The sequence below is a fragment of the Aulostomus chinensis genome, chromosome 7, assembly GCF_037954235.1.
Source record: "Aulostomus chinensis isolate RoL2024-O1b breed Wild chromosome 7, RoL_Achi_v1.0, whole genome shotgun sequence".
Taxonomy (NCBI): Eukaryota; Metazoa; Chordata; class Actinopteri; order Syngnathiformes; family Aulostomidae; genus Aulostomus; species Aulostomus chinensis.
In genome coordinates this window covers 23,127,311-23,196,168 of record NC_141326.1, presented here as the reverse complement: position 1 = coordinate 23,196,168, position 68,858 = coordinate 23,127,311, and the positions used below count along the sequence as shown (strand labels likewise).

Sequence of the window (68,858 nt, the reverse complement as noted above, 5' to 3'; positions counted from 1 at the left end):
AGTATTCCCGTCCGTTTTTCATCCCTTTCACACTGCACCTACTTCACATGCACACACACACAGAACATCTACACACCCACCACAGTTTCAAAGAATGTGTACTCTCCTGTTCCACGCTCATACACACTCTGCATCCAGAGAAACACCCCTATTTTGTGCATAAATTCAGTGCTCAGCATCTATTTTTGGATGTGTTGTGCCCATTCCCTATATTGGTCCACCCTGTTATGTCATCAATTCTGGCCTTGCTTGCAGTAACAGTTCCTGCTTTTGTTGTTGAGTTGTGTTCAGAGTCACTATGAACTTGGCCATTACGGTTCGGTCTGTGCCAGCGGCTCGGTGGTTATTCCCATCCATCTCACACTCTGACTTTGTCAGCATCCTTTATTATTTTATTGCTATTTTACCGCACCCCTCCCCTTTAACACTGAACCCTGTTCATGCTTTAAGAGGAACTTGACCATTACAGCAAAGTGAAAAGTGAAGACAGTGAAAACTTCAGATACCTGTTTTAATAAAAATAAATTCGGCACAGTCTCTGTTGAACATGACGTTCAGCAAACTAATATCTTATATAACACCTCAAATGTCATCTGTGCGTGGCTACAAAGAACAGTTATAATGTATTTGATAATGGCCCCTTTATGATGCAGTCAAGAGCTTTGATCACTTAGCCATTTGTTCACATGAGAACCTCAGGTTTGTTATCCTGGAAAACCTCATTTGAAAAATGACTTTTGCAGAGTTACTTTTCCCTCTTTGTGGTTTTTGTAGCGGCGAGTCACAGACCTCAGTCAGATTATTTGAGTCGTGCTTTACAATGTCGTATTGTGGCCAGTTGGAAGCGTTCTCTGCTCATCATTCTCTACTACCGATCATAACTGTCATCCCTGGAATGCTCTTTATTCTTCTTTACCGTCTTCTGGTTCAGATATTTTCAACAGTCCTGCTTGTAAGTTAGGGTGAGTAGAAGTTGAGCAGATGTGTTTTTCAGTTGGCAGTTTACTAGTGCTCAAATTGTGTCGCTCGTGTTTTGATAATTCTTAATTTGCTTCATGGACTTGACTTCAGCTCTTCAGGGATCATCATAAAATGTAATGGGGGATACAGCAAAGACATTAAAATTAAAATAAACATCTCCCCTTAAGAGATATGAACAGCTGTGACCTCCCGAAGACTTTCATTTAAAATCACTTGTGATTTACTGAGTTTGGAAGCTTTCCATGAAAATCCAGTGAAAGAGAGCTGAGCCACAGTTTTCAGTAAATATCTTGGTCCCAATTCTTTAAAAAGAGCACATTTAAGCCAATCCTGTCAAATACATCTTTGAAATTCTCAAAAGAGGGAGGAAATGTCCAGCAAACTATGACAACCCTGACTGAATTTTTTTATGATTTAAAAAAAAAATTATGATTAAAAACTGCTATCTCGATCAGTTGATGGTCTTGGATTACAAATTAACGCATCACGGATAGAGACGGTGAAGAAACTAAACTAAATCAAAGAAAAAAGAACATTTGTTCAGAAACCTCCCTTCCTTTTCCTTCCCTTTGGTTCCCTCCCACCCCACCCATCCTGGACCTTATAGAGTCCAGCAGGAATGAGTCCTAAACTCAGGAGGAAGTTAGAGTAGTTGAATATCCGCTTAACTGTCTGAAATGAGGTCAGCGGCTCCTGATAATGTGTGAGTCATGCATTATCAGCATGGTTTGTGCCTACTGAACATTGGCTTGAACATGATAACATCTGCGCTTCAAAAATGATGCGTCGTTTAAGATTGTCTGGATGACGGAATGAGGTTATTAACGTCACCTTCTTGAAATAATTGCCAGTTTTTTTTTGTGTTTTTCTGAAAAAAATTGAAAAAAATGATTATTTTAAGAAGGCGACGATGATCTAAATTCTGCTGAAGTGGGGCTGCAGGCGACAGTCGTCCGTAGTCTTTGATCAACCTCTCAAAGACGCTGACACCAGCGGCTCTCAAGCTCAAGACCAGACGGGGTCACTCGGAAAAAAAAAGAAAAAAAAATTAATGTAAAATAAATCACCAGCTAACAAATGAGCATCTGTTTACATGTGTGCTATGTTTATAAGAGCTTCGCTGCTCAACTTTTGCCGTCAGGCCTTCTTTTCCCCTGCACAGTTTTAAACGATGGAACTTCCTCCATGTACCTACACATGCTGAGCGCTGTTAGCAAAAGTAACGCTCTTAAACAATTTTTCAGGAGGGAATTTATTTGGTCGGTGAAATATGTTGGGGTTTTTTCCCTCCCGTGACCTCAGCAATACAATGCTGAGCTTTGATTCTCCACATGGAAGATGCACTGCTGACCCACATTAAATACAGGTAAGACCCTTACTATAGATGACTACGTCATAAAATCCTCACTTCAATAAATTCTGACATCCCTTTAAGCGGTTTATAATAACAAAATCTTGTTTCCAGTGTGAGCTCATTTGTTTTTGCCTGGTGAAAATCCAAAGTTACACGAACAAGTGACAGGGCTATAAAGATTCCTCATTTCCTATAAAGAAGGTAAATTGTTGTACACGGCAATTTATATGATACTTTTTAAAAGAAGTGGCAGTATTTTATTATTATATAAATGTAATATGTGACGAAAACAAATAAACACAAGGGCACCAATGAAATATTTTACGGTCAGCTAATGATAAACTTTAATCCAGTAGATGATATCTTTACAGTCTTGCATATAATGCATGCACATTTACAAGCTTTAGGTTATATTACATTCTAATAACAAATGCAGATTGTAAGGTTTTGGGCTACAATGCACAGTGGAAACCACAGTGTATCCACACTTTAAGAGGCGTACATCCTGAACATTACCCGACTCCTGCTCAGGGTTACCAAAACATGGCCTCCTCTGTCACGCATATATTTGATCTGAAAGTAGCTGCAAGATTTGTCTGTTTCTGTTTTTCCTGCATGATATATGATCGTCCCTCTCAGAAGGCGCTTTAGGGCTGATTTCCTATTTACAACTCCTTTTTTTTTTTTCTCTTCATGCTAACCATAAATGTCAAGCTCCAGGAGACAGTGAGTCGGGGAGGTCTCACCAGGACAAAAGCATGTTGTCCAGACTCAGTCTAGAGCACAGGTACATTAAATCATTATTTTTCAGACAGGAAATATCTGCCACTGGACATTTTGCCTGTAAAATGTATTTCTAAGATGAAATGATTCCAGCTTGGCAGAGCTTTACTCTCATCAGTGTTTTAACACTGATTCACTGTAAGAACTTGTTCCTTGTGAAAACTTAAAATGTTGTCCATCTTATGATCAAACACATGGTTTGATCATGTCCTGGATGTGATTCAGAGTGATTCAAAAATCAGAAAAACAAATCTCTGAGCTGGCCTCATGAAGTGCCCACCACATTAGCATTTCTCTCTTGGCAGATGTTGATGGCAGGGTGTCTTACTGTGGCTGGTCTCTCTGCAGTGGCCCTGTGCTGTAGGCTCTGGGGAGGAGAGGGGAGGGAGGGGAGGGGAGGGGTGGTCAAACCCAAACCATAAGTTGCCCGATGTCTGATGCCCCCCTCTCATTTTCTTGACCTCGAAGGCAGTCCCCAAGCCAGCTGGACCGAGTCTGAAACCCCACACAGTCACCACACAGCCACCACCAACGGCCGCCACCCTCCTGCCCCTGACCCATCACCCAAAACATTACCATAAACTTCTGCCCGGCTGCCAAGCAACACACACAGCAGAGCTCACAGTCCGGCTCTGCAATGCCTGTCCATGTATAGACACCTCTGTCTGAGGGGGGAAAGTGGAGCTGGTGGAGAGGAGTAAGCGCTTGGTTATGATGGCATTTTACACGCGACGTAAAAACCTACTGTGGTTTTTATTATTTTGTGGCTTGTGGTAATGCTGTGGCATTGCCTGTGGAACAGAGTTTCTGCCCACTGCAACAACTACTGTGCAGTTTTTGAGGCTGTTGAAAAATGTGTCAGTCAGTGTGAACTGTTTGAAACATGCCACAAGTCTGCGTGCTTCACGTCTTTTACTCGCTTGACAAATCGTGCCGTTTCGCATTGCCTCAGCCTCTGTGAAAACTGAAGAATCAATGGAGGACTGATTGAGAAGACCACACACACATGGTGTTACGGTAATGACGGGCTCAGTCTGTTTGTTTGCATAAGTTAAGAGCAGGCTCAAATCATTAATGAGTGCTTTGCGTCCAGCGTGTAACCACAGTTAAGCCAGTGGGTCAACAAGGTTGGCCAGACTAACCACCATGTGTATGTGTGTGTGTGTGTGTATGTGTGTGAGAGAGACTGTGTCTACAGGCATCTGCATGCCCTTGAAAAATAAAGTTAACATGCAGAAACCTGAGTAATATTACCAGAATTTGTCAGAGTTCCCTTGTTTTCCTGCCTTCATTTGCTCTTACATCATCTATAAGCAGGCTCTGTAATGCTTCTATATTTAACAGCATCGTTTCTTCAGCAACAAAATCTATATATATTTGTGCTCTGACACACATACAGTTTTGTTTTCACAGAGAAAAAAAAATATACCTGAGACGTTTCAGTGAAAAAGGCTTCACTTGAAATTTCCAAATCGTTATAATGCACGGTGCGAGCCAAGTGCACTTCACCGACTCAAAGCTGATCCATTTACTTTAAATGAGCTTGTCTCTGTTGGTTTCCTGACCAATTACAGTACAGTGAACTTAGGTCCTGTATTTATTTATCCATATGTTATTTTAAATGGACTGCAGTCAATGCAGAGGCCTTGTTGAGCGGTCTTGTCCTCCCAGCCTTCCCTGGGACATGCTAGCAGTGCTTGGCAGGCAGACACAGATGCTGGAGGCAGCCTCTGGACAGCTTTATCCTGCGTCGAGCGAGGCCACCCGCTTCGCACTCACCAGGGCACAGTGACTGGCACAGCACTCCTTGGCCCCAGTTTTCACCCCTCAGTTTAGTACTTCTGCGAGAAAAGTCTGCAGTCTCTAAAACTCTGCGGCCATGAAAAGATACCAAGGCCAAGTCGAGAAATAATAAACATACTAATATAGTTTATGAAGCACTCTGAGGAGATCATGAGTTGTCTGAGTCTACGATATAAATGTTTTTGTATTTTTTTTTAATCAATAATTTAAGGTTACACTGTTTGGCCGTTAAATCAATACACAGTTGTTATAATAATGAATAAATTGGGAAAAAAAATGTTATGTTCAGATTTATTTAGTTTTTTCAAGTACCAGTGCTTCTTTTTTTGGTGAGGATTAGCTGCTGTCATTTGCTTTCCTTTGGGGGGGTGACACAACAAACAATCATAGACTCGGGCTGAAGGAAACGATGATGGGCATTTGAAAATATTTCAAAGTTCAAATAAATAACTATTTAATTGGGGAAAATATGAATTCTGTATTAAATATATGCAAAACAAAATGTTTGATGCACTTCTTCCCAAGGTGTAAAAGAGAAGCATTTGTTGTTGGACATGGAAAGACACTTGAGGGATGCAGAACATAGAACGTAAACGACCGGGTGTGGTGGATTTGATGCCCTTACCGACGCTCTTATTTAGCTGATTTTATTAAAGGAACGATTACACAAAACAAGAGATTTGTTGTTTTATTGAGAGTACTTTCCAGTTGCATAACAGTGACATAATGTTCACCACAGCCTCATCTTCTGTTGCGGAGGAGATCTGAACCAGATGTACTTCTCTTGTGAATACAAAAACTACTTGAGATGACACGGGACACAGTATTTATTTGCCGTCAGAAGTGACCTCATAGATAACTATGTTTTCTGAAGGACCAGTGTCCATCATTGCTGCGCAAACGGCTCAGATCAGGTCTTCCACGAAAACAGGTTCAGGCTTTTCATGGCTGATGTAGAAGAAGATGATAAAAGTCAAAGAGTGCTTGAATAACTATGCGAGGAAGTGTTTCTGATACACAGGCATGAAACAAGCACAAGCAAACGCTGTTAACTATCAAAATCGATTATATTCTCTGTACTCTGTCCTCCGGCTGTAGGTGAATACGGTTTTGCATTGACTGTGTTTGTTGAAACTGTAAACCTTGAGAACCAGCAGACTGTTTAGCCTGAATCATATAAATGTATACAACACACATATAGGTCAAAGATTCTGACCGCAAGCTGAGAAAAACCATACTGAGTCCAGTCTTGTGGTTAGTTTGGGGGACGAGAGTATTTCAACACCGGCCCCATCATTGCATTTATGGATTAGAATTCAAAGCGGAGTTCTCTTTGAATTTTCAGGAGGTATAATTTTCAGCAGAGCTCTTTTCTTGCATTGGTTGATGAAACTTGCTATGTAATTCTATAGTTTTCAGAATGGTTCATATGGAGAAAAACACCCCCCAACACACACACACACACACACACACACACACACACACACACCATGCCATAAGAAAAAGCTCTAAAGGAACCTTTTCTTTCATAAATTGAAAACACTCGCGCGACCTTCGTGATGTCAATGTTCAAAAGTGTTAATTCACTAATGAACAGTGAGTCCATTAGACATTTGATTGCACACTCTGGGCAGCAGATAAATCAACGCTGAGTGTAATTCAAACATGGGCTCGAGCCAGGCGGCTTGTTTTCTGTCCGCCCGTGGTTTTCCAACAGTCTAAATCCATGAAGCGGATTTGCTCACAACAGCCAACATATTTCTCCAATCTGCATCCCCTTGTAAAGCGAGGGAAGGAAGGCAGCGCTCGCAACTGTTTGTTTTGCGCACAAGGCCAGGCTTTCATTGCCTCTCCGCTGCATGAGCAAAAGGGAATTAGCTTTTAAAAGTTTGTTTTGTAAAAGTTGTAAATAAAGTGGCTCTGATTCAGACACCAGATCACCTTTCTCTCTCAGATGGGGTACGGCTTGTGTGGGTGGCTTTGGAAATACTGAGGCATGCTGAATATGTTTATATTACGCTGTCCCCAAGGAGAGTTGAGCTTTGTGGTGCAGATGGATTACAGGGGGGAAAAGAGCTGTTGTAGAACTTTTTAAAGTTCCGTGTTAATGGTGGGAGTGAAGTGGCTGTGTAGGTGTGATGTGTTCGTTTCACAGGTCGCTGGCATTTCCCTACGTGTTCATGAAGGGGAAGGAGGGGTTCTAACCTCAGCCAGAAATACTGGTGTCGGCTGCTTTTAAAGCTACATCAACGTCCTTTATATTCAAGCCCTCACCAAATGTTCATTTAGCTCATCTCCACCAGGTAAATATTTTTAGATCAACAGTGTTTAGGTATGTAGAGGCCGTCCTAGAATACATATTCCACATTATACAGCACCAGAGATTTACTTCTGCCACGAAGGCTGCTTCTCTGGTTCGCCCTCCTCTAACTCTAATGCGGATGAATAACTTAATAAAGCAAATTTTCTTGAAATTTCGATAATGATCTTTTTATTAGGGGGCTAAAAACAGTTTACAGCTGAAACAGGGAAGGCTGCAACCTATGAGGTGGGCTCGTGTGGACAGTTGCTTGCAATAACTGTCGCTGTCAGAAGATGGCGACAGAAGTTCCACACTGGAGCTTTAATGTTAGGTTTAACAGGGATGGCGCCCACAGGAGATAAACGATTGGTCTATTTGCCATAATTCATCTGAACCTTTTTGCATCTTTCATCTTTTTTGGGGGGGGGGGGGGGGGGGGGGTGTCGCCTGCATAGATTTATCTGTGATTCAGTTCTTGTCAGTGTATCAACAGCCAGTACCGGTTTATCAACAAATCCAGCTTCATCTTACACATTAAAACCCCACACCCCTATTGTTGCACTGACTGACCCCAAACGGCCCAAATTCTCAGCTAACGTAAAGTGAGATAATTCCATGAAACAACGGCCAGAAAAGACAAAATCACATTAATGGGTGGGGGTGGTTAAAAGATGTCGATAGATTTATTTGAACACCTCCGCAGCTGTAGATATCTGTTCCCAATCAGGACTTTTCGTGTAAGAGCACACCACCTCCTCTACACTAATAAACCACAGTTAGAGCAGGTCTGTGCTGTTTTGATGGAAGCGTGTGAGCGTGTGTGTGTGTGTGTGTGTGTGTGTGTGTGTGTGTGTGTGTGTGTGTGTGTGTGTGTGGGCAAGCATGCCTGAGGTTGCTGAGCCTCGGCCTTCTCCTCAACATTAATAAGGACTTCCTTCCTACCAGACAGAGTCAAACACCTGATCACTTACCAAGGAGGACATGCCCATGCATCCCTCAGAGCTGGCAGCCTGCAGCCTCTAATAAGGATCGGCCTGTGTTCTTTAGCTGCCCATCAATCAAAATGTTCACATGCCGGACATCCATACACAAATCATGTTTTCCCTCCGTACTCCACCCCTAAATGTTTGAGTGTGTGTTTGTGTGTAAGTAGATATCATGGGTGGCAACTATATCCAGGGAGACAGAGTAAGAAATACACACACCACTTCAAAAATTACGGCTTTTCCTCCAATGGCAATAAAGTTTGGCTTCTTCTAAAAATGTTGAGCCAAGATACACCAGGTGAAATGTGCATTTTTATGATGTGTATAACCTCTTATTTTTCCTCTTTAAATATCAGGGTTGGAAATGGTTTTTCTGTAATTGAATTAGAGTGGCTAGTCACAACTGACTCAGGAACACATTGACAGAGTTTTCAGTCCAGATGCTGTCAAAGAGTCACTTGGCCAACGCAATCGACAATTTACTGAGCAGAAGATGATCTTTCTTACTGTAATCGGAATCATTCTCAACTGAGACGTCATAATCCATCAGCGGTACACGATATGTGAATGAAATGGGCTGGATATTCTCCGACCGTGTCGTGTTTGTTTGCCAGTCGTACCACTTTGCAACCTAATGAAAAGCAGGCTGTACCTGACTCACGCCTCTAGGAATCTTTGAAAAACTTCCTTTGTCTCAGCTACAGACACCAGGGTGTAAATTGAGTTCAGAGGACAGTATTTTACCCCCCACAAAAATCCCAGGAGGTAGTACTTTCTGAAGTTCCAGGAACCATGGGGGGGGGTCTTTTTCCACTGAACATTTCCAAATGGTTCGGTGCTTGCTGCATTTTATTTCAACTGCCACATTAAAGAAAATGACTGCTTATTGTTGCTACACTACAGACACGTTATGGAGCAGAGTAACAAAAAAGCTTATGCAGCAATGAAGAGGCCTTACTAGGTGTTAATCCTGGAGACAACATCCAGCCAGGATTGGAAAACAAACCTGCAACCAAAAAGCATAGAGCATTTAAGTACTTCAGCAGATTACAATGGACCACAGAAGGGCTGGGCAATATGGCAAAAATATCATGTTCATTTTTTTCATTTACATTGCATTCTTTGAGAGGCTTATATTTTGCTCTTTGTTCCTCAAAATGATTTGATTTATGAATTATTTGATTCACAAATTAAAATAAACTATTTATTTTCAAGACGCTGTGTTGCAACCACCAATCGGTGTGGCTTTTCTCCCAACGTCACTGACATCCTGGAGGCAAGAACATCCTGGCGTCTGCTTGTTAAATCGGACATCGCATCATCAAAGCAGTACTGTGTGTGAGTACTTTGAGCTCCTATAATACAATTTTATACACCATGGAATTATGTTATGAGCACTTACACGATGTGGTCATTAAATTTCACAATGTTTTTAGGATTTCCACGACTGATTAATAGCAGCAATAATGATTATATCCATAGGTAATGACAGATGAAATGGCAAGCTAACATAACGATCTCATGCTAACGTAACGATCTCATGCTAACGTAACGATCTCATGCTTACGTAACTAGCTCATGCTAGCGTAACTAGCTCATGCTAGCGTAACTAGCTCATGCTAGCGTAACTAGCTCATAATGTCTTAACTGTGGCTGTGTGTAACTTGTGAGACCAGCTGATGATTTAATTTACGTGAACTTAATGTCATTACGTTTTCCAGCCTCTGTAGGACCCCCACAGTTGATTTAGTGCAGAAGAAATATTTGTGCTGACCTTAGTGAATGACAGCAATTGCTACATCCCCTCCTCTGAACAAGCAAATGCTAAGTTTACGTAAAGTGAACTCAACTCCTGCTCATCCTTTTGTTTTATTTTACAAGATTATGTTTGAAGTATTGGATCGTTGATGCAAAATTAAAAGTGGTTTATGCCGTTTTGAAAAAGAGCAAATATAACTTGCCCTTCACTGGTTCAGCAGTTGGCGAAGACAACTTTGTCTCGGCAATGCTTAACGTTGCTTATGCTGCCATCCTCTGTTGAAAGTACGCGTTGCATTGCCTCACTTATTTACTTAAACCCAGTTAGAGATGCACCTACTTTGCTTTTTTTTTTTGCAACAGTGATGAAGTTTGGTTGAAATTTTCTTGACCGTAAAATTGAAGTGCAACAAAAGACTCACCTCCTCTTCTAACACCGTTTACTATATTACTGTGTGCTTCCTTACTCGATCTCTTTGCACTTGAATGAGAAGTTACCATTACTTTATACTTACCTCTGTTGTGAATCTTGAGTGCTGTTCTGCACTTGTAGCTTTTGGATATTAGGGGCAGTATTTTTTTGTGATTGATTGCCGTTACTGCTGCTTGTAACTACCCAGTTTTTCTTGTGTTTGTTCCAAACAACCCTCTGTTTTGTCCTCCAGTAGCATAAAAATCACGTCTCTGTTCTTGCTGTTACCCCAGACCGCGACTGCTGTTTCACCCCAGACTTTCACACTCTAACAGAATCCCGATTGTGTGAAACCAGCAAGACTGTTACATACAAATTGCGTGTTGTACAATTTCCAAACCACATTTGGGTTAATTTTACATTTAAACACACCAATTTTCATCATAGGGTGACCGCTATTAGTAGCTCAGATATTAAATCTCATTAATTATTGAGTAGATGGTTTAATCACTAGCTCCTGTTGAATGATGGTGGGCTAAACTGCATAGGGGCAAAAATGTCACACACACACACACAAGCACGCACCAAAAAAAAAGATCTAAAATTGCAGCTGAATCAAACATTACAGGAAAATAGAAACTTTCCTAATTTTCCCGAGTGACCTCTCTGCGCACAGAAATCCAGGCTCAGCAACATCACATTAATTTTGTCCATCTCGTCACTTTGGAAAGCCTTGCAGACGATAAAAACGTCACTCGATTTGTGAGGTCCTATATTCAAGTTATTCCTTTCGCTGCCTTGAGCAGTTGAGTGGTGCATATATAGAAATATAAAAGTTTCATATTTGTTTCAGGTTTGGCTCCTCCGCAGCTAGCTGCAACCCAATAACTCAGCGGCATTATTGATGACAAACAAAACAGACCTTTTTCAAGCTCTATTTCCGAAATGCAGGTTGTTTTTCAATATACGTCTGTGTAGGTTTTCCACAGTTCAAGTCTGAACAAATTCAAGCTGGAGCCATTCTGCAGCACGAAGGTCCTCAGCCCTGTTTGATTAGAGCAACACACAGGAGGTCCAGAGGTGTTTTCTTTACCTGGGCCCATAACTCTTAAAAACACACAAACACTTGGGTTGTAAATGACCTGTTCATCACACAGTGACAGCAGAGGTGATTCTGGACTCTTGGTGGGCCAGGTGTGCAGATCAGGACAGCTGTGCTGTGCCAAGACCTGTTGGCATGGCGACGCGGGACCATGGAAAGTTCTGGAATCTGTCGCTGCTGGCAGGCCGAGCTCCTGAGCGGGACTGGTGTTGGCTTTGCCTCCAGCTGTTTCTTTACAGACATGCTGAACGCCAGCAACAGCCAGGGGCCAAGATCAGCCCAGCGAGTCTGGCCACACACAGGCCACTTACACACACACTCACAAATATACACCCACAGTTATACAAGCACACGCAAACAAACATACAAGCATTTTCTGTAATCGCCTGCTCTTTGCCAGAACAAAATGCAACAAACCCAAATATCTTTTCACACATATGTTTTCTTGTTTTCCTTTCTGATTATTCAGTGTGTATTTATATGTTTTTATTCAAAGTATGAACTTGTTTTATTTGTTGTGCCACTCACTGCTCCTTTTTTTTAATACTGTGGATTTTCTTAATTATTTCACTTTGTTTATGCCACATTTATTTTATTAGCTCTACCTGTAGCTGTCCAAGCTCCCAGGTTTACACACCGGTCTCTCTCTTAGTGTCAGGTCATTAATCACAAGACCATAAAATTCTGACAAACACACGCTACAGACTTGTTACCTTTTTCATAACTGTAAAGCCCTTTGCAACTCTAAAACATGCAATATGAATTAAGCTGCCCGCTTATCGTTTCTGTTGTATGCATTTTTCCACGTTATGCAATGTTTTCTCGCCTGGTCGTCCGACTGCTTGGCCGTCACGTTCTCGTTTAATCTCGTAAAAACATCTGAATGGCTCTTCAGAAAGGCGGAACCAACCCAAGGTGATTGCTGCTGTGACAATCTAATGGATTTTTTGATCTCACAGTACTTCTTTGTGTGAACCTGTTTTAACAAAACGACAATAATGAACAACACATTGGTACCTTGAAATCATACCTACCATCAGCGTGCCAGTCAGTTTTGCAGCGCAAAAAAACCTCTCAGGGACAAATATGTTACAGATGTTGCCGTTCCAGTTCTTAACTAATTTATCATGCGACAAACACAGCACTGTAATGTTCCCACTCCAGCTGAGCACTATCAGTGACGCTTGAAACCTTGATTGAGGAACCTTTGAAGGTGTGGCAGTGAATAATCGTTCTGTTGAAATGGCCCAACCACAGAAAAATAAACTTGCCATCTTTTGTTTTTCTTGTGTGGTTGACGGTAATTCATTGAGTTAAGAGAAATGGGAGGGAATTCTTTTGAGGCTTTTGTTTGCTAATTCATTACGTTCTTGAGCCTGGGAAAAGTGGCTGCGGAAATTAAAATTTATTGAAATCTATTTCAGTGGTAAAGCTGGCTGTATTTCTTGGAGAGTCGAGTTCTTTTTTCAAACGTGCAAAGTGATTTTTGGTCAATGAGGAGGTGAACTGCCTTTGTGGCTGTGGAAGGAGGAATGTGTAGATTTGTGGCTGGTATAAACCCGCAGCTATAGAGGAACTGGTTGTAATGGCTGGGCAGCAGCCTTTTATGTTGAAAGGAAAACACTGTGATTCTCACTCTTGCGGGTAAGCAGCCGAAAGAGCATCTCACTCAGAATGACAAAGTGTGTCAGTTAGAATTGAACTGATAGTGATGTTGATCCTTTAAAGATCAAATGATTCATTTTATATCCACCATTTGAATCAATTTAATTATGAGAGGAAAAGAGGAAAAAGCTCCAGTTTCACCTGCCTCGGTAGCGGTAGAGGACGACTGCGACACTACACAAAACATTTCAACTTTTACCATCACAACACTGTGACTACACTTATTCCTAGAAATAAAACCAGCGCAAATTGTTTAATTTAAGGCAAATGACAGCACATAGGTGAAGCTGCATTTTTGCCTGTTGCAGGAAGGTGGAATGTCAAATTGTCGTGCATGCGGATTCACGGGAAGCCTGGGGTTGAGAAGTTTCACGCAAACTCAAGTGTGAGGAAAGAGAAGCATAGTCCATTGTATGTGTGAAACCCGTGGGATAATTAGCTATGAACATATTCTGCCTCTTACAAGCATCTTTCACATCGATGTATTTTTTTTTTCATCCATCTTCTTTTCACTCCATCCACTTCCTTAAGTGTATTTGTCTGCACTGTTGAATTTATTCATAATAATCCATCGTCTAAGATTTTTGGGGGGTTTATTAATGTCGTCATAATCAATCCCTCACCAAAGGACCTCGCGCAATGCTGAGTGAGCTCATCGCCACCAGGCAAGTCTCTCTGCATTTCACAGCAAATGTATATGAGTTTTCATTCTGCTGATGCGAGGATGTACACTGCACAAGCTCTACTCATACAGACGGGGACAGATTCCTCCAGCCAGCCCTCTACCAACTTGAATACGGGTAAACAATTTGAAGGTGCAGCCCTGACACTCCCGCCAAACCTATCAGACCAAACGGATCAAAATTCAGGGTCAATGACATAAGCGTTGTGTGTAATAACTGTCCCTGCCAAACCTTTAGATCTGTGACTCCGTTTCGACCCTGTGGGCTCTGCTGTTATTATGGAAGTCTCGGTAAAAACCGTTGCCATTTGTGTGTTGCTTCCTCCCTCTGCTTACTTTGGTGAGTAGTTTTATTAACTGCCACTGGAGGGGACCAAAGTTTGTAACATCTGTGTATGATTTCTACACAGTGACTTAAAGCCATTAAAAACTCTTTTTTTTTTTAGTCAGTTGATCTGATGCATTACTCATCCAGCATTTCTCTAACCAATCACTCGCGAACACTGCGTCCATCCCTCTGATTTCCAGTCCGAAGCTGCAGTAGTGGGTGCAAGCAGGAGTTAAAACCAAAGAAATATGTTTCTTACATATGGAACTTGATGTTACAACAACGTGAGAGCAATTTCATTCTTGAGCTCCATCTTCATAGAATTTTTTTTCTCCTGTTGCTCTTTTCCTGTCCTGGTTTTGACACAAGAGGACAACTTCACCGTTCTGGACTGCATCAACATAGTTTTGATCAATTTAGTTGCCCCCCCCCCCCCCCCCCCCCCCCCACAGAGGAGTGACACGTCAATATGCACAATGGAGAGTTATTTGACCTTAGGTCAAATTCAGGGGTTGTGAATTCAAAGGCGTGCTGCAAATGCACCAACCAGCATGACTTCTTCTCTTATTCATACGGTACTTCTTTTTTTTTTGTGTTTTGTTTTTTCAAAACTGCCTTGCTGCTTTTCTCCTCTTTATGTCGTGTCACCATCAGGTTTTAGGTATGCAGTCTCACTTGAAGCTCTGTCCATCGCCCAGCAGCTGGATAGACCGCTGAGATGAGGTATGACCTGACTGACTGAAAGACTTCCTCCTCTCTGTCCCCTCTCGCAGGGCATAGGGTGGGTGGATATGGTTAGCAGCAGTCATAACAAGCATTTTTCAAAATGAGCTTCATCTGATGACAAGCTTGGACATATTGAATGCTCCACAGTGTTTTCCAGTCCAAGTCTCTGATGTTTCCGTCCAACAAAGACTTTTCTCTGCAAATGTGTGGAGGGAGGATATAGAAAAAACATTGGAAGCGGGAGTAGACATCATTTAGCAAAGCAACGATTTCAGCATCTCCGACACAGCTGGACGCGCTGCCTGCTCAAGCTGCTACAACAATTTTCACTGAATTCACCCCAAATCATTATGTTGTCACTTCAGTTTTACTCTCACATATGACATTTTATGTCTTAATGTATGTGGTTACAACTACTTATTGCTTTACCAGAGTGTGTCCATCAACTTGCAGAGCTGCCCAGATATAAACTCATTTCCATTTAGTGTCTACTGTTACTGTTGTTACTGTTAGTTTTCCATATCCGTGGCGACTGCCAGCACTCATCCAAACCACCCAGCTGGTCTGATTTCTACACCTGAGTTTACCATTTTGTACGGCAGCAGAAGTAAGAGCTGTAGAAAGGTGACAACAGTTTTCCCTCCCAGTTTACCAGCCTGCACCACACTGAGTCTGACAAGCTGCTGAAAAATAGAACTGGATCACATTTCAGCCTCAAAAGAATGCACAGGGGCTGTGAGTAACCCCGTGGTCTGCTTTGGCATGTTTGGTCTGGCGCTTCATAATATCATGTAGTGTGCCATTGAGGATGGAGGGCATGAAGACCAAAGTGAAGTGTTGAGGGTGTTGCTACTCCAGATGCCAAATACCTAATAGTGGCACTGTAATCAGTCTTCTCCCTAATATTAGCACCATGGCGTTTTCTCCAGGGTGGTGGTTGGTGTGTTTGGCTCAAAGCATCCTCTTCCTGTGGCTTTATAAAGCGCCTCTTGGCAATAGTCAGTAGTCAGTACACTAAAAAAATCCTGTTTTACTTTGTATATGATTCTTTTACTTGACTGGAACACAAGTGAAGGGCAACAATCCTCAATTTCAGCACTAATCCTTTTTAAAAACAAAAAAGATAACTAACTCCGTTATGCTTCTCAGCATGTCAGGGGCTATTTTTTGGCATATGGTTTAATCATTGAGCTCTGCAGGAATTCTCAGGTTTCCCTTTTATCTAAACCGGAGGTGCTGCTGATGACGGGCTAAAGAACACACTGAGAACAGGTCCAGTTTCACAGAGAAATAAATTATATATTCCCAACAGGATAAGACATCAGCTTTAAGATAACTTGTTCAGTGCACCTCAAATCATACGCGGTGTTCAATATCACCCCCACAGGCAGTTGTTGCACATCCTACCCTGCAGGGTTACCTTCTACTACTGCACCTGTGCTGAATTAGCAGGAAAACTCATATCCTCGCCTCAAAGAGAAGATCATGTCTATTAAATTTGAAGCAGATCTCCGGTCAATCAAGCCACCCAGTATGCACTCTCACTGCAAATTAAAATTAAAATTGATATCCCCAGCAAGGCCAGTGTTTTTTGTTCTGCCACTAAATGTTGGCGATTTATCATTCAAACATCCTAGGGTTTTGTGTAGGTACTTTTGGACCTCAGGTTCAGTGGGTTTGATGCTCAGCCAGGGACAATATCAAATCCATGCCAAGAGTCCAAGCTGTGAACGCTTGTCTGAGAGTTACCGTAAATCCTTCTGCTCGCACCACTAAGAAGCTCAGAAAGCCACAGCCATGCTATTTGCCACCCCTGTGGTCCTTACAGGTAGCTGCTAAGACTCCCCAAATTATGATTTCAATGTAAAGGAGAACAAAGCTCAATGGATAAAGGCCTACCTGTTGGCTCTCATTTTCTTCAGTGGATAAGGACTGCAGCTGTCAGTTTTACTCTGTGTTGATTAATCTGGCATTTTATTGGATATGATCCTGATGATTAATGGCATATTATCCTGGAAAGGCTGGCCCTCTGATAAAACATTCAGGTTTGAGATATTTCCTGGCTGAACGTGATATTTTTGGCTGTTATTCTTTAACACGTTTAACTTTTGAGTGTGATAAATGCGTAATTTCTTGTGCTTGATTGACCATTTATACAGAGTTGACCAAGAAACGTTATACCCAAAGCTCACTCCAGGAAGTATTTCTCTTGAGTAGTTTAAGTGTAATGAATATACTTCTGTTTTCACAGTAATGACTCAATTTAAACTTGTCATATTTTAAACAATTTACTGATAATGCTCAAATGACAGCCTCAAGGGCATCATATTTTAATGGAAGAAATCCTCCATCGAGATTTCACTGACTCACCAAGCGTGTAAAAACAATGATTTAGCATAATGTATTTTTTAAAAAATGATTATGTTCTTAATTTAGACACATTTTCCAGACGGAAAATAGTCAGTCAAATGGTTCCAAGCATGAAGTCCAACACTGCCCCCAGCAGGAGTTCCCAGCAGGCTTCTGAGATCACACATCAAGGTCTGTCGCTGGCCCTCGACCCCTGCCCAGGCCTCTGTGATGGGGAGGGCCGAGGACTGAGTGGGCCGTAGGAGACAACACACCATAGCTGTGTGCAACTGCACAGTGAGTCCTTTCGCTCGTTGCCATGCTGTAGCTGACCGCAGGATTGCAGTGTTTACTTAAGAGCCGGTGCATAAGAGAAAGGCAGACCACCGGCAGTCACCACCCGCCGGGTCCTGGGCAGGACCTGGGGCTCATCTTTGTTGAAAATGGCTCTGGAACCTGCCACCTCCCACTGGGCTGACCTATATTTAGCAACAAACTGAAAAACCTCCTCATTCTTAAAAAGCTGTTTAGGTTTCCATTGAAAAGGGGGTTCAGAGGAGGACTGGTGGTGATGCTGCACTCCTGTGGTCTGAGAGGTGCTTCACTTTGCCCTGGACTCACCTGTACTTGATGTTTGTGTTAGCACCTCACCTCAGGTGGAAAAGGTTTATCTCCCGAGGACTAATACAGTAGCATAAACATCGTAGCAAGAATGTAACAAGTGATATTGACAGGAACAAAAAAAACCAAAACATTGGCATTTTAGCATAACAGGTATAGTTGACAGTCTTTCCATTGAAAAGTGATATTTCACCCAAAATGTGTAATTTGCCTTTCAATGACTCAGTGTTAGTGTCTTGAAGTCACAACTTTCTTATTTGATGGATGTTGGTGACTCAAGACTTCAGGAAACCACCCAAAAGCCACGGTGGCCGAGGTGGGGGGCCGGGGCCAGCAGACCACCAAATTAAAGCAACTTACTCAGTCGCTGAGTCACTGAGGGTGGGTGCTAAGAGATGTGTAGTCAGAGGAAGCATTGGGATTGGATGATGTCAGCGATGATGATGATGATGATGATGACGATAGCTACCAAGATGAAGTTTCAGTCATGGCAGGATGACAGCCTGAGATGAACAGTAATTCAACAGATCTCATCGATGACAGGATTCTGCCGGGATATCATTGATGCTCCGTGATCTCATCTGAATCAGGAGATCAAACGGAGATGAAGAGTTCCATAAAAGTGAGAACTCTGAGACCAAAGTCCAGATTAATCCGAGAGGTTTTGTGAAGTAAAACAACCCATGAAGCCTCAAAATCCAATAAACTCGGAATAAACTGCCAACAGCAAAATGACCCCAGCCAGACCCCTGAGAATGAGAATGTTTGATGAAAAAGTGTAAAATGATTTGTGCTTTTTGTGATGGCGCAGGAGCTCAACGTAATTGATAATGTTCCTTAAAAGAAAATTATTCATGCTCCGGATTTGCGAGCACCCCTTAATAAAAGTTCCTTCATGCTCAAGGAAGAGCCAAATTACATTTTTTTTTAAAACACATACTACACTCAGAAACAGACTTTTTTTGCCACTGATTTCATTGCGATTGTGTTGTGCCCTTAAACTTGCCCAGATTTCTTTCTAAATGTATTCAGCATCTGGATGTTTTACTGAAATCAAGACCTTTTTGCTTCATTTACTCAAGAAATCAGATTGCATATTTCCAACTTAATGACGTTTTGCTGACGCTGTCTTTTTTTCTGTTTGTATGCTGTCCTGCTCTTCCCACTTCTCAATGTCTCATTGAACTCGAGAGGAGGGCAAATCCAAGACAGGACATGCGTGTTACATGTTTTCATTTGCCTTATATATGCCTGAATAGTGAAACAATCCTTCTTTTCATGCCCATGGTTTCATTCAGTGGGTGGCGAGAGCACCACTATGATTGGGGATGAGGGAGCTGGGTGATTTTTTCCAAGGTGAGCACCTCATGGGAGATGACTGTTCGCTGCCATTAGTTTAAGTGCAGGAGTGTCAGTTAACCCGACACTGGCACCAGGAATACTTAATGCCAGATGGAGGGAGCTGTCCTTGAAGTCTTAACAAGCAGGCGCAGAGAAACAAGCCTTTATTCAGTGTGAGAGAACATAGAAAAAATTGATAACTTAGCAAGGTTACCACAAAGTGTACGTTAAATCCCACATAGGAAAGGGGGGGATAAAGGAGGTTGAACAGGGTAGGGAGGGGCAAAAGTCCAAACTGGATAAAAACACAATTTAGATGTTGCTGACTGTAATTTTTATTGCGTTCAAAATATGCGGGGAATATAAAACAAAGCAGCGGTTGTCACGCTAAAGTGTCCAGCTGCTCAAGAGGTGTCAAATTATTGTACCTCAGCTGGATACATCGATGTTGGAAGCCAGGGGGTGAGAAAAGAGCCAAACCCAGCAGACTTTGGCACATTTGTCCTCTACCGCTGGCACGGATGAGCCACGCTGTGAGGCTTCAGACCATCGATAGGCCCCCGATGTTTTACTACCCAAAACTATGAGCTCCTACAAGAGCAGAACCATGAAGACTGCCTCCTTGAAGGACAGTAAACATAACGACAAGTGCTTTCCCCACAAGTTGCACCTACACTGTAGTCCATTTACCAAATTGTACTGATTAGGCAAAGTGCAGTCCATTCAAGCAGTACAAGGCCAAAAAGGTTCAAGTTTCAGGGTTGCAAAAATAAGATCATATCAGCTTAAAGTAGCAGGTTTTTAGGAATGTGTCCTGGCTGCAGTAGGCACAGAGCTGAGAGCTATTACTTAAAATAACTTGACACCAGAAAGACCCCAACTTGACCAGCAAGGAAAATACAATCAGTTATGTCAGTCTATGGAAGCACCACACACAGAGATCCCCAAAGAGGTCTCTTATTGTCAACTTTGATCAAATCCACTCCCCTTTTTCTTCTTTGGCATTTAACTGAAAATTGCGCTTGAGCCTTGCCAACAATTGCAATAAAATGCTGAATGCACTGAGTTGTTGGCATGTTCCTGATCTGGCACATGCACTTACGTGTGCTACTGAATCTCTGTGGATTGTCCTCTTCTCATTTGTTCGCTACAGCTAATTCTGACCCTGACAAACAGTGACTTGCTTGAGTGAAAGGCCTGTGAGCTCAGAACTCAGGCATCTGGGAAAGAGGATATAGTTAAGGGGCATGGCGGTGTCACCACGACACATCACAGGCCTTTGAGAAGTCTTTGGCTCTTCCCATACTGGTCTGCTACCAGTGTTCACCCATGCGAAGCAGGACTGTTGAGAGCTTTGGCCAAGTTAGGCTTGGAAATGTTTCTTTCCTGTTAATTCAAGAGTCTGGCAGTCTCTAGTGTGAGGTTGCCCTCTCTGTCCATCACAAGCCACCGGGCATGTGGTTTAGCTGACGAGAGACATGTAAAATAAGGCCTGGTGATGAACCATGAACACAGTCAGCTGAACGTCTCTCTTATGCACCGGCTCTTCTGACACCGTCATTGTCTGTAAATTGAGAGGAAATTCACTTTGCTGATTGTGTGGCTTGCAGTGAGTTCCCGAAGACCCATCATGGCGGAGCCCTCTCTATGATAAAGGAATGGGTAAAGTTTGTTGCACAGCAGCTCGTAGTGGCTGACAGTATAAAGTAGATTCATTCAAATACTGAAGAACAAATTGTGATTACTTTCCTTTGACGGCTTTTCTTTCGGTTTTGCTTTGTGTGTGCAATTGGTTTCAGCCATAAAATACACTAGCACAGCATTTATTTTTAGCTCCTGACAGCTTGGTTCCCCATTTCCGGTCTTTATGCTAAGCTAAGCTAATCTAAGCTAAGGTAACAGGCCTCAGCCTTTGGCTATGTACTTAAGAAACATAGCATGAAAGTGCTATCGCTGTATTTCCCAAAATGTTACCATAACGTAATGACTTGAAAACTCACGACTTGCTGACACATGATTAGCTATTTCCTTGCAAAGCAGCTGGATTCTCGTGAGATCACGCAAGAATCCATCTTGCCAGTCTTCAATCTATATATATGTGCGTTTGTGGCCAAACCACAATGATCCAGACGAGTCAGCATTTAGTTCAGGTGTGATGACAGCAAGAATTGGCAGATCATTCAAAAACAACAATGGCGGCTGCTAAAGCGGTTAGCGTCTATGCAGCTATAGCATGAGATGGAATATTTCTTCACTGAAAGAAGAGCAAAGAAAAACAATGAAGGCTATACTTGACGGAAAATATGCTTCCGTTCTTGCCCCAACTGGTTTAAGTTAGCTCATGATAGGCAGTGATAGACAACCAATCACCTGCCAAGTATTTGAAAGTGCATGCCCTTTCCCAAATGTGTCACAAACCATCTGGCATGTCAGGTTAGCTTCACCGTACACACGATCTTTTGAATTGTGAAGTGAATAAAAGGTCCACAGCAGTGACCTTCCCCCAGTGCATCAGCAATTCCTGCAGAAGAGGCTCTTTCAGTTGCTCTAACAGATCAAATTTGTGTTGATCCTTCCATGTCAGTGCATGACATTTTGACAAGATGGATGACCAACATTAAGTTTTCCCCCCAAATGATCCAACATGGCATCCCATGGGTGCCTCTGTGGAGACTTAATAGAAATTCTTCATTCACTACATGAAAGTTGACACACAGTAATGTTTGCCTTAAGTTCAGTGAGGACATTAGAAAGTGTGTGTCTGTATTCAATGGCCAAATAAAACGGGAAAAGCACAAATCATAATAGTATTGCAAATATATGGAGGAGTACTTATGATACAAATAGGCAAATGGCCAAATGGGCATCAACAAGAGCCAGAAAGGGAGTCTCATTTTTCCTTTTGACAGAAATGTCTACAACTAAGTGTGTGTCCTTTAAGTAGAGTTTGGATTGTCAACAGATGAAAATATTCTGTGTAAGTACTAATAGATGGCTGTTTCGAAGCCAGGACACACAAATTTCACTCTCCCCATCCTAACCTACTTTAAGCACAGGAAACTGCTCAGGACTTGATCTTAATTAGTTTGGCAATGACATATAACATACACGGAGGGTTATTATAAATGGTTGCAATCTGTAAGCACAGGAAGATATACCATTTAAAGTCGTGCATTTTATTGTGCAGGAAAAATCCCTCAATCAGCAATTTTGTGTCACAAAGTATTTTAACTGAAGAAGATACTTTGAATTGTTGTGTTGTGTAAATCTGGACGACGCACCAGATGTCACATAAGTAGTCAGGGTTGTGATCATATGATTAATTTTGGCTAAGTTTAATAAATGTGCATTTTGTTGTGTCAGTGGAATTGGACTTTTCTGGGTGGTAAAGGTTGACTCCTGTGGTTTGCTCATTTTGGATTAGGAAATGCTTAAAATGTAAGATGAACTGAACCAGGACGTCTATGTTCAACATGGTTGAGTGTGATTCTTTTGAAATTTGGTCTCTTTTCTACACTGCAGAACATTTAATAATTTAATCGTCAACACAGCTTTCTTGATGTAACCGCACACATGCAATTTTTTTGTCTTGCTGTTGCCAGTTTAATTTGTTCTCAGGATTTATTTTGCAATCATCTGTCACAAAAGTTGTTGATTATACTGACCGGTCAGGTGGGCCAATACCATTTCAAATGAACTCATTCTGAAAATGTGAACACTGACGATTAAAGAGCGCACTTTGATCATTTTTCAGAGGCCATGACTGTTATGCTTAAAGAGGCGCGCTCTATGATTCTTGGCCCCTGCTTTATTTTCTGTATAAATTACACACAAAGAAAGCTTAAGAGGTGTTTCTCAAGGGCTCAACATTTTTTAGGCTTACACTACACTGGCAAATCCGCGATGGAAAAGCTGAACTAGTGCTGTATTTAGTGTGGTTTTAGCTGGGGTGAGGATCAATTGCTGAAGGGCAATCTGAAGGACAGGTGGGGAGCACCCTGTCTCCTAAATCCACTGTCTCCATAGTAGGAGGGGGAGCCCCAGCAGGTCCAGAGACCCAAGACACTGCCATGACTGTGTATGATTGTGTCAGGTTGGGACCATCCATGATTTCCATTATTGACTCATCTGTCACCTCTGCTCAAATAGGCTCTCTTAGTCAATAAATTACTGGGAAACACTGAAAGATTAGCCCAGACATCTGAATTGGAGCCCGCATCTCATATTTATTCAGAGGTTTAATGAGGTAAAGCAAAATAATGGTTTCACATGATATAAAATTATCTTTGATTACTGAAAAGTGCCCGTGACAGGTTTCCACAGCACAGGTTTTCTTCAACTCTCTCATTTTTTTAATGACAAACAGTCCAATCTCCAGCAAGAGGGCGCACTGTATCGCATCTCTCAGCCAAACCCAGCGTTAAAAAAAAAAAAAAAAGCAAACTTTTTCTGTGTTTAAATGGATCTGCCTCAGAATCCCACACCCCACCACCAAGTTTGGCAAAATTTGGCCTGAGCAATCTTCCTGACAGACAAACGCCACCAAAAACATTACCTCCTCAGCCGCTAACGTGATCCTATTACCGCCTTGGTGGAGGTAAAGATATTACATTTATACAAATCAAGCAAATATTTCCCTTATTGTACCGCCTTCCTTGATTTTAATATGTAACTCTTGACATATGAGCGTTTCTGACCCCTGGGGGGGCCCCGGGATCAGACTTCTGGCTGCTCTAATGTCAAGTTTGAAAACACAAGATGCTGATTTCTGTTGTTGCTGCCTCACACAGTCTCAGAATAGCTGAGTCAGTGTCTAAAAGCATACGGAAACCTATGTCTATGATTTTATCTGTTTAATTTGTGGTTCTTAATTCTCCATCTTTTCCACGGTCCTTTTATCTCTTTTTCAACGTTCTTATTCCCACGGAGCACAAGATAACTTCTCTGCTGGGTAGTATTATTGAATTGTGCTTGCTAGCTTCAGATTTCAGCTCATTTGATATTTGTTCCGCTTGCAAGTAATAACAGGTTATGAGGAAAAAAAATTCACAATCAAAACACAACATCTGACTGATAAGAAACAGGAAGAAGAAAATTTTATTTTGCTCATTGTTTGCTCCAAGCATCTGTGAACAACAGAAGTAAATGGGCAAGTTATTACAGTTGTTTGATCTACTATGTACACATATTTGCATCATTACCTGACAGATTCATACAGTCTAATAATTCATTCCAACAATGTCTTAATCTTTTGAGACGATTTTGTGGAGAAAAGCTTGACACCAACAGCAAAAACACACACTTGCGTTGAAGTCTGTCCATGCTAAAAATTAATGTTGAAAATGAAATTTCTTCTGAGGATATCGTAACTAAACAGAAGCAACTTTTTGAGAAAAAAAAAGTTTGAGTAATACTGTCACTTTGCTTTCAGCAAAACCACTAATTCTTTCGTCAAGTTGCATCCTGAATTAATAATCACTGTTGAATCAACCTCATTCATTTTTTATTTTTTTTTGCACTTCTCTTTCATGTTATAAAAGCAGTTGCTTATGAATGTATTCCCACGTCTCTACACGGTAACTGAAATGTTGGAATGAAATCAGGATGAACCTTCAACTGGGCCTTGCTGTGTTAAATCATGTAGCCCCTGCTGCCATCTTCTGTTGCAAAGGCTGCTTACATCCATGTATCTTTCCCCGCTGGATTATGTAACTGACGTGAAAAACAGTGTAATTATTGCGGTGGTGTTTATATTGCGGATTATACCTGATACATCCAAATGAACAGACTGAAACAGCAGCTGTAAAAGAGCTAACAGTCAGTGGCATTTGACTTTATTCGCCATTAACATTGTTCTCCTGCTCAATGCGACTCGCATTAATAATTTAGATTAGCACTTGTGTCGCGAGTAAAGAACAATAATGGCCAATGACGTGCGATTGCAGAAGCGGCAGTTGAAATATTGCCGGTATTTTTCGTGTAAATCCGTTATCTAAACAACTCAATCTGCGGTTTCTTTGTGGTGGCGGCGAAGAAGCGAGCCATTCTTAAAGATCCAATCAGAGGAGACTTTACTGGCTACCTTCATCCAATAGCCGCGCTGCTTCTTTGTTGGCCCTGTTGCGACCGCGGACAGACAGAAGCAAGCCGACTGGCTTGAAGCTAAGCTAATTTACTCCATTTACAACTGGTTAAGTTTGATTTTCCCACCGGTTCCATCTGCCGCACACCCTCGCTCCTGGTTTCCATAAATTAAAGCTACTTGTAAATATTTAGTTTGGGAGGCTAAAAGGCGGAACCGAGCTTTTATTTGAGTTAACGGCTTCGGTCCTGCTAGCTGAGTCGGCGGCAGGTAGGCGCCAGTCCTGTTTGACAACAGCGCTTTTTCGTCACGTTCCCGGTGTTGTGTGCAACCTGCCAGTGGCTGGTTTCCGTTATCCCTCAGCGCTTTAAAAACGCAGCTAAAATACAGTCCAGCATGGCAGAATTCCTCGAAGATCCGTCGGTTCTTACTAAAGATAAGCTGAAGAATGAGCTTACGGCAAACAATGTGCCACTTCCGAGTGGAGAGCATAAAAAAGAAGTCTATGTGCAGTTGTATCTGAAAAACTTGACCATACTGAACAACAAGAAGAGCCCGCCCGTGGATACCTTCTCCAGCGACGAAGACTTACCCGCTCCCGTTGTTTCCAACAAAAGCAGATCCGGAAGAGTAAGTTTGGTTTGGCGCCTTATTGAGGCTTTTTCATTTACGGCGACTGTGCGGAGTTCATACAGAGCAGAACCTTGTCTCCCGCTGTTGTGGCCGAGCACGTTTTGACCTACTTATTGAGTAATTAACGCCGGTGTGTGTGTTTTTTTTGGTTTGTTTTGTTTTTCCAGAAAGCTACCAAAAAGACTGACAAGCCTCCCGCAGAAGTTGAAGTGACAGATCTGACTGATGAAGACTTGAAACAACAGCTGGCCAAGCACGGTGTGGAATCAGGGCCTGTTGTGGGTAAGTTCCTGGAGACATGTTTCATGACTCGATATGCTACAGCTGCATTTATTATGGAACAGTGCCTGCTCCATCTACTATTATCTTGACTTCTACAGTCTCCTCACAGGTGTTACCTTTCCTTTTCAGACCAAGGTTAACCATTTGGCCCTTGTAGGTCTGGGGTGGAATGAAATGGGGTTGTTACACATGTATACATGCGTCGATATTTTTTTGATATAATTTACTATAAGTATTCATTCTTCCAGATTTACAAACACAAGTTGTTGTGAGTTATTTCTCATTTTGAAAGCACATCACCTGTTTTAACCAGTTAAACTTAATTCTTTTGCTAAAATGTGGTTGTTTTTCAACCAACTGAAACCTGAGTCATGTATTTATTGAAGGAAAATATTGAATGTACATGCTTTTAATATTTCCCAGAGAACATGCTTATGTGCAGGGTGATGTATGTGTCTAACGCTACTAAAATGAAAATAAAAAAAAAAATTATAAATATATCGCTCACCATAATAAAGGTGCAGCCATTGAAAAACTGTGTTTTAAAATGGGATTTCAGTAAAGTATATTTACTCTATAATATCTGAATCTGGCAGAAATGAAAGTATCTTGTTTACTTTTTCATGCCACTATTTAGCCTCGACCCGAAAGTTGTACGAGAAGAAGCTGCAGAAGCTTTTGGACCAGCCTGCAGCTGAACCAGAGGCTCCGACAGATGTCACAACTCTCCCCAAGGCTGACAGTAACCAGAATGGCAACACGAATTCTGACCAGTACAGTGACAAGGAAGATGGTGAGCTCTGATCACGCCGACTTGAATTTTTAAGATGTCATTGAACAAGCCTGGTTGTATCCACCTTTTTTTTTGCAGATAATTTGCATACCTGTTAGTGAACATAGCAAAAAAACAACAACAACAAAAAACCTTCAAGTCTGAATGTTTGTTTGTTTATCTTGTTTTTTGGCACAGAAGAAATTATTGACACCGAACCAGAGCCAGTTCCTGTGGTGGAGAAGCCTGTACGAAGCAGAGGGAAAACTCCAGTCACGGTACGAACCAGCAGCAGACGACAGACCAAGGTGAGACATTTTTCACATTTCTGAGGTCAGCAACAGTTGTGTGGACTTAAGTCACATGACTTTCAACTTGACTCAAACACCCAGTCACTCACTACGAGTCTGATGACTTGACTCGACTCGATTCTATAAAGTTATGCCTTAGAGCGTATTTAGCTACTGAACTAGATTTGCTTGGTTGTGGTTCCCTTGGCTGCCATTAAAGTTGTCAGTAGAGACAGAATCCTTCCTTAGGAACTTTGCAGTTGCTTCCCAGCCCTGTGATCAACAAAAGAACCTGAGATAAATAAAACATAAGACTCTCACTGTGGAATACTGGACTTCCTTCTTCATTTAACATGTGAAGCTGCCCAAAGAACAGTTGGTGATTAGGGGGACTGAAAGCACTGATCGTCTTGAGCGGTGGGAATCATTCTGTGTGACACTGCATTGTGCTGTCTTTTGCTTGTAGATAAATTAAACCTCATACAGGAGTAAAATGAATGGACTTCTAGCAGTTAAGGAAAATGGTTGGGGGGAAAAAAACACCTTTTGTAAAAGCATATGAGTTTATTATTAATTTGCTGTTCCAATTAAGAACACATTAGGACTTTTAAGACACAGCAGCCAGAGTTTCAAACTTGAGACTTGCCTGTTAAGTGTTGCTAAAGAGCGTTTTAGTCCTACGTCCTGTACATCCCGTTCGTTCATTGGTTTGTTTGTTTTTACTTGTCTGAAAGGTGGTGATGGAAGAATTTATTACTGAAGACACCCCCAAGAAGACCAGTGAGAATGTTGTTGAAGATATCCTTGCCAATGAAATAAGCACACCAACAGGCATCAGGTAAGAACACAAGACTGAGCTGATATTGATTGTTCAGCAGAGATTTTCACCAACAGTCCGACCGCTTGAAAAAGATACTGCACTCAGTGACTTCATCAAAAGTTGGAGATTAAGGGGTCCACATATCAACAGTCTGACTTGGAATAAATTGTCATTGTGTCCTTTTTATCAGAGTTCCTCGCCATCTGTACTCATTCTATGATGTTTTGTTTAGTCTTGTCACTGGTCACGGCTGATCTGGGTTTACGTGAGTTGCATGTGTGCAAACTGCTGAACTTATTTGAACCAAACCAGGATCCCTCCCTAAACGTAACCAGCTGGTTTTCTGCATACACATCGCTTTTATTGCCAAGGTTTATGCAAAATGGAAAAACAGACCATCGAATCTCTTTAAATTTTCTTGACTTTGGAGGAAGAAGTCTTTTTTTTTGTTCAGTTTATTTCATCTTGTATATCCCTTCCAGACATGTTTTACTTGTACTTGGAATATTAGTGTGTCTAATATGGTGCTCTTTGGATGAACACACTAGAACGTGGCCTGCTGGACCAGGATTGCCTTCTAAAACTGTTGTTATCTCAAACCCTTCGTATTAGTCTGGTCATTGAAGCTCCAGCTGATCAAACGAGATGGATGAGCCATTCAAGACTAGATTGTGAGATGTCATGGATGTCTGAAATGGGTTCTGGACCTCAAGTTTTTGTTTTGTCTGGTGAAGTTTGATTTTTATTCTTCCCTCATCAGCGCAACCTGCAGGCGTCCCATCCGAGGGGCAGCCGGTAGACCTGTGAAACCAAGTGATTACTGGCTGGATGAGTCTCGTGTGCAGCACAGCGTCCTCACAGAGAGCCGCACTTACACTGAGTCCTTCTCCCGAGGGAGCAGCGCCGTCCCTTCGAGCAAAGCCCCCACCCGACGAGGCTTCCTGTCTGTGTTGCTCAAGCTCCTTCTCCTGGTTGTGGTAGGTGGTTCTCTCTACTACGCCTACCAGAACCTGGATGCCAGTCAGATAAACACCCTCAAAGGCCTCTTAGACAGCGTCGTCGTCCCTCTTCAAGGAGTGGTGGACAACGCAGCCACCTACCTGGGCATTGGTAGCAGTGTCGCTACAGAGGACGCCAGCAAGTAAAGATGCTCAGGGGTCCTTCACTGTGCCCACACCGCCTCCCTGCCATCTGCCACTGCTCCCGCACAACAAACTTGCTTCCCTTCTTTTTCCTTCCTTGTTGGACAAAATAGACACATTGAATTGGGAATGACAAACTTTCTCCTACAGTTTCCTTCTTCTGCAAGAGGAAGGTACACTCCAACAGTAGCTTCTGGATAACACTGTTTTGTGGCAGAAGAGACGAGTTTTAATGTTGGTTTTTAATCTGTGAATCTTTGTCTTTATGTGTATGTAACCCTTGTCAGTAGAGGTGAGTGCAGAAGGGAGAGGCCAGTTTATCCATGCATGGTTGTAGTTTACTCCAAGGCCATACTGTAGTTTGTAACGCTGCCAGGTGCTTTCTGATGGTGAAGTGCCTGGACACTGTTAGCACACACAGTGCTCTGCTCTCCCATTTAACAGCACAGTGCAGCACTGCTACTAATACCAGAATGTCTTCATGTGTTTCTGTATAAATTTCACAATTCGCTCTGTAGCTATAGAGTTAGGTAGAGTGATTCATTGTTTCTATGGTGCTCAGGTCTATTCAGCTCTAACTTTTTAAGGTGGTCTGTGACGGGAGGCACATGGTGGAATCGGGTCACGTCACTGCATGAGGAAACTCCGCCTCCATTAGGAAAAAAAGCATTCTCTCAGAGGCTGATCAGTGCTTAAGGGGATCTACGAATATGGCTAAATGTTGATCTGCTCACTCATGCTCTGTGTTGTAATCATGATTTTTACTGTCAGTGGATTGAGGATAATTTACTGTATGTTCTTTTTTTCTGCCATCTTATATCCACCTCATCATTTAAATGAAGCGGCTTCTCAGTATTGACGATCTTTCCTTTTAATTAACAAGTACTCCTAAAGGAAAGTAAAAAAAATTGTCAGCGTAGATGATTGATTTTCCAGCTCTGCCGGTGTGTCCATTTGAGTTTACATTCTTTGGATTTTAGTGCTCTTTTGTGCTTTCTTTGTTCTGTTTTTTTATTAGATTTCTGATCCTTCAGTCCTCTATACAGGACTGGCTTTTGCAGTGCGCCCACATAGCTCACCTCACTGACTGCATGTGTCCACACATGGAGTAAGTAAATCCTTCTGGGACAGTTGATATCGTTCCTCAAGACTCGACTACTTCTGCCTGTGCAAATTACCACTTAAAACACTGTAGGTTACTCTGCGAGGGGTTTTTCCACTTGAGGTGATTTAAGGGGGTGGTAAAATTTACGGGGCATCTTTTGTTTCAATTTTGATATTTTTCTAAGTGATGTGGTAAGAAATTTTTATAGCACATTTAAAGATAATGTTTGAAAGCAATATGTAACACACGCAAGTGATACTGTATCTTAATTTGAACCTTGCTCATTTAACAAGTGATTCATATTCAGGCAGCTCTCCCACAATGGACACAAACGTTAAGAGTTATGTGGGTAAGGATTTTTAATCTGTTTATTTATGATAATGTAGGCAGTGTATCATGAAATAAACTTGGTTGTTATCAGATATCTTTCATTTGTCCTCTGTATCAGCAACACATACTCCATCTTACATTTTCTCCGACGCCATCGTTCACCCAAAACACAGAACTCAGCTTCCATGAATTACATGGTGAACGTCTTGCAGTGTCAAAGCTAGACATTTGTGTTGCCATCTGAAGTGTAACCACATAGAAGAGGCACTGAAATGTGCCAAAGAATATTGATAGTTTATTATAAACATGTAATGAACAAATAAAAAAAAATTTAAAAAAAACAATTATTCCCCCCCCCAAAAAAGAGTATGAATTTAAAATCATTAAATGTGGAAAAAAAATACATTGGAATATTCCACTCTTAAACCGGCGCCCTACTTGTGGGTGGCACCACAATCTTCGATCTCAGTCTTCATTCTCAGCCACACAAACGCAGGCCCGGCGGGCTTCCAGCTGGTTACTGCCCCACCCCCTGGTGCAACCGCTGGGGCCACGCTTTTTTTTTTTTTTTTTTTAAATTTCCGTAACACCATTGGGACTCTTATCTCAGAGACAAATCTGACCACAGTCAGTTGTGTACACACTTGCTACTGTAACTGCCTCTTAGGTGGTTCCTGCTACAGTAGGTGACTTCAGGACACCTGATGACATCATCAGCCTCAGTGACGAGCTAGTGGTCCCTCCTTTGGTGTCTTACGTGGTACTCTGACTCCCTCTATTGACTGTGTTTCTGTGGCATGCAGCTCAACAGTCGATGTGCTTGGGACTCAGATCAAGGGCCTGGTAGACCCGTGTCACTGCCTGAGATCCATGTGGTGGGCTGTTCTGTGCTGCATGGCGAGCTCTCTGGTGCTTCGGGTGCTTCACACGATCAGAAAAAGTCTCGTGCAGCAGAGCTGGGACACAAAATGTCAGCATGATATTTTTCACAATGTCATCATTTCTATCACATCCATGTTCACAAAACAACAGAAAGTTGAGTGCTCTGATATTCCTGATGAGTCATATTCGTATCCTCGGTTGGCACGCGTGAGCATCTCTTTAATCTGAAGTGAACGCTGCACCAGCTGAGCTGACTAAGATGACCATTGTGCCAAAGTGATGCTTTGTAGAGGCTGGAGAGGATTAGTCAATTAAATCCAGCAGGCTGCAGGCTGACAGCACAGTAAGAGGAGCAGCAGGCGCTTCTGACAACAAACCCAGGATCTCTCTCACTGTCGAGTAGGACGAAGGACAAGAATCTAGGTCTTCATCAGCACAGTTGGACCTCCAAGACCTCAGGTGAACCGCCGTTGTCGTTCTCAGGTTGTGTGGATTAGTGGTGTCCGGTGGGGAGAGATTTTGTTTTGTTTTGTATTTGGGAGAGTTTTGCTGCTTTGTGGTGCTAATAATTAAATAATATGAGTTCATTTGTTTGTTTTTATTATGTTTTGCCTGTTTGCCTCCAGGTGAGTTGACCTAATCACGATCAAGTCACATTTTTAAAAAATCTAAATCAAAAGACTCTTCACTCCAGATGAGGAGAGGAACAGCAGTTCTTCTGCATGTGCAGGTTTTCCCCAGGAGGAGGTGGCATATTGATTCCTGTCATTACGCAATTATGACTAAGAAATTAAAGAATATCATGGAAGGGGATTACAGCTTCCTGAAGATTCTAATTTTGAAAAATAATCACAAAAAAAAACCAACAACATAGATTTATTTTGGTTTCTGAGAAAGTCTGAAAGTTGAAGTCTGTTTACATGCTGGTGAGGTGAGCGATGCCCGAAACAACAAACAGCTAGAGGGCAGTTGGAGAGCGGACCAGCGTGACCTCAGCAAAACACGCCGTGAGATAAAAGGCCTTTTCTTCAGTCTTTCCCAAAGTGTAAAATGCGCTTTACTGGCTCGGGCTGCCGTACAAACTTCCACCATGACTGTGGAAAACAACCCAATCTTTTCCTAATGACATAAACGCTAACAAAAGTTGGATTTCTTACCTATTTTATCAAACAAACCCCGGAGAGAAAAGGTCAAAATAAAGGGGCTTCTCACGCCATACACTGTAAAACTAGGGCTCTCATCTACGGTGCCAGAACTACAAAATCAATAGCAACAATCTAATTAATATTGATACAACATTTTCATAAAATACTAGATTTTAATTCACCGTAACCAGCAGGCTCAGAGTCAGATGTTTGGATTTGCATCCATTGTGTTCTATTAAAAGTCATAGCATGACCCTGGTACGGCCTTACAGAACGTAAACACACCTGCTCGTGTTTACGTGCTGGAGGAGCTGCCGCTTCCTCTCACTAATCCACGAGCAGACCGCCAAGATCCTCGCGAGTCTTTTCTTTCACAGTTTCTCGTCTGTGGTCCCAGGTCCAAGTCAAGTCTCAGATCTTTGGTCACAATTCAAGTTTCATGTCTTTAGTGTCAATGCCAAATCTTAAGTCTTGTTGGGACGAGTCCAAAGTCTCTAAGAAGCGAGTCAGTTTCCAAGTCTTTGGGCTGGAGTCCAAGTAAAGTCTCAAATCTTTGGTGTGAGGCACAAGTCAAGTCTCTAGTCTTTCCTGATGCAATCAGAGAGATAGATCTTTGCTCTCGGTAACATGATTTATTTCAGGACGTTGATGTTTGCGGTTCATCTTTTGCCAGTCTCAGTACGCGATGTAAGTGCAGCAAAAAGAAGAAACAAATTCAAAAGGTTACCAAAGCTTAAATATTTCTAATTCTAATGATGGTATTGTTGTAACTGTGACAAATAGGCTAATGCATGATGTAGTTCTCATTACCTCCACCATGGCGGAAACTGTTGGATTTTCACCTGCACTTGTTTGTGTATACCAGGAGTCCAGGAACAACCCTGTAAATGTGGGGCAGATCCATTTAACATTAGAACAAATGCAAAAAAACAGCGTTTTTCTCATATGCTTTGGCAGAGACATGCATTCTACTGGGATCCCAAGAGAGAATTAAAGTACAACAATTTAATGACTGTTCCTTAGAGCACTAAGGTGATACCTTGTTAATGTTCATGCGTAGCTGGAGCAGATGGAGGCGGCGTTAAGGGATTACAGTAACTCCTTTAACAGTCAGTCAGTTTTGCCATCCGATTAGAGGCCTGTGTTTGGGGAAGAGGGCGGCAGGAGAGGAGGGGAGCCTGAGTCACATGGGCTCAGTGCTGCCACTGCAGCTGACCGGATACCTGCCTTGGCTGCGTGTCATAAACAGTGACAGTGGGAGGTGTTGCGGATGCTACAGAAACACACGTTAGGTGTCAATCCAGTCTGCCATGCTGGTCACATGGTGGAGTTTATACCTCGTAGCTCGGAGCATCGTCCTTCAATGCAAGTATTGGTTCTGTTTTTGTGTGTGTGACTTTTCAAGGTTAACTCTGCAGAGGTGACGTTTGGGACAGCGATTCTTTTGCCACTGTGTTTCTAGTGATGCTTTTATTAGAGCTGCACGTCAGGCTTCTACCCTCTGTGTCCTGAATGCAGTATTTATGAAGTTTGAGCACGCAGCCGACCACACTGGATGCAGAACCCTTTCAGTCGATGTCAGACCTTTACACATCTACATCCAACATTAATGGACCATGTCTCTCCTCTGTGTGTCTTCTCTCCTTTCCTCCCTCTTCAGCACTGAAAATGGCCTCAGTCTTACAGAAGCTGACCACCCCGCTCTTCAGCGGCCCTCCTGAGCCCCCCAGGAATAAAGTGACAGTGGTGGGTGTGGGACAGGTTGGAATGGCTTGTGCTGTTAGCATCCTGCTCAGGGTAAGAGCCCCACTACGTTTACTGTGATTCAGATTACTTTCCCACCTGCTGGTGTCGGGTGGGGTTAATAAGCAGGATTCCCTGTGCTAGACTGACACTGGATTACTCATATCTTGGTGTCTGATGCGGGGTTTAACCCCTCACTGTCCTCACTAAGCTGCTGTTGCGACGTCTGCTGCCACTTTACTTTGTTCAGAATGAAAGCGGATACAATTGGAAAGTTCAGATTTGTAAATGAAATGTTTTTGTTTCTGGCTTTGAATGGTCAATAAAAGCATTCTGTCTGATATTGCAGAGAGAGAATGTTATGTCATCAACGAACAGTGATAAATGATACAACAAAACAGGGTGTAAAATGGCCGTATAAATGTGTGAGCCATTATTTTTAGAAAAAAAAACACCAGATAAGACTTGTCAGGTGTTTACCGTCCTGTTACCGGAAGGGTAGTCAGTAAAGATGAATGAAATCATGCATATAAAATCTATAATTTATAAATAAATCACACCCATCGGCAGGAAGGAGTGTTTGGGAAAAGCACATTTTTCATACGTTTTTTTGACAAGTTTGATTGACTGTTGATCTCAAACAATGGGGAGTGTGTTCCAGAGGGCTGATAAAAACAGTCACCAGGTTTGTGGAGGCAACGAAAAGAGACCAAGGTCACATGATCTGAGTGGTTTTGAGGGGGTGACAGGCTACAGGAGGGCTACAAGGGTTCTGAGATGCATGGAGGGGCAAGAACATGAGGAGTCGAACAGGTGATCAAGAGTATCTCCCAATGGATTCTGGATGGAACAGGAACAGGAACAGTGGTGGATGCAAGGAAAGGTGTGAGATCTCCAGCTGGAGTTGGTTCATATCCTGGCTGTAGCTGCAGGCAGGAACACAGCTGCTTGGCTCAGAGAGGAGAAAAGAAAGGAAAAGCAGTCCAGATGCGAGGAGATGAGAACATGGGATTGATGTTAGAGTACAGAACACTGCGTTTGATAAGACCCCAAAAAGGTGAAGCCGTGTTATGCAGGTTGGTCTCCCCTGATATGTGCAGGAGCTGGCTGACGAGCTGGCCCTGGTGGACGTGATGGAGGACAAGCTGAAAGGAGAGATGATGGATCTGCAGCATGGAAGTCTCTTCCTCAAAACCCCCAAAATAGTTGCAGACAAAGGCAAGTAGAAAAAGTTCAGGTGTGGATTGTAGCTGATGGAAGACAAGTCAACTTCCAATCCTGATTCGGTGAGTTTCACTGTGACTTCCAAAACTGAATCCAGATATTGGTGTCCATGTCAGTCTGGCATGCAACATCTGGGTCAGGTCCTTGAGTATCTTTGATTTACTGATTATCTATGGATGTTTGGTTTGGATAGAAATCACAAGATTTGGGCCTTGACCATGACGACAGCTTCTCCTTCCCTCTCCAGACTACTCTGTCACAGCTAACTCCCGCATCGTGGTGGTGACAGCCGGAGTCCGTCAGCAGGAGGGCGAGAGCAGGCTGAACCTCGTCCAGAGGAACGTCAACATCTTCAAACACATCGTCCCCCAGATCGTCCGCTACAGTCCTGACTGCATCATCATTGTGGTGTCCAACCCAGGTACTGTGATAAACACACACAGACACACACACACACACAGACACACACAGACACACACACACACACACACACACACACACACAGACCCTCACACACTCATTCGCTGTTTACTTATGCAGATTATCATCTTTAACAGTTGATGTGCTGACTTATGTAACCTGGAAACTGAGTGGCCTTCCCAAGCACCGCGTCATCGGCAGCGGTACTAACTTGGACTCTGCACGCTTCCGCTTCCTGATGGCTGACAAACTGGGAATCCACCCCAGCAGTTTCAACGGCTGGATCCTGGGAGAACATGGAGACACCAGCGGTGAGGAAGATGACCATGACAGATGACTTGAAAGTTTCTGACAGCTGGGTGATGGCGTCCATGTGTGTTTTTAGTGCCTGTGTGGAGTGGAACCAACGTGGCCGGGGTCAACCTGCAGACACTGAACCCAGACATCGGTACCGATGCTGATGAAGAGAACTGGAAGGAGACTCACAAAATGGTGGTGGACAGGTGGGTTTACTTAGTACTTGCTGGTCGCACGTTTGAGAGGGGATGTTCCAGAATCATTTATCTTTCCTGACTGGTACCTGAGCTGATTTGATACATCGATCCCATACCTGTTTGTTGACAAATAGAACAAAATCTGATATACGGCATGAACTCACGTTTTATTATTCAGAAGTCAACTTTACATAAAAAAAATGTCGTCATGTATTTTTTTTCTGACCGGCAGACCGTCTCTGCTGTGTGTGCGTCTATCAGCTCACATCTAGGCTGAACAACCATTCTAATCAGTAAGAGCCATGCATCAGCCAAGTGGTTTATTCTGTGTGTGTGTGTGTGTGTGTGTGTGTGTGTGTGTGTGTGTGTGTGTGTGTGTGTGTGTGTGTGTGTGTGTGTGTGTGTGTGTGTCAGTGCCTATGAGGTGATCAAACTGAAGGGTTACACCAACTGGGCCATCGGTCTGAGTGTGGCTGATCTGACTGAGAGCCTCATGAGGAACATGAACAGGATCCATCCTGTTTCCACCATGGTGGAGGTGAACATTTCACACAATCATTCATTTTTAGTTCCATTTCACACAGGCAGAAAGTGAAGTTCCGTTCACGTGTGACTTGTGTACACACTCACACACACAGATAAAATACAACCCAAGCAGCACCTTTCCCTCCAACTCTGATGGTCATTATTACATTAAGTGTCTCAACTTAACATTTCGGCTTTATGTTCTGATTGTTCTTGTTCATGTTGAGTAACTGAGGTCAAAAACAAAAATTCCAGTTTAACTTCAGTACAGCTTGGGAAAAGATGGTTAAACTTTCACTCCAAGTTAATGATGTAACTGATCAGTGACAGCTCCCTTTCAGGTTAATGAAAAAGTGGCAATTTATCAGAACAGAACGTAAAGGAAACTATAAAATAACCTTTCTCCTCTGTGCACTGATCACCAGGGTATGTACGGTATCAGTGACGAGGTGTACTTGAGTCTCCCCTGTGTGTTGAACAACGGCGGCGTGGCCAGCGTGATCAACATGACCCTGACGGATGATGAGGTGGCTCAGCTGCAGGCCAGTGCCAACACGCTGTGGGACATCCAGAAGGACCTGCAAGATATCTGAGAGACCAGCAGGGGGAGACATAGCTGCACTGCCCTGTCCGTAACCACCAAATACCAGACACCTTCCACGCCTTCAAGCCCTTGTAGAAGCTCAGACGGCTTTATCCCCTCAGATGTAGCTGCTCATTGTTCCCCTCACTGGAGAGACCAAGTGTGACGTCGGTTAACTTGTCCTCGTCCATCATGTGTCTTTATGTTGCTTTAATGTTTAATAAAAGTTTGTTGGTGCTTTAAGAGTGTGTGTGTGTGTGTGTGTGTGTGTGTGTGTGTGTGTGTGTGTGTGTGTGTGTGTGAGATGAGTTATTCAGAAGCAGAATAGAAAAGGAATTACATAGAAATGACAGTCAACACTGCTGACCTTCTGTGTGTCATTGTTCATAATTCACCAGCGGGTGTCTCAGTTGAGTTTTATTGTGCTCATTTCAAGTCAAATCCTGATGGATTTTATATTTCATTTAAATGTATATATATATATATATATATATATATATATATATATATATATATATATATATATATATGTGTGTGTGTGTGTGTGTGTGTGTGTGTTTGTATTCCAGCTGACAAGATTTCTTGATGTTTGATCATGACAAATGAAAGAAATCTTGAGGCAGTAAAAGTAGCATCTAGTGATTCCAACTCTTAAATGTGGTTGGAATGTAATTCATTTCTTCGTAAGGCCAACTTTCGCAGCATTTACCAGACCTCATACAATATCAGCAGGACCACAAGTCACGAGTGAAATCCCTCTGCTGATGAAGGCGGATGTGTAGCTGAAGGCTCCAGGAGAAGCAGGTAAATGGACCTTGAGTTACGGCTCCTCTTTCTGATTACATATTGATTCGTATGAAGTTGTAAATTTAGTGGGTTTTTCTTTCACGTTGGTCAGTTGTGATGTTTGAGCGTAGCTGAGCTGAACGCACCGTACGCGTGCATTCATAATGGCAAATGAAACATAAAATAAAAATATGATTCAGTGGCTGATTTATGTATTTTTGTATATTTTCAGAGGGCTCAGATCCAGTCTGGATTCATCAGCATCTCGTCTGGTGACCTCCAACTGACCCAGATGTGACTCAGCTGCCATTTCCAATCAAATTCTCAGTCAGTGTGTGATGATGTGTAACTGGATGGTGTTCAGCAGAGTGTTAATCTCTTTGTGGTGTGAACTCTCACATCGAATAGACTCAAGTTTACCTAACAAGCAACTGTGAAAGAAATATTTCCTCCATAGAAAAAACAGTGGAGTCTTTCATCTCATTAACAAAGTGAAAAGGTGATGTTGAAAGAGTTTATTTGTACAGCTCAGTTGTCACAGGTTATCTACATGAAAATTCAACGGCAAAGATAAGAATTACAAAAGAACAGATAGAGAGAAACAGATTCATAATCACAAACGGTTAAAATTCCGCTCCTGTTCACCTGGAAAATAATCCGGATTGTTTCTTCCTGCAGAAAACAAAAGGAATAAAAACGTATAAAAGTTGCTCAGGTGATGGTTCGATGGTGCGATGATTCTACCTTCGCCCACGTCTCGCTGAAGCTGCTCCAGATGAAAAACTGAAGCTAGAGACAGCACTGGTCTGCCTCTGTCCTGGTTCTGAGTCGCTGCACACAAGCAAAAAACACAAAAAAGAGGGTGTTGGTTGTTTTTTTTGTTTTTTTTTAAAGAAATATTAACAATATGGTGGTGTGAAAGACACAAACAAGAGATTACTGAGCTTCTGGTTCTGATTTTATTTTATTTTATTTTAGTGATACATCTCTAAAGCCAAACTTTATCATAGGGGAGTTGTAACAGATGGATTCATTCATGATCAAAGCACTGACCAATCATTTTAGACTGGTTCCAAACTATCTATAAAAACTAAGAGCTTCCTAATACATCATCAAGTCACTTTTACGACTCTACATCTCAATAATTAATCAAAAAGGGTCCTAGATCATCAGTTAAGTCCTTGTCGAAGGTGGTGTGCTTTTCACTTAAGCTAAGAACAATTTACAAACGCAGAGACGCTCAATAACGGTTGGTTTATGATGCTTTCATAACTTGTTTATTCATAATTGATAAAGTCTTAAGTAGCTTTAACTCCATCACTGTTCGCAAAACTCTTATGTCTTTGAGTTGATACATTTTTTCCCCCCAGGATGTTCTAAAGAAGATAGATTCTTATTCATGCGTTGCTCGTTAAGCCATCCTGCGGCACAGCAGAAATGACGCTCACCTGAGCGTGCAGCGTCCCGCCCCTCCTCTCTGGCGTTGAGCTCCCCCACTGAACGACGTCCGTCTGCAAAACACCGTGGTTGATCACGCTTCTCTCTCACCCACACAGAGTTCAGAACACGAGCGCTTTAAGTTTAGTTCTTACGTGTTCCTTTGAGGTACAGGATGGCCTGAGGAGTCCAGTTTCTCCGCTGGTGGCAAAGAAAGTCTCTCTTTATTTCTGAACCCTTTGGGTGAAATTTCCACTCAACATGCAGTCATTAGTCTCAGCTCACCTGTGGGGAGCTGCAGCACTGGGACACCAGCGCCACCAGCAACATCACGACTCCGACAGCCATCGCTGAACTCTGACGAGACATTTCAGCTCAGTAGAAATAGCCGGGATAGAACTACAAGCCATGGCAGGAGAAGAGAAAAGACGGGAGCCTGGTTTTACCTGATTTAATTGAGGACTGAAGGAAACACTGACATCTGGTCTTTAACCTTTTTGTTTCAAACTTATTTGGCTTTCTCTTAATCTCATTTATCTTCCATTGGTCCCCTGCTTTTGCTCTGTCCGTCAGAGGTGCGATGTCAGTCACAGTTATTATTTCTGACTTCGTAGAAAATTTAAATAATACTAATAACTTCTAATTAGCAAGCAAGAAAGGTTAGGGTTTTAAATATATATTTGCATACACACACAGTGGATACTTTCTTGCAACATACTGCGGACTTTTTTGCATCATTAACATTGAATCAACCTCATTTGGAAGCTGTTACAGTAATTTTGATAACAAGCTCGAATACAGTTTCAAAAGTGAAACAGAAAAAAAACAACAACAATCAAACAAAAATAATCAAATGTACATCTCTTACCGGTAACTTGTGCTGCCCCGCTGTTTGTCTATTCACATTACAACAACAAAAAAACCCAAAGCTAATCACATGGTTAAATAGCCTCGGTGATCAGGGTGAGAGGTAACGTGCTGACGTCACGCGTAGCATTTTAATTGACATTCGTGACAGATGCTGTTAAAGCTGTCGCCGCTCATCAATGAGCGAGACTCAAACTTCTGCGCCTCATCGGCAGCAGGGTCACCGCGCGATGACGTCACCGGGAAGTACTTTATGAACGAGGCGACAGTGAGGTGTCGGGTGTGTGGGTGGAGACTGAGGAGACGTCGCCGGAGGTGTAAAACCATCATCATGTCGGGGACCCGGACGATGCTTCACCATAAATAGACGACACATGACAAACACAGTTCTTCTCCAAGTTCGTGCCTTGCGTCTTCTGCTGGGATTTACTTGCATTAATTATAATAACAAACTGAAACTTTTCCAGTTGCTCATTTGAACCTTCACATCGAAGCTCCAGCGTTTTGCTGCTGGCAGGAAACATGGCAGCGCTCACAAGCATGATCATATTTAATATATTCATCATCTAGGGGGGAACAAGGGTTCACTTCACCTGAGAGAAAAGTGAGATTAGCAAAGCTGCACTGTTCTTCTCCCGGCAACGCTCGTTTTAGAGCAGCGAAAAAGAACGGATGTTCGTTTTAGTCATACGGACATGAAAAAATGTTACTAAATATGTTCAAGTCCAGTGATTTGTCCAGTACCAAGGCTGTAGTTAGGAAGAGTAAACGAGATGATAAATCAAAGTTCCATGGCTTTATTCTCTGCCCGTGTTTGTTCATGTTCTACATCATTTTAGACAACACGCCAGCTTTTTTTTTTTTTTTTAAATAAGCATTTTTGTTCATCTTCCTTAGTAACAGACAGGAAGACAGACACCCTTCTGTCCTCTACTTGTCCTGCAGGAACGTACTCAGGCCAGCTGACTGCTAGTTAGCTTAGCACAATGAGTGGCAGTGGATGGGAGGTGTCACCAAAACCTCAAAAGTCATCAATCAGTTAAGATGAAGACGCTTGGAGGAGCTCATCCTCACCGTCTCCCACAAAGTCGACCATGATTAGAAGTAGCTGCTCTTCTAGTCGTCAACAAAAGTTTTGTTTTGTTGACTTGAGACCTTTTGAGGAGCTTCAAGTCACTGCGCCTGGTCAGAAAAGTAGTGCTAGCTATCAATCATATCCTAAAATAATATTTCAAAACAAATGTTATACACTCGGTAGTTATATACAGTTAATACAAGCAAAAACTGTTGGAGAAAAAGAGTATTCGACTTTGGACTGAGGTATGCTCCCACTCCCCACCCACAACCATTGCCTGCGCTAAGCTAACTTAGCGTCTGTCTTTCCGTAAGAAACACAGGAACAGGAGTGGTAAAAAAAAAATACCATCAGCGACAAACACAAGGAGGCAAACTTATAAAAGACACACTTTATTTTCAAGTATGTACTTACAAAAATTACAATAACCATCGTAAGAATCGTTTTTGTTTTTCCCGCAGAAGCTCAGGTTCCGCTGCTCAAGTAACATTTAGCTCAACCTTTCCTATACATCCACAAATTTCAGTCACATTTCATAGAGGAACCCAAAACTGCTCTCAGTGACCGTTCAGGCACACAATTTAGACGAGTGAAGGGGGGGTCCTGTCGAGCTAATCCAGTGGTCCACAAATACACAGGAATGATACAAAAAGAGAGACCTGCCTCGTTCCTTTTAAATAAAAACTTCGTCCTGTAGCGGTCGGCTACAAAACCGTTTCTTCCTGAAACGAAAACGTCCACACACACACTTGCACCTTTTGTGTTTGGATTCACAGTTCAGGGGTGGCGATGACCAGAAGACACAGTCAATATTAGAAGAAACGATAAATACTAAAATAAGACAGCCAGCTGTTATACCATGTTGTTGCTCTCGCCAATTTTGTCCACAAGCTGAAAGAGAAGGAACAATCCAGATTTACTTCATGTGTTGGCACTTGTACGTAAAACAGGAGTGCAGCGTTCGGTAATTAGGATTCACATCAGTCAGTGGGTGACAGCTGAGAACATCGACTGGAAATCTTCAGAAACATTAATCACTGCACAAAAACTACCAGGACGAAATGATTGGGAGGTTAGATTACGGGCCCAGAAACGGAGCGACTAGAAGAATGGTGATATGCTGCCCCCTTTTGTTTGGAGTATGAATTACAGGTGGCCGGTTCTCACACACAGAACCTTTAAGCGAGTGAGAACTTAAAAAAAAAAAAAAAAGATGAGAGAAAAATGAACATGTTGCTATTTGCCATGAATCTGTCAGGTAATACTCACAGAGCTGAGTCCTGGTAAACTGAGCAAAGAGCCGAGCACTGGGACTCGCCTGATGAAGCCCACCGCCACCGGGAAAAATCCCCTGTTAAAAAGATAGACGAAGCAGGAGGTGAGACCCTAAAATCATGTCAACCAGGGAGGAACAGTGTTTGTTATTTCATTGCTAAACTCACCTGAATAACAAGAAGAAACCGTAGATCTCCAGAACGACCCCGATGATCGGCCAGCCAATCAGAACCACAAACACTCCCCCCAGGAAGAAGCTGGTGGCTTTTACTTTGTGTCTCTGGAAGAAGAATCTGAACGTTCTCTCCAGGCCGATGACGAAGGACAAACCAGAGACAAACAGAATCTGTGGGGGAAAAAAACACAAGCACACAGAACCATGAGAAGAGGTCAGCTGACAGGAATGTCCGAGTGTGATGTTATTATTCATTCAACTCACATTTCCGATGGCGAGGAGAGCTTTATCAAAAAACAGCACCATCCCAAAGAAGAGGAAGAACACGCCAAAGCCTGTCAGGCCCATCCCGATTTCTGCACATTCAAAAGAGCAAAAGAGTTGTGAAGACCACACTGTCTGAATACAGCTGCAAAACTAGAAGCGTTCATGAACATCTTTCGAATTTTGTTCAGCGTAAATGCAATAGTGGGGCACCTGGAATAAAAATGCAATCATCAATCAGGACAAGTGCAAAAATATTCACGTCAAGTAAATGAAGATATCGCTGGTTAGGCGTTTCACATCATGCAATGAACAACGTAGTCTGAAAGTTGATCATAGAAAATTGGGGGAAGGATACCAAATCTAACCAAAACAGTTTCAACTTGATCACTTTCTCTGTCTAATCCGTCAGTGGCGAGCAACCTGCTGAGACTTGCATCGTTCCAGTGTGATACAAATGTAAATGTCCTCAGGATGCGATAACTCGTGTTAGTCATTTGATTTATGTTACAATGAAGAAATCATTGTAACATAAATCAAATGACATTACTATGATTTTATAACTGACGTTATAAAATCATAGTAATGTCTATGTGAGGAAGAAAAGACACCGAAGTAACGATAAACACACTTTCTTCTGGTTGTTGACGTCACTCTGCTCTCCACCAATTGCGTTAGAGCGGCTAACCTCATACAAATGGCTAACCCGGGGTTTTACACACAAACAAAATGAAAAGGGAAACAAACAGCCCTTACTTTGTGAATCCGTTAGTGAAATCATTTTGGCGGCAGCTGGATAATGTCTCTTGTTTGACGAAACTCAACACGAGTGGGACCTACAGCTTAGAAACGTTAGCGCCAACTACACAAGCATCAGTAGCAACGAGCGGAGACAAGCTAGCGGTTAGTCACGCCACGTCCTCCGTCGAAGATCGTCTATTATACACCCTTCAGAGATGCTCGGCTCCCGCAAGGAGAAGGGGGAGGCTGTAGGCCAGAAGGACAGTTGGCAGCGGCCGAAGTTCCATGATGGGCGACGATGTTGCCTGTGTTGTTCCCATTCAGCAAACTGGAAAAATCCCAGTGTGCTAAAGCCATGACAATCCAAGCTGTTGCGAAAGACGTCACTGACGCCATGTTTTTAGCCTCACTGCTCACTGTAGTCCACAGTCACTACCGATGACGCCATGTTTTTAATGAGTATTTGTTTTTGACAGTTGATAGAAAAGTCTGCCCTGGCACAGTTTTGAGTGCCAGGCCAGAATTGCAGCATTCCACACGGAATAGTAAATGTTAGGTTTCTTTGTTTAAAAGGGAGAGCTCTTCACATTAATATTGATGGTTTGCTGTTTTGCGCATGCGCAGAAGATTGTATCCGACAGCCAAGGATGTCGCGTTTCTTTGTAATTTCTGATCAAGGTTTTTTGAGAAATTTCACAATTATTCAATCGTAGTATTATTCGCGATTAATATATGTACAAAATACCCATGTTGAATTTGAAACAGACAATATTAGGGCCACTGCGTAGCTTTATTTCCTTATGTCAGACATTGACTACAACTCCCATGAGCCACTGGAAACCAGGAAGAACGCATCTCCCGGTATAGACGTGTTCAGCTGAAACAAGTTTGTATTGAAGCAGGCGGTCTATTTACTCAACCATTGTTCATTCGCCACGATGCGTTTGGCAAAGTTTTATATGAATAAATGACACGTTTTAACGCGAGTTGTTTGCGTGTTTAGCCGCCATGGGGCCTGCGTTTGCGGTTGTTCTTGTGTTTGTCGGATGCTGCAGTAATGTGGTGTCTCTGGAGCTGCTTGTCAGGTCAGTGATACTTACATTGTTCATGGACTTTCTGTAACTCACTTCAGGTTTATTGCGGTTATTTGTGTTTGTGTCTAAGTTGCAGGGAGGCATCATGTGGAAAAGCCTTTATAAATCCTTCCCGATAAAAATGCGGAGTTTTTCTGTGATTATGCGGCAGGTTTTCTCAAAAAAATGCGTTGGAATATGCGGGATATTTATGCAATTGTATGCAATGAAATTATGGGAATTTTCAAAAATTACGGGAATTTGTAAAAACTGCTGTTTGATGAATAAGAAAAAAAAAAGTGATTCCCCAACACTCTGTTCTCACTAGGCTACTACCTCACTGCATAGAGCTGGAGTGCATGAATACATGTGTGTGCACAATTTTCTTAACAGTGGGTTTCTCTGTCATCCGTTCCATACAGATTTGAACATTAAAAAAAAAAAAGTTTTCCCAGCAAAGACAAACAAAATGATCACACCATTAAGGAGCATGTTAGGAGGGTTTTGACAGTGTAATCACCACTTTAATGAAGTGGTTCACTTCAGCCTTAATGTGAAAGTTCATGTTTTACATCATAATTATCCCTTTTTGAAGCTGGTTTGCACTCAAGAGTTGTGGCTGCTTGCAGCTGCCTGAGAGGCTTGATAAGATATTCATCAACGCTGCCAGAAGGAAACTGCATCCCCAGCAGTGTATCAGCTCCGCAGCAGTTGCTTCTGCTGCAGAAGTGGTTTTCCAGCATCAGTTTAAGACGCGCCTACAAACTAGAATCCATGTTTAAGTGTCTGTAAGAACACGTCTAATATTTGTTCTTTAAGTTTTCAATTAAGTCGCGTCACATTCATTTTATTCTCAACATGCAAATGGGAATATCGTAGAAGGGGTTTAATATCTGCATATTTGAAAGTAGCAATCAACAACATGCAAAAATATCACTATAACCCAAAGACCCTTTTATACAGGTCAGAATGATTGACATGAAAAATGCACTTCCAGGAACTAACGTAAAAGAGATCTTTAAGACATTTTTTTTCTCGTCAAACTCATGTTCCTTTTTACATTAAATGCTGTATTGCTGCGGGAGCGGAACCTGTATTTGGTTCCGTGTGTCCTGCGATGCTGAGCAAAGTCTAAAAGAACAAAAGAGGAATTTGATTCATTCGAGGACGATTTAAAAAAAAAAAAAAGTGCTCCAGTGTTGGCAAAGCTGCTGCATCTATCCGGATTCAGCATCACTCCATTGACTCAGACGGAAAGATGACTTGTTTTGTACCAGACAAAGAGATAAAATGTTATGATTCCTGTCATCCTTTTTGAGTTTGCTGTCAGTTTAGCTGATTTTTTTTTCTAAATCCCCAAACTGTGTCTTTGATAGAGAGACAAGTGTTGCACAACATTAAACATCTAGTAGTCGAGGACTTTTAAGTTTGTACGGTTAAATCATCTTCTGTTCTTCAGGGAGTTTCCAGGATGCGGCAACATCGTCACCTTTGCTCAGTTCTTATTCATCGCATTAGAAGGCTTCGTCTTTCAGACAAACTTTGGGAGGAAGAAGCCCGCCATTCCTGTCAGGTAATCAAGATATCTGGGGCGGTGAACACCCTGTTGTTACTGCACACCAGGTGCAGAATGGAAACCAACCCGTCTTCTTACCTGTATCTCACCAGCAACTATGTGATCATGGTGACGATGTTCTTCACAGTCAGTGTGATCAACAACTACGCTCTCAACTTCAACATCGCCATGCCGCTGCACATGATCTTCAGATCAGTAAGAATCACCTCCGTCTCCAGCCTCACCCCACCACCTTCAGCTCGGTCTGATTGTTGAGCTTTGGTCTTGTGTTGTTCCAGGGCTCGCTAATCGCTAACATGATCCTGGGTATCATTATACTGAAGAAAAGGTATCTTCTCCTCCACTTCCTCTCTCTCTGTCGAACTCTGACTTTATCTCAGTCCTTCTCTACAGACTCTGTTCTTTCCATCTTCATTCTCTGCAGGTATTCAGCCAGTAAATACCTGTCTATAGCTTTAGTTTCAGCGGGCATCTTCATTTGCACCATCATGTCAGCCAGACAAGTGGTGAGTCCTGCATGTCCTGGTTCAACTGTAACGTAGCAACGAACTTTGGAGATTTTTCTTTTATGGAAAATTCTATTTTGTGTATCTTTCTTCTCTTCTGAGTCTGATTTTGTCTCTGCAGAATGTTGCCAATGAGGGATCAGAGGAGGAAGGATTTTATTCCTTCATGCGCTGGCTTGTAGGTGAGGTAGAGGACATGTGGCACAGAAGAACACGTCCACCGTGACCTCGGTGGAGACTAGAATTAACGTAGAGCTGCAGTGAGGTGTTGCTGTGGTTGGTCTTTGTCGTCTTTGTCCTGTTTCACACTACATCAACGTGATTTCTGTCTCTCATTCAGGTATTGCCATGTTGACATTCGCTCTACTGATGTCTGCAAGGATGGGAATTTTCCAGGAGACGCTGTACAAGCAGTATGGAAAACACTCCAAAGAGGCTCTTTTTTATAATGTGAGTCTCTCCGACTCTCCCAAACTATGGAAACCTCTTCAAACACTCTTGCGGTTACGTCAATCTCTGTGATATGCAATGCTACTTATGTCTCAAACATATCAAATAAAGTCTTTGTCCTTCCGGTTGACAGCACTTCCTGCCTCTGCCGGGCTTCCTGCTTCTCTCCTCAGACATCTACAGCCACTGTGTCCACTTCAGTCAGAGCGGTGAGTGTTTCTAATGAATGGCATTTACTGAAGGGGTTTTAATATCACCCTGGTTCTGATCCAGTTCAGGACATTTACTGGAGCCTATCCCAGCTGACACTGGGTGAGAGGCGGGGTTCACCCTGGACGGGTCACCAGTCCCTCGCAGGGCCATCAGGAGAACTTAGGGGTTCAGTACCTCGCTCAAGGATACTTGGACATGTTCACCAGGGGAAGTGAGGATAGAACCAACAACCCTTTGGTTGCTAGACGGCCACTCTACCTCCGAGCCATGCTGCCCCAAATTTATTTTATTTTGATTAATTGCTTTCAAATGGATTTTGGTTTGGGACCTTTGGTGAGGTTCTATAGAAACTGAGGTTCCACACCAATTCACAAATAGAAGTAAGTTTGGTGATGCTCGACTAGATTTAACCCGGGCTTATTTGAGCAAACCAGCTGAATCTTCTTGGAAATTCAGTCTCACTCAGCAGCTCTATTTAAACCAACTGTCTAAACTTTAAATTAAAAAAAAAACAAAAATACAACAAATATATAAACACGTTCGCATCAGCTGCGAAGAAACGGTTCATTCCTGGTTCAGTTTGGGAAAAGCAGTTTCTGTTTTTGACGTGAATCACGAATGCAAATGCAAATCTTCTCCCTGCAGCACCTGTACTGGTTCCGGTTGTTGGTGTGACGATGCCGATAATGTGGATCTACCTGCTGATCAACATCATCACACAGTATCCTACCCAGTTTTATTTGTCTGGTGAGGCGCTTCCCGACCCCAACAAATGGGTCCCCCAAAAAAAGTGTTGTATTGATGTATTGTTCTTGTGAAATACAGATAGAAATCCACCTTTAGGCAACTAAAAATGATGCCAGGTGGTCGAGCTCATCCAACCAATCAAGTAGACAGAGCTTCTGTTCTGGGTCTGCCGTCAACCTCCAAAACATTTTTGAGCCGCAAATAAAGTTTGATTATTCTTCCAGATATAAAATAATATCCCACAATACATTGCTCTGGTCACAGAGGTCTGGTTGCTTATCTATTAGTTTATTCTGTATTTTTAAAGGTATTTTCTCTATAAAATCATTCTAAAACACAAAAACACACCAGGCAACGAGCTTCTCTGTTGGTTCAGGAATGAAATCCTGACTTCTTCTCCGGATCATTCAGCCTTGTTGTGGACTTTAACTCGTTCCTCCAGGTACGTGTGCATTCGCGGCGTCTTCATTTTGACCACGGAGTGCGCCTCGCTGACCGTCACTCTGGTGGTGACCCTGAGAAAGTTCCTCAGCCTCATCTTCTCCATCATTTACTTTCAAAACCCCTTCACCCCCTGGCACTGGGTGGGCACGGCCGTGGTTTTTATCGGCACTCTTCTGTACACAGAGGTGTGGAGCAGCGTGCAGGCGGCGCTGCGTCGGGCCGACAAGGAGAAGAAGGTTGAGTGAAGAAGACGGGACTGACGTCATTGCATTGGTTCGGGACTGCAAGATTGTCCTGCAATGACTTTATATTGATGTGTTTAGTAGTTGTCATTATTGATCATGCAGAGGAGGCCATATTAAAACTCTCACACAGACACACACGCTAGGTGTAAGGCTGGGGGTATTCTTTGTTTTTGTTATCCAAAAAAAAAAGGGATATTCAAACCAGCTGTATGTCGGTCTGTCTCACAGGACTTGTAGAGCGTCTTGACTCGCTCATCAGTTCCACGTTCATCGTAAAGACGCACACTTGCGTTCGTGCGTCGGCGGTGATTGACGGACCATTTTCAGCTGCAGATTTGGCCCAGCACGACGTGAATGTTGCAGAGGCTCAGTAAACTGAAGCTCTCACATCCTGTCACGTTTTTAATAGTTGAACAATGGTTCTGTTGGGCTCCACACTGACAAATCTTCCATTGGTTTTAGTCTTTTTGTACTTTTTTTTTTAAATGAGAAAAATAAAGAATAGCCCCAAATACATGGTCTAATGCTAGTACCTCATTAACTCATTTGCAGGCCCATGGTGCAGCTGTGTAGGAATGTTTGTAGAGTTCGTTTGCGACAACATAGAAGCCATTGTTAAAAAACAACTTGATTCACTCGTCCGGCTTTTACGTGTTTTTGAAAATGAACTCATGTCGTTTATTGAAAGCTGATTGCTTCATGAAAAATTCTCTACTTCAGTATTGAGATGGAATGTGAATGAATTCACGATCACTTGATAAAGTTTTTGCTGTATTCTTTTTGTTCTCAGGTGTATAAAATAATTGTTAGGAAACAACTTTACACTCCCTGTCTACTTTAATTAAAAGATGGCTTGAAATAGGCTCGAATTGTTGATTGCAGGGTCACGACTCTCTTAATAGGTTATCAGGACCAGAAGCGTTTGTTTTCAAAGTTATTTCATTTGGGTAGAGGTTGGGACACAATGTTCTCTACCATGCTGCCCTCAGGGCCTGGCGTCCAATAAGGAGCCGGAATGTTCAAGCTCCTCCTCTCCGATCCAATGGCTGATGCTGTTATTGAAGCTCGAGTGGGAAGGGCAGCTTTTTGGAGCTGTGAGGAGCTGATGTCCACATTGTTGTTCAGACATTCAGTTTCCTGAGAGAACGCCGAACTGTGCAGAGGGTCTAGATGGGGGGCAACAGCCCGAGTCACTTCCCCCATGAGGAGGGTGAAGGAGGCGTCACGTTTGTGAAGGGCATTCGGGTGAGTGAAAGCTCTGGGAGACTTCAACACTGGGAATAAGGACCAAAACTCATTAAGCTGAAAGTCTGCAGGGCTGAATGGATTCGACGTAGCCGCAGAATTGTATTTGAGTGCGCTTTTAGGATAAATTCACGTTGAGTTCCCCCTCTTGACCGCTTGGACCTGCAGGCCTGATGGGGTCCAGGGTGCAAGTTAAATATAGCACAAGCACAAGTGTGAACCTTTTGGAGGGAGCACATTATATCCGATATTGTTAGGCACTTTAGCTTGTCTGCAGGATTTCCACTGCGTGAAGGGGTGTGTCACGGACCAGGACGACCAAGCACAACACGACACTTGTCTGGTCTGCCACTTCCATTCGAGTTGAAATCATTACCAATGTAAGATATTCGATTGTGTTTCTTATTTGTACAACAAGCCCAATGACCCTTTTTTTAATCCCCGAGTATGCATTGATTTATTTACGCACCCTGGGCTTTTATTTTGAAAATCACAGAAAGGCTGCAGTATTATGCACATCTTATCATTTCGTTGATTAATCAGCGAACTGAGGTATTAATTTGCTGTTTTGAATCAACTTACAACAACAGCATCTTATACAGAGGGAGGCTAAATGTGCCAGGGTCCAAAGGGAAATATGTAATTAAAGAAAAGTTAATTAAAATGTCTAAAGGGTATAAACAGAGTGGACTGTTCAGGACCTTCATCCTCCTCTTCGTCGCTCTCCTGGATGCTAATAATGATGCCATACATAAGTGTGACAGGTATTTCTCTTATTTGTTGTCAGCTGTCAGACAAAGTCATCAACAGAATGAGACAGAGTCCAAAGGTGCCCACGCCTCCTTCCCGCTCACCTGGAGCAGAACCAGCGACAGCTACTCCGGTTCCTTCCCCCTCTGTTGACTTGTCACCTCTTCTGACTCCTCCACTTATCCCCACCTCACCTCCTGGCAAGGAGGCCCCATCAATACCGCCATCACTGGACTCTCCTCCTCCAGTAAAACTGGCTCCTCCGCCTCCCGTCAAGTTTTACTCCCTCCCTCCTACTCCGCCTCCACCCGTAGAGCCAAAAACTCCACCTCCATCTGAACTTCCTCCACAAGTAGAAGCACCTCTGGAGGCTCCTCCTTCCCCACTTGCGGCTGTGGAGCCAGTTGTCCTCCCCCCTGTTGAATCATTTCCCCCCCCTCCACCCCCACCTGTCAATCAGATGCCTCCAGCTACTATTGAACCTGCTTCTGTTGAACCTCTAGAATTTGCTGTGCTGTCAAGTCCACCAGCAGAGAGAGTTCAGCCTTTGTCTGCTCCAGTTGAACCAGTAACTCTACCCGCTCTCACTGAGACAGCTCCAGTTGAGCCAGTGACCTTACCTACACTCACTGTGATGGCTCCACTTGGACCAGTTACCTTACCTAATCTCACCGAGACATCTCCAGTTGAACCACTGACCCTACCCACTCCTGCTGAGACGACTCCAATTGAACCTATAACCCTACCAACTCTTACTGAGATGGCTCCAGTTGAACCAGTGACCCTACCCACTCCTGCTGAGACGACTCCAATTGAACCAGTGACCCTACCCACTCCTACTGAGACGGCTCCAGTTGAACCAGTGACCCTACCCACTTTTATGGAGTCGGCTCCAGTTGAACCAGTGACCCTACCCACTTTTGTGGAGTCGGCCCCAGTTGAACTTGTAACCATACCCACTCTCACAGAGTCAGCTCCAGTTGAACCAGTGACCCTACCCACTTTTGTGGAGTCGGCTCCACTTGAACCTGTAACTCTACCCACTCTCACAGAGATGGCTCCAGTTGAACCAGTGACCCCACCCACTTTTGTGGAGTCGGCTCCAGTTGAACCTGTAACCCTACCCACTCTCACAGAGATGGCTCCAGTTGAACCAGTGACCCTACCCACTTTTGTGGAGTCGGCTCCAGTTGAACCAGTGACCCTACCCACTTTTGTGGAGTTGGCTCCAGTTGAACCAGTGACCCTACCCACTCTCACCGAGTTGGCTCCAGTTGAACCAGTGACCCTAACCACTTCAGTGGAGTCGGCTCCAGTTGAACCAGTGACCCTACCTGCTCCCCCTGAAAGAGCACCAGTCGAAGTTCCAGCTGCTCCAGTTGGAGAAATGCCTCCACTTGTGGTTCCATCTGTTGATTCACTGGTTTTACCTCCTGCTGAGCCTATGGCAGCACCTCCCCCTGCACCGGAGCCCTGTCCTCCCTGTACTCCTTCTGTGGATCTGACCCTCGTCGTACCCACACCTCCAAGCGAACCCCTTGAGGAGCCCCCGGCCCCTCCTACACCTGAACCATCTCCACCTGTTGAAGAGCCAGTAGTGACGCCACCTCTGTCCCTCGTTGTTGAGGACGAAGTCACTGTCGCCGCCTCAGTGACGCCACCTACAGCAGGTGAGCTTGTTTTCCTCATCAACAGGATGTGTGTGTTTCATGACTGCATTAACAGCTCGTGACATTCGTTCACACACAGAATCGCCTGCATCTCCTGAAGAAGTCGAAGAAAACTTGAAGCAGAAAATCAGAGAGGAGATGGTGAAAAGTCTAGAGGAGGAGATCAGCCAGAGGAGGCAGGAGCTGCAGCGACAGTAAGAACCGCTCACGCAGGTTATTCCAACTGTGATGATGTAGTAGTACATCATCAGAAATGTCATACAAATGCCTTAAATATCAAACTATGAGAAGAAAATTTAAAGTGCTATGGAAGCATCGGGCGTCTGCCATTTTTGTTGGACAGTTTTCTAAAAATGCTGTTGGTAAAACAGTTGTTACCAACCTTTTTCAACTCAAGGTCGCCCATGGTGTCAACAGAGAAAAGCCACATTCTTCGAGAGATTATACGCATTTAACACTTTGCATATAGACTGGCACAGTTTCTATGTAGCCTAAAACAGGCTTGCCATATCCGATCCAAACTCCATTCAGAAAACAGTCATTTGAAAAGTTGTTTTCTTGTCATCTTGTAGAAAGACCTGACAAAGCATCAAGTCATACATCGTATGAATCCGCACCGCGATGACGTAACGTCGGCATGATTTTAATCAGTTTATTTACGTTAAATCAAGTTGTTAATGCGTGTTTCCTGGAGACAGCTTTGGAGCTCACGTGGTGAATCGCTTTGTGATGACCGTTTCTGAAACAGACTTTTTTTGGTTCAAGGTACCACTACACGTCTGAATGACCCCAAAAAAAGGGCCAAACATTAGTCACAGTTTGGATGCATCACCAGTCTGCTGGCAGAAAATGTGATAAGATGGTGTCTGTGTCTGTGTCTGTGTTGTGAAGGCTGGAAGAGATGAGAATCCAGGCTCAAGCAGCAGCCAGAGCAGCAGCTGAGGCTCAAGTGGAGGAACAGGTGAGGAAGACGCTGGAGGTGGAGAAAGCGGCGTACATGGAGAGTCTGACTGACTCCATCATGAAGGAGCGCATGAAGACAGACGATGAGAGGCTGGTGGTGCAGCTTTATGTAAGCAGCAGAAGTAGAATGGTGTGACGTGTCAGGATGTCTCCTGTAAAGTTCTTTCTCTCTCTTATTGTGTTTCTTTCTCTCTCTGCCTGCTGTCTCGTGTCAGTGGATGGAGCTGAAGGTAAGTGGGCGGAGACCTTAGACATGCTTGGCTCAGGCTTTTGATCTCAGTCTGCTTGGACTCTGACTGAGTTTTACTAATCAGCAAAAGATGAAACAAAAAGCCTTGTTATTATTGCCAAGCGCAAACTGGAAACCAAATACGGATCCTTAGAACGCCGCTGGTGTGGTTATAAATATTTTGCGCTCTCGCAGGCCCATCAGCTGGAGGAGAAAGCGAAAGCGTTGCAGAAAAGAGACGCTATCTACAAGGAACACATCGCAAAACTTGAAGCAAAGGTGACAAACCTTTTACTCTTTTTCCACTTTTTTTTTGGTTGTGTTGCTTTAATTTGACCACTGAGGGGCGCTGTGATTCAGAATCAAGATGAAATAGTCTGTCATGCTCCTAAACAATCAACTGCTTTAAAAAGTCTTTACCCCGAGAACTTATCTCACGGTTCATCAAAGTAATTCTTTGCAGCTACAAGTAGTTTTGAAATACTTCCAAATATCACGAATGGGCCATAAATGAGGTTTTTGTACCCACATCTTCAACCTATTTTTTGTTCTTATGGTGTTTAATGTTCTAAATGTTGCACCCTGGTGGTGGATACCTGAACTACATTGAGTTGAGGTCATCTAAATTGTTTAATTCAAAACCAGAATTGTAGTTCTAGTTCGAAAAAAAATTCAACTGCAAATGCATCATCTTTTAAACGTGTAAATATTTCTTGTTTATAGATTAATTAATTAACTCCTGTTTCATCATGGGTTATGTACATATTACCTACACATCCTGCATGTAGGCTCCTACATCAGAACTCATATCTTTCAGATGTTATTGTTAGGCCAAGTCCAACCTTGCGTAGCAGATTTTAATCCAAACTCCATCCATTAAACAAGCTTTTTAAAAGTTGCTCGCTTGTGGTCTTGTGGAAGAATAAGACAAATTAGCTTCATGTTGCATTTCATTCTGCATTATTTTGATCTGTTTATTGCAGTGCAGTAAAAAATAAGTGGGAAGCAGCAGTCATTTAAACGCGTTTCCTGTGCGTGGTTGAGAAGCTCGCCGCGCCGCGTGTGCCTCACCCGTCGTCTTCACCGCTTTTCACATCAGTTTCATCATTTTGAGAGTCGGCAGAAATTGCAACAGTCAGGGTTCATACCATCATGATCAAATGGAATTTGAAAATGGTCATTTCCAGTGCTGGCAAAGTTTCTGGAAAAAGGCTTGGGGTTACCTCAAATAAAGCCAGAAAATTTAGGAAAGTCGGCCACAGTCTTTTTGCTGAGTATTTGACTGAGAGAAAAAACTTTTCCTGTCAATACAGATTTTCTTTCATACATGTTCGTGTTGCATCAGACCCTGCAGTTTTAGTTTAAGATGCTGGTAAATAGACATTTCCAGGACTTTGTGGGCTTTCCAGTATGTCTGCACAAAAATCTTCGGAAATTATTGTTAAATAAGCAAATTGCACATTATAATCTACAAAACCACAATATTTTTGAAGTATTTGTGTTTTTTTGTGTGTGTTTTTATTATCAATACATTTTCATCATCCTTCAACAGTGCACAGACTTCTACAAAGTGACTGCTGAGAGTTTTCAAAAAGGCAAAGAAGACACGCACAAGCGTTTTGCGTAAGAATCTTTTTCACTAAAATTCCTGTACCAGATGTACCAGATGTTTCAAGGACTTGACATGACACTGTTCGCAGCAGACCAACAAATTGCATGAATGTGTGTTTTCTCCCTGTCCGTCTCTCAGACGTTTCCACATCCAGCCGGTGTGTGGAGAATTGCAGAGTCAGATCTTAAAGTGCTACAAGGAAAACACAGGCAAAACTCTGTCCTGCTCCAGTATCGCCTCCGCCTACATGCAGTGTGTCGATAACGCCAAGAAAGTATGACTCAGTGTTTAAAACTATCATTTAAAAAAAAAAAAATTTTGGAATATCTGAATGAATTTCTCACCTTTCCTATTGTCACTTTGTCATTTTTACTTAAGATATGAATTGATTATTTCCTTCCATCGACAGGATAAACTGAGCACAGGAGGTTAAGGACCACAGATGAGGAAACAGCCCAGTTCTCTTAGTGCCACAGAGACGAATGAGTCAACAAACAGACACACAGAACACACTTTTCCAGCCTTTACCTGCACTTTTCTATGTTTCTGGAAGAAATCTCTGTTTCTTCAGCCTGATTTAGGTCAGTTATCTGGTTCTCGGGATCATTTTTAAACCAAATGTGCCAACAAACACACAACGATACTCACAGATGGATCAAACCATTGGAAGGCATACAAGGTTTCTGTTTTTCATGTTGACGCCGTGAATTCAAGTACACGTATGAGATAAAACCTGACACAGTGTGCGTACCTTGACACAGCGGAAGCTGACTTTAAGACCGCAGATGCACGACAGAAGCGTGAAGTAACGCAGGCATGTTTTAGTCAGCTGTGCTGCAAATACCCTGTTTCAGGAAGTTTGCCAAGTCCTGGGCATGCAGAAAAAAATTGAATGTGTCTCAATAAATGTAGTGCAAACACCGAAATGTTTGTTTGTTTTACATACGTGACTCCATGTGGTAGCTTGAGATTTTAGATGGAAGAACATCAAACTGAGAGTTTTTGTACGGCACATTAAATACACAAAGCAGCACAATGTGCAGCACAATCACAAAAGTGCAACAAAAGCAGAGTTTTACAAGGTTTAGTAAAAAACACAAATTGTCAAACTACAGGTACACATTTGTGTACTCCACATACAGCTACACACAGATGTTAGTTTGTATGTCAGTTTGATATTCTATGCGTTGAATGTATAATCAAGTACATATACATTAATATTAAATCTACCTAAACGCAGCAAAAACATTCATACAAGGGATATTGAGTGTGTGTTTGTGTGTCCTTACATTTCAGGATGCATTGCTCATTTCTAGGAAACTGTTTGTCTCGTTTTTTTGGCGTGGGAGGAGTGCATATGGTTTACGAGGGGGAAAACAACACTCAGGCCTGCAGAGTTCCATGTATATTCTATTAAAAACAAAAAGTCGTGGCTGAAATGTTCTTTTCTACATCACTTTATCCTCACTCTCACCTGTAAATATGTGAGCTTTAATCTCCTGTTACTTTCGGGAGACATCTTGGTTATGCAATACTGTCCTTTCTTTGGTGGTGCTATAGTGATTGTTACCAAGGACGATCTAAAGCCTGCAGACTATTCGAGTGGGATTCTTACATAACGCTGCTTGTTTTTGTGTGTGTGTTTTTTTTCTTGTCGTCTTGCCCGCTGAACCCAAGAGAGAGAAATAATACTTCATCACTGACACAAGGCCCAAGATGTAACAGCATGTGCAGCAAAATTGAGTAGTGCCACATTCTGCACCCATGAATACCTGTTGGTACATTCTGTATTACATCAGTTTTTCTTCCAAACAACCAATAACCGATACTCATTCGTCGTGTCATTAATCAGTCCTGTGACATCCATCCTTTCCCGTTCACCCTCCTGAGTCATCACCTGTCCTTCCACCACCTACATCTATACGTACGTCATTCCACTCTTCTCATACTGCAGTAATATTTGAATAAAGCACCACCAAGCTGATGCAGAGAACTCACTGAAGACCTTAAAATAACTGGACCCAAGCCAAACAAGTCTGTAAAATTGAGCTTTGTGCATTACAGCCTGCAAACATTACACACTGAAAACCTTCAGTGAAGTTTGGGTGTTTTATAAATTTTAAAAATTACAAATATGCAGTGAGAGAGTTTTTAATCCCTTGACCACAGCAGTGGCGCTCCAAGGGTTAAAGAGATTCGCAGGAAAGTGAGCAGCAATTTTATGCAGTTGCTAGTAAAAGGCTAAAGGCTTTTTCCAAGCATTTAAAAACACCTCAAAATATGTTATTTTCATAATTTTCTGTTTTTTTGTCCCCAAAATTTGGGGTTTCTACGTCTATGAGCTTTTTTTTTGTATTTCTTTGATTTCTTTGATGTCAGATAATTTCTCGGTTGTTCATTAATTCATTTTACATTCAGATGGTTGAGAGTCAAAGGAAGGTCCGAGGATTGTTCTCCGTCCAGCAGCTTTCGAAATAAAGTTTTATGAAATAGTCCGAATGCTCATATTTCTAGATAAAGAAACAGAAGTTTTTCTCGGTTCGGTCGCCAACAAATAGTGTAGCATCCTATACTAGGACACGTCAATCATGAATATTTCTATTAAATATTCGAGTATGTTGTCGCAGTGCATCATCGGCCGGTTAGCTCAGTTGGTTAGAGCGTGGTGCTAATAACGCCAAGGTCGCGGGTTCGATCCCCGTACGGGCCATGATTGTTTTTGGATTAGACTTTATTCTTTTTCCTTTCACAATATTTATGTAGCTAAGGCTGCACAAGCTGACCCACCGGTTTCGCTTGCGTCATGTGTGTTGTCCCATACTTGATATGTGGTTTACTTATATAGATTATTTATAGAGAGGAAATGAACAAACTTCTAGCATAATCATGCTTAATTTGGATGGCATTGATCAATATTGCATGTTTTCTGTAGTTTTGGTTTATTCGGTCTGTTAATTTATGCAGAGGTTAGGTACTGTATAGCACTGTGGTCTGACTCACTATTATGATTCTTATCATGTTCTAAAGGCCTCTCTCACCACCATTCATATCTTTGCCTAACAGATGTTTGTTTCTTCTGTCAGGAGAAATGCTGTACTTAGCACTTCAAAGCCTCTGCATTGTGAGATTGTTTTATGCCATTTTAATGTGGTAACATGTTACATAGAGACATAGAATGCAGATTTGAACAAGTTCCGATTAGCGATTCCACCCCCCCAAACCCCCCCCCCCCCCCCCAAAAAACAAACTCTATTACAAGATTTTTGAAGCATTTGCCAGCTACGCTGTAAGTTGTTAACCACTGTGCTTGCTAATGAATTGGACTATAGAACAGAAGCTGTTTGTTTCACAGTGATCGCAAACCATGTGTTTGCCTACCAGCTGTGTGGCGGCAAGGACTAAACCTGGGAGAGGTCCTTCGGTCTGCTGAGATAGACGGGGTTACGTGAGGTCCTTGACAGCTGTTCATCGGGAGAAAAACAAATCAGGCCAAAGAATGTGCTGAATTTTTAAAAGACCACCAACGATTCCCCAGCTTTCCTGGCATAAAGCGCAACATAATTGTCGCTGAAGGATTTCACTGCACCTGTGTGTACCGTCCCGCTCATTAGACAGAGAGCACGTAGGCTATTGTTGCCAGATGGCCCTTGTCATTTTTAAAACTTATGGTTTGGTTAGTGGACTGTTGAATGTGCAACCTCTTGCATGAAGTCCAACACATCTCCAATGACTTTGCATTCCCACCCCCACCACCAAATCTCTTGCTAACATAGATTAGTACATAAATAGCCGCAAAATTGTCAAAACTTACTGAAAGTCAAGTCAAGTGTTCGCGCATTATTTCAGCCCCATCATACGCTGGTCCATGACAATTATTTAATGTATTAATCTTCACGGGTCGACCAGATTCACGAAGAACTCAGTTTACTAAGAAGAGTGAGTTTTCATGAGCCTGCGTTACCCAGGCGAGGCGGTGATATCGATGAAACTTGATATTTCACCGTAGCTTCACATGGTCCACTCTTTTCAAACTACACGCTTGATGTCATTCCCTACCTGAAAACACCTAAAATAGCATTTATGTCAAAATCATAGCGCCAACTAGTGGTTACAGGAAATAAGCTTGACGATGTTATCACGATGTTCAGAAACATAAATGTACTGAGTGTGTTCTCTAGTGCCACCTTGAGGATGCAGGAAGTGATATTTGCACCATAGTGAATAAATTACTGTACTCCCTCGTGCAGAAGCGAAATAAGAGGTTTCACCCCCGCTCCTCAGAACAGCCACAGAGTGATGTGTGCTGGGTTGCGAGGGCCTACTAATCTATCATTGCTTGTTTTCCATTGGGTTTGGCTCACCCTGGCAGAGGCAAGTGCTCTGTGACTGCCCTCAAGTTTGAAATGATTCTGGACTCATCTGCTAATGTAACAAAATACTCCCCAGGGGAGAAATAACCCAGTATATTACTGAGCAAGGAACGTAGTCAGTTCATTGATTCTGTCATGGCTCGTGTAGTTTCCGTCAGACACCCGCTGGTAGATTTCAGGACAACCTATGATCACTGATTCCTGTTGCTGTTGGATGATTGACACATTTTTCTCCTTTGGAATCTAAACAGACAGCCTGTTCTTACTTTTTTTTTTTTTTCTGCTGAACTGCGTTCTCTTAATAGTACGAAAGCAGTGCAGAACTTTTCTTTTTAGCTTTTGGTTCTCACCCACCAGGTTCTGTAGTTCTCCTGTGTTGGTCTAAGCTCCCCAGAGAACTACAACTCTGTCAGACAGTACAGTGGCACTGCAAGAGGACAGCAGGGAACACCTACAGCACTGTGCTGTGTGAGAAGGTTTTTGTTACCTTTACTCTTATCCTTTTTTTATGCTACGCTGTTGAATAATCGTGAAATCAACCTGTTCTGACACTCCTGTAGAACTGAAATAAGGGTATTCCCCTGCTTTATGTCATCAGATCCTAACAACACCCACCCTGCACACAGTCAGACTCTGAATGGTCTGAGTACATCGAGTGAAGAGCTAATTCCAGCTTCTCATCTTTATTGCAGATTTGTCCTCTGCAGCTGGGAAGAACTGGGATGGTCAGGATGTTGGGTCGCGGGCGGAGGCTGACTGCGGGACTGTGGACTTCCAGAGAGACATTCCTTGCAGTGCTGTGGCTGCAGATTCACCATAGACCATATTCACCTAATTTTCCATGACAACAAGGGGGAGATCGTCTCGGTTTTATCCACTGATGCAGACTGAAACCACAGCAGTAGCATACTATCCATGTTAGAGGGCGAGATGCTGACAGATGAGATGATTTATCGGTTCACTAATGAGTTAATGATCTAAATAGTTGAGTTTTTAAGTATTCTTCAGTACATGTTCACTTTGTGAAATGAAGGCTCAGTTTAGAGTAAAATAGACATGATTAACGAGTTGCCGCCACCATCACCACAGTTAAAGTAGTCAAATAGTTTTGAGTGATGTCTGTGTTTTCTTCTCAAAAATGATTTCATAGCTATTTTTGATTCAGTTCATGTAATTCTTTTTTCCATGTAAACTTTTTTCCAGCTTTCAGTTGTACTGGAAGGTATCGTTGGGGGCAAAGTAGCACTGTCACGGTTATCCTTTACATGGATCACAAAACAGGAAAATCACAGGTGAAATCACTGATATTAACAATGGCTGTTTTCCATTAAACGTCCTAGCGCTCCATATCAAAGAGTGTCGAAGTCCAAGAAGAGAAACTAGACTTTAGACAATAGCACTGCAGCCGTTTCTCAGTATATCAGTGGTGGCAGCGCTCACGTCTTCCAAGGACAGTCGAATGCAGAATCAATGAGGTTTTGAGAAGAAAAAAAATCACATATATTTCATTTTTCCAATAAATGTTTCATTCCAAGAAGTTGGACATGTCAAAATGTCTGCCACGAAAAGGGTCTATTACTGTACACATGCACTAGCTACCTGTATTATTTGCTGTGCTTTCTGACCATGGTTTCTATGCCAACAGAACACACCCGGTGGGCTGGTAACCTGTGTTAACATGGACTGTAATGGTGTTACATAAGCTATTCAGTCAAAGCCTCATAAAAAGCTATATTAAGCCAACCTTAGCTACTCACGTTAATTTTTGCTTTCATTCGGACTGAAGGGTTATGTGTTGCACTGATTTATAACTGATCATGGTGATGGCAATCGCGGTTCAGGTTAATATAACAAATGGTGTCTCCAGAGAGGCGATGCTAGATTTAGTTTGTTTTTTTTTAATATTCCTTTAAAAAAAAAAGTGCTACTTCATGCTACTTCCTAACTGCTTCCTGCTTATGTAATCTGGTTTATTCAATATTTACCGAACGTTGTTCTTCCTGGTTCCTCCAATGTTCCAACCAAGCTCGCCGTGTACTATCAGGCTACATCTAGCTGGGGGGCAGCAGATCTGGCACATTGTTGGACACACTGACACTAAACAAGCCAAGCCTGAGCTGATAGCCGTCTGTAATTTTCAGCCAAATACTAGTTACTTCCAACTATACAAACCAAGATGGTGGCAGACTATTTATCCTGAATACAGTAGTTTGTAAACCAGTCAGTGACATCAATGTGGCTGCGTCCATTTGTTTTAGTCAGTCTCTAATCACATGCAGCTGGAGGGAAAGTGAAAGAGAAGTGGCTCTGAGGCAGGAGATCAGACGAACAGAAAGAGAGGAGTCTCAAGTGCGCTTGCATGCATGTACATGCGTGCGCGCGCGCGCACACACACACACACACACACACACACACACACACACACATACACACACCGCTGAAGGACCAAGCTGGATGGCTGACAGCTGGATGAAAGTGTGGGTGATGTTGAGATGACTCATCTTCTCTACAACATGTGGAGTGTTCTGGCGGTAGGATCGAGGTGAAAAGTCAATGTGACTCAGCTCCCTCAGCGTCTCCCTTTGGCATCTCCAGGATGGACAGATGAAAGGAAGAGAGGAGCGACTCATCGTGTGGTCAGCTGACTCACCGTATAGGAGCGGATGCTGGGAAGGAAGCACGTGCTGGATGTTGGGGGCTGGGTTGTATATTCTGTTGATGTTTGACAGAGGCACAATTATTCTATTTCCCGTCACTCTAGAGGAATGCAGGCTGAGATTCCTGCTCCGTGAGTCGTGCCTTCTCACCTGCCATCACCATACGGATACTATTTCATCCCTCCCTTTCCCCTCCGCTGGGGAATTTCCCAGTTTATGTGGTTGGAGGAAGTAACAGAGGTTGTGTAAGCCGTGTTGGTCTGATAATAATCGAATCCTTCAAGTCATGGCAAGTTGAGGAAAAATGGCATTCCTGTCTCTTCTACACATCCTTTGTCCTGCTCACAAGGCAGAGGTCAGGAGGCTAATTCTAAGAAGAGAAACATTTTTACATGTTGATGCAGAAGCATGACAGAAAGTAAATGTGGAGGATTATAGGGACGAAGACCAAAGATGCTTTGTCATGCTGGTTGTGTGATGTTTGTGAGACTGACAAAACATAAACATTTTCATTGTTAAAATGTAGGTGTGTGTGTCAATCTGTGTGCGTTTGAATCTGTGTTGGAGACAGAAGTGATAGAATGCAAATAATCATCCTTATAACTGTAAATACAGATATTAATATAGTGTGTGTGTGTGTGTGTGTGTGTGTATGTGAGTGAGTTTGCGTGCTTGCTGCTGTTGACTCACAGTTTCAGTGACTCTGACTGAGCAGTGGCTGAACACCTCACACTGACTATGAAGAGCGGAGAGAGAGAAAGAGAGAGAGGGAGAGAGAGAGAGAGGCGAGGGGGCTGTGCTCTCCCTGGCATCTCCATCTCATAGCTCCTCTGTTGCTCGGTGCATCCACACACACACACACACACACACACACACACACACACACACACACACACACACACACACACACACACACACACACACACACTCATACACTTTCCTGAAGGCAACCTTGGTGATTACAGTATAACAGAGGACACCTAGGTTCAGTTCGAGGTGGGACCAGCTTTCATTTGGAGCAGCATGTGTGAGAACATCTCCAGGGAGAACGCAAGGTGACAATCAAGCCGAGCAGGTTTGTGGCTCTTCATTTTCTCGTTTATTCAGGATGACGCAGGTGCCATTACAGCTCTAGTATTTTACAAGTTTTATTAAACTGCATCATGCTACGAGTTGTTACACAAAGTGACGTAGCAGTTTCACTTTCAGTCATTTTTGTAACCATGTGGTTATGCTGAGGGATGTGTTGTTTTTTTAGAAATTTATCCAAGCTTATGTTGTTTATGATTGACTTTTTAAACAAAAAAACAAAAAAAAAGTGACCGAGATTTTCATTCTGATGGTGGAACACAAATCATACTGGTCATTAATGCAAATATCTAAGTATCAGATGTAATCTGTCCGTCTGCGTTCTCACAGATTAAAAGGCGACGATGTTAGATGGGATTGTGAGATTAATGTTCAAGCCTCCAACATCCTGCATCGATTCATTTATACATTTATATGTCAATCCTTGAGTCCCACTCTGCCCTGGTTTTGCTCCCATATCTGGATGTGGCTTGCGTGTGAGTGCCAGGTGACCACACCTGAATCCTGTCCTACATCAGCGAGGATATATATAACTACTGAACGCACTCGCTGCAAACCTCATTCTGTCATGTAGATCCTGCGTGATGAAGTCCTTCTTTGTCTGCACAGTCATTGATCTCAGCAGAAGCGATAAAGGTCCAGACTAATTAACCAATTCCCTGGTTACTCCTCCTTTAATGTCAGATAGAGTGACATTTAGTTTCCATATTTTCACAATTCTGTCTCACTTGCTCCCGCTTCATATACAAACATCACCATGGTAAGACAGACTTTTCCAATTGCTTTCCACCGATGTTTGTTTGCTGCTGCTTCAGAATGAAGAGTGACTCATTTGTCAAAAGTTTCTTGAGGGACAGACAAGACCACGGAGGAGACTCTGTCCCTGAGGTGGATCTGAGGGATGAAGAGGTTTGGAGGGGAGGGTCCTAATTAGTGAACTTTGTGATGATGTTGTCATTGATCTGGTAAGAAACAGGAAGCTAAACAAGCTATTTTAGGACCAATGTGGTATCAGGATTGGTGTTAGAACATGGGCTGTGTTCTGGACCAGTTTCCCAACAAAGAAGCCTGTTAGTAATATTCCCTCTACCCAAAGAAAGAAGGACCTTGTACCCAGGGCGAACACAGAGCATCGAAACTGATTCATACTTTGCCCGCCAAAATAGATCTTCCAGATTACAGATCAAGAACGTAATAAGAAGTTACCCTTGATGTGAAGAGAGTCAAGGAATTTGGTGGAAATGATCCCTGACGTGTTCAGAGAAACACAACTGATAGCTCTATCCTGCCCATGGCTTGGAACCGTGCTCAGGATCCAGAATCCACAATTTAATCCAGATCACCTGCAATAAATAAATCACCTGATACTTGTAATATTCTCCACAAAATTTCAATGTCCAGTTCTTGATTTTTTTTTTTGAAGGCGACCATGTAAAGAACCATTTTGCATACCATCAATAGTACATGACACCTCAGCTCCTCCTTAGCTGAAGTCAACAAGCCTTCTATTTAAACCATGATGACTAGAAGACATTTCCTCTGGAATCCACCTCCTCTGATTCACTCTCTCCACCTTCCCCCCTCTTCCTCTCTCATTTTACAGCGTCACAAGCACACGATTGCCCATATTCATGGTGGTATACCTTCTGCCATTAAGGATAATTGCTCCACTTGCCCTATGGGTGAACTCACATAAGCATGCTGGGGAGCATTCCTCTCCATACAAACATGAAGACACTCCCACTCCGAAGCGAGCTCTAGAGGACGATTTGTTACGATCGTCACCTCGTCCGTGAAGCGGCGTCTCTGACGACCTCTGCTCCTCGTAGCCCGGTGATGACTGATTGACTCACTTCTTCTCTGAATTCATTCAATGTCACCAGACTGAAAAAAAACAGTGACAATGAGAAGCAAAAGGATGACTTGCCCATGTCTCTGTAGTCACCACCTACATTTAGCTGTGGCGGTCGTCATCACTGATGCAGTGTTTCCCACCAAACCCAGTAGAGGATTGAATTTTAATTTCCTTTCTCCGAGCTTCTCCACTGTTGTTTTTGTGTGGTGTGGCGAGGCTTCTCTTGACGCACATCTTTTCCACGAATGAAAGCATGTATTATCTTTGTGTCATATTTATGTTCGTTTTGATCAAATTTGGCACATGAAGGAGGTAAAGAGGAAGGGGTGGAGGGAGTGTGATGAACAATGTGTCAGATAAACCTTTGGTCCCTCTCAGCTCCTGATCAAATTAAGCCATCTGGGAATAAACATGAGTCATAGCTCATATGGGGAAGCATTATTATTAGACCCTCAAGACCTGTTACCTTTATGTTACTCATGCACTGTTAAAAACCTCAGTTCACTGGGTTTATAGCTCAGATTTGACTATGTAACTATGTTTTTCCTAAAGTCTTCTCTCTGGCCTCCAGTCTACCTACTTTGTTCCATTGTCCCCCATCACATGACTACTTTTTCATATAAAGGGGATAAATTATAGCCACCAGCAATGTCATAAAGTCATTTATCACCAGTACTTAACCTACAGACTAACCTGAATCCTGGGATTTGTCCTTGTAAGATGATGACTGATGCTCATCTAAATTGATTCATGTCCACTTGGCCCCTCTTCTTCCTTTCAAGAATGGTTTGAGGCTCCCATATTTGCTTTCTTATTGAGAGTGACATGAAAATGTCAATACCCACTCTTGGTCATTTATTGAGTACCTAATGAAAATTGTGGAGGCTGTAATTGTTGGCGCTGTTGGGAATTTCTTTTATTTGTATATCTTAAATTCCCATTTATTAGAATTAAAAATGAGAGGAATTTAAGAATTTATAGGTTTATTGATTTGAAACGTGGAGCTATGCAAACTGACTTGAACACTGGTCTCCTGCAGTAATATCAGGTGTCTGGACTTTGGATGGTGCTGAACCAGGTAATTTGTATGATGACCATGAAAAAGAATCCTAGTGATAAGCTGGACTTGTTTCCATTGCAATGTAGTGGCAAAAGGTCATGGACATTTCACAGATTTACCATGAGATCACCCCAGAGTAAAAACATCACACTCTTGAGAAAACAGAATTTAGTATGTGGACACAAAACATCCAACCTTTAAGGATGAAGGAGAAAAACACGTGAATAGCTACAGAGGCAGATTGGACACCCGAACGTTGCCTGTTTTATGGCACGTCAGCATCAATCATCCTCTTACAAGGACAAAGTTTATAAGGTTAAGCACTGGTCACTCTATAAAATCCCTGCCTTCATCTGAAAACATGGAAATGTAAAAGGAAAATGTAATGAAACATGAGCAGGAAACCAGAGGGAACCTTAAAGGGAAGCAAATATCTTTTCCTCTGTTTCCAGTCTTTATGCTAAGCTAAGCTAAGCTAAGCAACTATTGCTATAGCTTGTGGAGCCGTGTCCCAAAATATCTGATAGCTCCTTTAAAGTCCACGAACCTAAAGTCATACTTTTGTTTTTATGATTTAGCCTCTTTTCAGCGCTGTGTGGACATGTATAAAAACAAGTGCAAGTTAACCTCGTCATCATACTCATATGCAGGAGCTCCATCATGAATCCCCTGTGCAAATTCAGCTTGAAAACAAGCACGAAAACACCCTTCGCAATGTTAAAAAGTCCTCTCAAATAACAATAACAGCTTTGTTTTTCAGATTCATCCTGACGCACAATGTAATCTCAGTCTGAAATTGTTTTGTTGTCCTCATGTTTGTTTGTTTGTGGTGAGTCTCATCTGAAGCAATGGATGCTGACCCGGGTAGGTGGAGTATCAAGAGACATCCAGAGGTTTTCCCGCAAGCTGTTCTGATGCTGTCTCAACAGAAATATCTCTTTGAACTTCAAGAGGATCACTTTAAGGTTTCCTCCAGCGCGTCGGTTTGGCTCTGCCGTGTGATGTCACCACACCCTCTGCTGTTGGTTTGTAGAATGAGCCAAAGTGGAAGCGGAGGAGCAACCTTCAACCCTCCATCAGCATCCAGCAAACAACAGGAGGCGTGTGGGTCCTGACAGATTTTAATCCTAATTAAACTGTCAGTCAGACTTGTAGAGTAAAGGACTGCACTCAGAAACTGATTTCATCTGGTGACGTAGATGTTTGTACCCAGTCTCTAGCACCACATGAAATCAGTGTTCTGGGAGGTGGACTACCAGCATGTACAGACCCTGTACATGAATACGCTGAAATATGATATGTTCCTGCGCACAATAAAGTGGGTCATGTTTGTGTTCATTTCTGCTGCTGCCTCATTCGAGTGGTCACAGCTGCCGTCCTGTTTCTCATTTGTGTGTTTCCCTTCTGTGTGCCCCAAATGTTGTGTTCAAGTCCTGTGAGACAGATGGAAGAAAACAAGAGAGAATCCCAATTTAAGATCAGACAAGTTGATGTATTTTTGCAGTTAGTCGGCAACTCTTGCCAATCACAAAGTAACAACTCTATTTGAGGTTAATCAGCATTATCAAAGGACTTTGGATGACTTAAATTCTTCATTTACTATATTTTCCGGCACATCCCTACTTTGATTTATTCCTCTCAGAGGGTTTGAGCATTCATTCATTCATACAGCAACTACCAGCTAATAGCCTGCTCTGCATCCTGTTTTATAGCTTAGCTTTTAGATTTTTATTCAAAGAGAATCTGAATAACACTCTACGTATCACGGTTTGCGGCAATCGTAGGCTGATACACTGTGCCTTGATTAGGATTATTGATT

General features: G+C 42.6%; 6 protein-coding genes and 1 non-coding gene across 12 annotated transcripts; 5 read left to right on the top strand and 2 right to left on the bottom strand.

The window, feature by feature from the left end:
- The first annotated feature begins 25,223 nt into the window (after positions 1 to 25,223).
- On the top strand, positions 25,224 to 30,776 carry tmpob (thymopoietin b). Its single transcript, XM_086209400.1, has 6 exons — positions 25,224 to 25,905; positions 26,076 to 26,190; positions 26,828 to 26,983; positions 27,161 to 27,270; positions 27,987 to 28,090; positions 28,833 to 30,776. Exons 1-6 carry the CDS (start codon positions 25,672 to 25,674, stop codon positions 29,215 to 29,217), a joined length of 1,104 nt encoding a protein of 367 aa, XP_086065526.1. The 5' UTR covers positions 25,224 to 25,671; the 3' UTR covers positions 29,218 to 30,776.
- A 1,057-nt stretch (positions 30,777 to 31,833) lies between these two features.
- Positions 31,834 to 37,908, top strand: ldhbb (lactate dehydrogenase Bb). Of its 2 annotated transcripts, none has more exons than XM_086209402.1 (8): positions 31,834 to 31,990; positions 34,337 to 34,473; positions 35,520 to 35,637; positions 35,891 to 36,064; positions 36,201 to 36,374; positions 36,449 to 36,566; positions 36,972 to 37,095; positions 37,508 to 37,908. In XM_086209402.1, the coding sequence occupies exons 2-8, from the start codon at positions 34,345 to 34,347 to the stop codon at positions 37,673 to 37,675; spliced, it is 1,005 nt and encodes a 334-aa protein (XP_086065528.1). In that variant the 5' UTR covers positions 31,834 to 31,990; positions 34,337 to 34,344; the 3' UTR covers positions 37,676 to 37,908. The 2 variants fall into 2 exon arrangements, with proteins under 2 accessions (XP_086065528.1, XP_086065527.1); XM_086209401.1 differs by lacking the exon at positions 31,834 to 31,990 and adding an exon at positions 33,821 to 34,041.
- Positions 37,909 to 38,962: 1,054 nt separating this feature from the next.
- LOC147259136 (spexin prohormone 1-like) lies at positions 38,963 to 40,904 on the bottom strand. The gene is made up of 6 exons (XM_086209399.1): positions 40,757 to 40,904; positions 40,174 to 40,287; positions 40,044 to 40,089; positions 39,900 to 39,962; positions 39,196 to 39,282; positions 38,963 to 39,123 (listed from the first exon to the last, which is right to left on the bottom strand). The coding sequence occupies exons 2-6, from the start codon at positions 40,255 to 40,257 to the stop codon at positions 39,065 to 39,067; spliced, it is 339 nt and encodes a 112-aa protein (XP_086065525.1). The 5' UTR covers positions 40,258 to 40,287; positions 40,757 to 40,904; the 3' UTR covers positions 38,963 to 39,064.
- A 1,302-nt stretch (positions 40,905 to 42,206) lies between these two features.
- golt1bb (golgi transport 1Bb) lies at positions 42,207 to 44,691 on the bottom strand. Its single transcript, XM_086209398.1, has 5 exons — positions 44,301 to 44,691; positions 43,545 to 43,636; positions 43,273 to 43,451; positions 43,100 to 43,181; positions 42,207 to 42,721 (listed from the first exon to the last, which is right to left on the bottom strand). Exons 1-5 carry the CDS (start codon positions 44,323 to 44,325, stop codon positions 42,683 to 42,685), a joined length of 417 nt encoding a protein of 138 aa, XP_086065524.1. The 5' UTR covers positions 44,326 to 44,691; the 3' UTR covers positions 42,207 to 42,682.
- Positions 44,276 to 50,419, top strand: slc35b4 (solute carrier family 35 member B4). Of its 3 annotated transcripts, none has more exons than XM_086209397.1 (11): positions 44,276 to 44,395; positions 45,289 to 45,370; positions 46,818 to 46,931; positions 47,027 to 47,129; positions 47,213 to 47,262; positions 47,359 to 47,440; positions 47,562 to 47,622; positions 47,781 to 47,890; positions 48,024 to 48,099; positions 48,749 to 48,824; positions 49,293 to 50,419. In XM_086209397.1, the coding sequence occupies exons 2-11, from the start codon at positions 45,294 to 45,296 to the stop codon at positions 49,537 to 49,539; spliced, it is 996 nt and encodes a 331-aa protein (XP_086065523.1). In that variant the 5' UTR covers positions 44,276 to 44,395; positions 45,289 to 45,293; the 3' UTR covers positions 49,540 to 50,419. The 3 variants fall into 3 exon arrangements, with proteins under 3 accessions (XP_086065523.1, XP_086065521.1, XP_086065522.1); XM_086209396.1 differs by lacking the exon at positions 44,276 to 44,395 and adding an exon at positions 45,108 to 45,171; XM_086209395.1 differs by lacking the exon at positions 44,276 to 44,395 and having other exon boundaries at positions 44,920 to 45,370; positions 49,293 to 50,418.
- Positions 50,420 to 50,596: 177 nt separating this feature from the next.
- On the top strand, positions 50,597 to 57,506 carry LOC147259133 (uncharacterized). Of its 3 annotated transcripts, none has more exons than XM_086209392.1 (9): positions 50,597 to 50,784; positions 51,572 to 53,204; positions 53,284 to 53,398; positions 54,096 to 54,276; positions 54,383 to 54,397; positions 54,592 to 54,675; positions 55,949 to 56,019; positions 56,147 to 56,282; positions 56,418 to 57,502. In XM_086209392.1, exons 1-9 carry the CDS (start codon positions 50,710 to 50,712, stop codon positions 56,439 to 56,441), a joined length of 2,334 nt encoding a protein of 777 aa, XP_086065518.1. In that variant the 5' UTR covers positions 50,597 to 50,709; the 3' UTR covers positions 56,442 to 57,502. The 3 variants fall into 3 exon arrangements, with proteins under 3 accessions (XP_086065518.1, XP_086065519.1, XP_086065520.1); XM_086209394.1 differs by lacking the exon at positions 50,597 to 50,784 and adding an exon at positions 50,812 to 51,164 and having other exon boundaries at positions 56,418 to 57,506; XM_086209393.1 differs by lacking the exon at positions 54,383 to 54,397 and having other exon boundaries at positions 56,418 to 57,501.
- Positions 57,507 to 58,644: 1,138 nt separating this feature from the next.
- On the top strand, positions 58,645 to 58,718 carry trnai-aau (transfer RNA isoleucine (anticodon AAU)). Its single transcript has one exon. It is a non-coding gene; the product is annotated as a tRNA-Ile (tRNA).
- Positions 58,719 to 68,858: the final 10,140 nt, after the last annotated feature.

Coding starts and splice junctions, on each gene's coding strand:
- LOC147259133 (XM_086209392.1), top strand. CDS start 50,710: ATGGGGGGCAACAGCCCGAGTCACTTCCCCCATGAGGAGGGTGAAGGA. Junction 54,676..55,948: donor TCGCAAAACTTGAAGCAAAG/GTGACAAACCTT, acceptor ATCCTTCAACAG/TGCACAGACTTCTACAAAGT. Junction 56,020..56,146: donor GACACGCACAAGCGTTTTGC/GTAAGAATCTTT, acceptor TCCGTCTCTCAG/ACGTTTCCACATCCAGCCGG.
- LOC147259136 (XM_086209399.1), bottom strand. CDS start 40,257: ATGTCTCGTCAGAGTTCAGCGATGGCTGTCGGAGTCGTGATGTTGCTG. Junction 40,090..40,173: donor AGTGCTGCAGCTCCCCACAG/GTGAGCTGAGAC, acceptor CTTTGCCACCAG/CGGAGAAACTGGACTCCTCA. Junction 39,283..39,899: donor GCGGGACGCTGCACGCTCAG/GTGAGCGTCATT, acceptor GCTTGTGTGCAG/CGACTCAGAACCAGGACAGA.
- tmpob (XM_086209400.1), top strand. CDS start 25,672: ATGGCAGAATTCCTCGAAGATCCGTCGGTTCTTACTAAAGATAAGCTG. Junction 26,984..27,160: donor GTACAGTGACAAGGAAGATG/GTGAGCTCTGAT, acceptor TTTTTGGCACAG/AAGAAATTATTGACACCGAA. Junction 27,271..27,986: donor GCAGCAGACGACAGACCAAG/GTGAGACATTTT, acceptor CTTGTCTGAAAG/GTGGTGATGGAAGAATTTAT.
- ldhbb (XM_086209401.1), top strand. CDS start 33,987: ATGCTGGTCACATGGTGGAGTTTATACCTCGTAGCTCGGAGCATCGTC. Junction 35,638..35,890: donor CAAAATAGTTGCAGACAAAG/GCAAGTAGAAAA, acceptor TTCCCTCTCCAG/ACTACTCTGTCACAGCTAAC. Junction 36,375..36,448: donor AGAACATGGAGACACCAGCG/GTGAGGAAGATG, acceptor GTGTGTTTTTAG/TGCCTGTGTGGAGTGGAACC.
- golt1bb (XM_086209398.1), bottom strand. CDS start 44,325: ATGATTTCACTAACGGATTCACAAA. Junction 43,452..43,544: donor CTCTCCTCGCCATCGGAAAT/GTGAGTTGAATG, acceptor TTTCCCCCACAG/ATTCTGTTTGTCTCTGGTTT. Junction 43,182..43,272: donor GGTTTCTTCTTGTTATTCAG/GTGAGTTTAGCA, acceptor TCTTTTTAACAG/GGGATTTTTCCCGGTGGCGG.
- slc35b4 (XM_086209397.1), top strand. CDS start 45,294: ATGGGGCCTGCGTTTGCGGTTGTTCTTGTGTTTGTCGGATGCTGCAGT. Junction 45,371..46,817: donor TCTCTGGAGCTGCTTGTCAG/GTCAGTGATACT, acceptor TCTGTTCTTCAG/GGAGTTTCCAGGATGCGGCA. Junction 47,130..47,212: donor TGCACATGATCTTCAGATCA/GTAAGAATCACC, acceptor GTGTTGTTCCAG/GGCTCGCTAATCGCTAACAT.